The sequence below is a fragment of the Equus quagga genome, chromosome 8 (genome assembly GCF_021613505.1).
Source record: "Equus quagga isolate Etosha38 chromosome 8, UCLA_HA_Equagga_1.0, whole genome shotgun sequence".
Lineage (NCBI taxonomy): Eukaryota > Metazoa > Chordata > Mammalia > Perissodactyla > Equidae > Equus > Equus quagga.
This window is the reverse complement of record NC_060274.1, coordinates 110,339,557-110,410,272: the sequence shown is the minus strand read 5'-3', so window position 1 is coordinate 110,410,272 and position 70,716 is coordinate 110,339,557. Positions and strand designations below refer to the sequence as shown.

General features: G+C 49.2%; 2 protein-coding genes and 1 long non-coding RNA gene across 10 annotated transcripts in view; 1 reads left to right on the top strand and 2 right to left on the bottom strand.

The window, feature by feature from the left end:
* Positions 1–4,340: 4,340 nt before the first annotated feature.
* LOC124243522 (uncharacterized) lies at positions 4,341–7,969 on the bottom strand. Its single transcript, XR_006889698.1, has 3 exons — positions 7,879–7,969; positions 5,371–5,597; positions 4,341–4,680 (listed from the first exon to the last, which is right to left on the bottom strand). It is a non-coding gene; the product is annotated as an uncharacterized LOC124243522 (long non-coding RNA).
* Positions 7,970–19,015: 11,046 nt separating this feature from the next.
* On the top strand, positions 19,016–63,548 carry PODXL (podocalyxin like). Its single transcript, XM_046669558.1, has 8 exons — positions 19,016–19,822; positions 52,709–53,485; positions 54,650–54,876; positions 55,214–55,285; positions 57,186–57,333; positions 57,603–57,664; positions 57,935–58,102; positions 59,334–63,548. Exons 1-8 carry the CDS (start codon positions 19,762–19,764, stop codon positions 59,529–59,531), a joined length of 1,713 nt encoding a protein of 570 aa, XP_046525514.1. The 5' UTR covers positions 19,016–19,761; the 3' UTR covers positions 59,532–63,548.
* A 3,528-nt stretch (positions 63,549–67,076) lies between these two features.
* MKLN1 (muskelin 1) overlaps positions 67,077–70,716 on the bottom strand; it is a 320,604-nt gene continuing 316,964 nt past the window's right edge. For all 8 annotated transcript variants that reach the window (XM_046670333.1, XM_046670335.1, XM_046670330.1 and 5 more), the window contains one exon: positions 67,077–70,716. This exon is cut by the window's right edge and continues 5,372 nt beyond it. The gene's annotated coding sequence lies outside the window, so the exon portion shown is untranslated.

Genomic DNA, 70,716 nt, shown 5'->3' with positions numbered 1-70,716 from the left:
AGGGCTCTCTTCCTGAAATAGCTCAGGGTTATCTAAGCTGCCAGAGCAGGCAGGCCAGCCTACCGGACGGCCCTCCCTCCCAGAGAGAGTGGCCACTCATCACTGGCAGCTTTAAACTCCTTTAATCCAGGCCCGAATTCCACACATTATTAGGCCAAGCTGGAGACCTTCCTGGAAAGGACCAGCGCCTCCACCAACCTCGGGTCCCCCAACTGCAGCCATGCCCACAAGAGCACAGGGTGGCCTCTCCTGCTCTCCTCCCTTGGTCAGGTGGTCTAGGGTAGTGAGCTGGTCGTGTTGCTCCTCTGGCCTCTCATCCCAGCACCGTGCAGCCGGACACTTCTACTTGTAAATCCACACATCTCCTCCAAGTTGGCTGACCCGAAGCCAATCTCAACCTCTGCCTTATTCCAAATCTCCTGCCCCTTCCTTGTTTCCACCGTTCAGGCATGTCAAAACTTTCCTAGATTCCTGGATTGAAGTCTCAGTCACACTCCTGCAGCCTTCTCAGCCTGGTGGTACCCTCACCAGCACCATGACCTTCCAGGTTGGAATCCTCTGACAGCTCCCCCTGGGCCCTGGATTCCAAGCCTCCAACACACAGCTGCCAGAGTAATAATCTCCAACTAGCAGTTCATCCTGGCACCTCCCTGTTCAAGAACCTTCCATGGTTCCCTGTTAGTGGGTGCATCAAATCTAAGCATATTTGCCTGGTTCTCAAGATGCACCTCCCCTTGTGTAACATCATATTCCACCAGTCCAACAAGAACCGCCTCTGCTCCAGTCAGCCTGGCCCCCTCGCAGCCCCCACACAAGCAGGCTCTTTGGGGCCTCCATGCTTCTGCTCAAGCTGGCCCAAGGACCAGCAACACCCTTCGCTATCTCCTCCCCCTCGCCAAGACCTCCTCTCCCTCCAAGTCCTAATTTTGTTAAGTCTTCAGGGCTTTCCAGTCATTCGTTTCATCAGCCAGTGTTAACTGAGCACTTACTATGGCCAGCCCGTCACTGACCAGCCTCCTCTCTGAGCTCCAATAACACAACTACCTTCCGCCCCACTCTTTTGCATAGTCCCTTGAGGTCTTGTAATGTGTCACCATTACAGGTGTGAGGCCCTCTACCCATGTCATAAGGTCCTTGAGAGCCACAGCTGGGTCTCCTGCTTCTTCCGTGTGCCCCATGGCCATGGCTCCTTGACTTGCCTCAGGTAGTGGCTGTTTTGTTTTTGTTTAGAGAACTAACAGAGTTGTCAGCTTTTTGTTTTATCAAATAAAAACATTTTTCAGTTACCATGATGTCATAAACAAAAGCACATTTTTAACACTGAGAAAGAAACACCAGGAAAGTAGGAAGAACATAATCTTAAAATAAAGGACAAGCCTTTAAATTGAATAAGCTTAGCAGTCAGGAAAAATTCACCCCATTTTTCTTATTTCTTCATTTCAGAACATAATCTCAGAATACAAAGTTCTTTCAGCGGAATAAATTTAACAAGCTGGAACATTCATCACATCTCTTTTTCTTCTGTTCACAAGGGGACGAGGGACCACTTTATCATCGTCCATCCCAGTGTTTGGGAGCCACTGTCTGCATCTCTTGCCAGGTGAGCACAGCTCAAGTGAGCAGAGCAGTTGGTGACGTCTTCGATTGGCTGTTGGCTGGAGAAGCCAACCTGAGTCTCCTCTCTCTCAGAAGATCCCACCTGGGAGCCAGGGACACAGCTGGCCGGGCAGAGGTGACCTCACGCCCAGACTTCCATCCCTTTAGACTCTCAGAGACATGGCCTGACGTTTTGCTCCTCTGTAGGCACACAGGTATTCTTGACAGTGACTGTGTCCCGCTCCTGGGCAGCAGAATCCTGCAGCCTTAGGGGAAGCAGGTGGGATGCGGGCATCTGGAATGCTGGGCAGGAGCAGAAAGCAAATGGGTCATAGTAGCAGACACCCCATCCCGTGGCCTCAGGGCTCCAAGCCAGTCCGGAGTAGAGCCTCAGTCCCTCACCTGTGGGATTCTGTCCTCTCCCTGCCCCGTCTGAGCTGGGCTTCTTCAGAAAAGAAATACACCCAAAACTTTCCACCGCTCAGCCCTGGACCCCCCAACCCCCGCACCCCCCAGCACTTCCATAAAAAGCCATTGCTGCCTGGACAGGAGGGGGAGAGAACTTTTCCAAAGGATGTATGTGTGTATTGTTGGGAGCAGCAAGCATTTCGGTGAACTCTGGGTCATGGCTCAGCCTGACAAATGGCAGGAAGTTTGGGACTTGGGCCTGACATTTTTTGCACAAAAGCCCCACAGCCCAGCCAGGTGAGCTGGGGCCTGGGGACAGACACGGGGCCACCGCCCGGCACTTCCTGGCCTTTGTTGGCCCATGTGACAGCCTTCCCGGCGCTCTAAATGGCCTTTCTTTTGTGCCTGACTCCTGTTCTTTATTTATGGAGGGGAGCTCCTCAATATAGAAACGGGTGGGCCTGGAGCCGGCAGCAGGATGTGAGATGCAGACTGGAAGGGTGCCCACCGCTGGGGGCAGGACTGCCAAATTAAAATAATGTGGCCGTGTATACCCAATAATAAGCCTGCGGGTATTTATATAGCTGATGAGATGTTCCACACGGCCCCCTGGCACGTTTCAGGAGATGACAAGCCTGCCTATGCATCAGTTCTCATGCCTTTGCCTGACTGTGACTCAGGTATGCCTGGCCAGACCCTCCAAGTCACTGTGGCTCCTGCAAGGAAGGGCCCCTTTCTTTCTACCACAGGAAGGCCTTTGTGGTCAGCTTCCTTGGGGTAAGGCTCTGCGTGTAGGTAGCTGGTGTGTGTGTCTGTGGGCAACGGTGCACACAGGAGCTCTTTAAGTTCCAGATCTTTTCTTCATCATCTTTTACTGTGGAATTCTTTCTAAAGTGAATCACACACATTCCTGATGCCTCAGATAGAAGACGGAGAACAGAATTTCAGTTTTTCTTGGGAACATGGGGTCTCAGTCAGAAGCCTGTGGGAGCAGTAGAAAGGATCCTGGGTCAGGTAGACCAGGTGATGTGGGCACCATTCCTCACTCTGCCTGGCTAGCTGTGCAGCCTTGAGCAAGTTCCTTCACCTCTCTGGCTCTCGGTTGGCGTGATGACACGAAGCGTTCATCTTAATTCTCACGTTCTGTGGTTCCATGATTTGTTTTGGACCACGTGGTCACACAGTGATGTCAACACAAAAGTTATGGAGGTACCGAAGGCCATTTGTCTCACACAATAAATCAGCTGATTTTGAGTTCTCATAACCATGAGAGAAGGTAGATTTCCTTCTCTCCTACCTGGTTTTTAGGCTAATTTTAGACCACAGCTTATGGACCCATCCATAGTACCAACTCTCTCTTTTTCAAGTTTGTGATTTCTTCTTCTTCTTTTTTTTATTGTGAGGAAGATTGGCCCTGAGCTAACATCTGTTGCCAATCTTCCTCTATTTTATGTGGGATGCCATCTCAGCATGTCTTGATGAGTGGTGCTAGGTCTTTGCCCAGGATCCAAACCTGTGGACCCCGGGCCACTGAAGCAGAGAGCATGAACTTAAGAACTACACCACTGGGCTGGCCCCTAGTTTGTGATTTCTTAATCAGCTGGAACCATGTGCAAATGAAGAGTTAATAGGTCCAGAGTAAATATACGGAAGCATGTGCTTATATTTGTGCTTTATGGCATATTCCTGACTAATCAATACCTTTTTTTTCCCTTCCTGGTTCTTGAGTTTATTCCAGATGGATGAAGTTATCAGAAAGGTGAGATCTGGAACAGTGAGGCACTGCTGTACCTTTTCCACATATCCCCATGATGCGTTCAGGGAACATAGTAAAGATTTCATAAATTATTGTTGAACCAGATAACCGCCCTTCTACTCAAAATTCACCTAGAATAAGAGTCTGCCTCATCCAAGTGTCCTTCTGAGCTCAGGAGCTGGGTGCAAACTGGCCGGGCCTGCATCTGTGTCTGACAAAATCCTGCTCCCAATGAAACATAGTGTCCTCTGCCTTCCTCACGGGCTCTGTCCCCCTCTTACATGGAGCCCATCCCATCACTCTTCTGCAAGGAAAAGGACGAGGCATTACTTAGATTTCCCCCCTCCTCAGAGTGAGATTAGGAAGACCTGGACATTTCTAGAGGCCACACTGTGGCATTCCAGGGAGGCAGAGCTCAAAAGATGATAACGGACATTTGTGTAGACTTTGAAATTTACAGAGCGCTTCCACATCCCATATTTCCTGTCCGTATTCAACCTTCCAGTCCTGAGATGGTATTGCCCACACATGGCAGAGTAACCAAGACCAGGTACAGCTGGGTTCTTTTCCAGGATGAATTCAGAAGCCCAGGCCTTTCCCCAGCACATCCAACCATCTCAGCTGGATGGTGACGGTGGGCATTGGGGGTCACCTTCCTCCAAGGGGGTAAAGACAGTTATCTCTGAGTAAAGGGGAAAGCGAGGAGGAGAGAGGGAGCGCGCACAAGGTCTGAAGTAGGATATGAGCGTCCTCATTAGAATAAGGCTGTTTTTTGTGGCTCTGCGCCCCTCTTTGCCCTCAGGGTGCGCTGGGGAAGAACCTGGCATTTGCGATGGGAAGATCAGAAGACTGGCTGGCCCTTGAAGTCTTCTGACTTCAAGGAAAATTCATCTCTCTGAGCTCCCCACCGATTCTCTCATCTGCAAAAGAAGAATGATAATACAAACAACAGTAACAGTCATACAGCAGCAGAAGCAAGAATATCTGCTCTCGGCCCTCCTCACAAGGCCGGTGTGAGGAGCAGTGAGCCCGGCACGGGGGGCATGTTGTGCTCTTACAACAGAAACCCTAACATCCTGGCGGCTTGCTGTTTTCATTCATTCCACAGATGTTCACTGAACACCTACTGTATCCCGGGTGCCGAGGGAGGCCCTGAGGATTCAAAGATGGAAAACACAGCGTGCTCATGATGCGTGTCCTCGTGGATTAGTCTACTGGATCCCTCCACGCTCCTCCACTTCGTCTCCCTAGGCTAGGGGGCCGCGCAGGCCACCTCTTTAGGCATCAGCGTCCTAATCTGTATAAGGTTTGTTGTACGAATTCAGTGACTTCATTTATATGAAACATGTACAGCTAACACAGTGCCTGTCACAGAAGGAACAAACACTGTAATCCTTGACCTTTTCTCCAAAAGCACCCTTCAATGTCACACCTTTCTCTGAACAAGATTTGGAATTTTGTGCCCTGAGCTTAGTCACTGGCTAAAAGGCTTCCCCAACCGCCCCCCCCCCCCCCCCGCCAAAACCCCATCAATGCAGATGAGCGTAGGCCTCTGAACTCGGTTGTGTATGCGTGTCTGTGCGTATGTGTGTGTGTTCTTCGTGCCTTACCTCTCCAAAGAGACCACAGGCTCCTGGAAGGTAGGGGCTCACCCAGTCAGCCCAGTTGTCCTCTGGGGTGGGCGCCGGAAGGGACAGTCAAGCTTGTCTGGTCTTGTCAAGTCATCGGCGAGCAATCCCTCGCAGCTCCAGGTCCATCGATTTCCTTTCTGGCTCACCACTGAAGTGTGAAGTGTTCTGACAGCACGGCAAGGAAGTGTCAGGAAGTGCCTGTGACACTTAAAGTAAAGGAAGGGTAATTTAATAATCTGAGGAACATTCGCTACTCTGTTTGCTCAGACAGAACCAGTCCGGGGCTAAACAAGGGCCACAAAGACTGTAAACTGGACAGTATTTTCCTGGCTCCCTGCTCCCCAGGCTCCGCCCTCCTCGAGTCCCAGCCTGTGACTAGGGAGGGTGCCATGTAAGGACACAGCTCTCCAGACTGGCCACCAACATCCTGCTGTGGCTCCGGTCCAGAGAGCCTCTTTGTGCTAATTAGGAAAGGGGACCCCATGTTCTGGGCAGGCCATGCCCACACCAGAGCTTACCCTCACCAGCTGCACCGTCACCCTCCAGGGTCCTGCAGGGATGGCTGCTCCTTGATGCTGTGGAGGCTGCCACCTGCAGTGCCACTCTGCCCATGATGGAACTTCTGGCCATGGCCGCCTGGGCCACTGATGCCCCGTGCCCCCTCGGTGCCCCGCAGACATGTTACTCAGTGTCTCTTTTTGGTTTTGTTTTCCTTGCGGTTCAGCCCCCTCTGTATAGGAGCTGGACCACAGCACAGCCTTGGAAACAGACACTTGATGGCCTCAGAATTGAAGCTCCTCTCTGACTTTGGCCCATTGTTCTAGAACATAAGCGATATCCGTGATTCTCGCCTTTCTTCAGAGGAGTTCCCTGCCAGGAGCCTCCTGGACTCTCATGCAGGTAAGGAGATCAGACAGACCTGATCCTAGTGGAGACCCAGTCTGGCTTCATGGCAGGACCCCACTCTACCCAGAGCCACGCTCAGAGTCTCCAGGGTTTTAGTCTAATTGCCTTCCACGCCTGAAGGCCCACCTGTAGCACGTCTGGGGACCCTTCAGTGGGTGGGCCCTCTTGGGGCCACTCATTTTATTTTAAATTGCCTTCACTGCTGGAAAGTTCTGACTATGTTCATTCAACAGATCTTTATGAAGCCATTTCTAAGTCCCAGACACAACCCTTAACTCTGAGGACAAGCCAGATCGAGGCTCTGCTCTTGTGGAGCTTAAGTTGAAGTGTGCATGTGGGGGTGGGGGTGGGAGGCAGAAACAAAGAGTATACAAATGATACTGAGATGGTTTCAACTAAGAAAAAGCACCAGGAAGAGAACAGGGCAACGTGCTAATGAGGAAGCATCTGGGAGGCCAGACCTGAGGCCTGGAGGGATCAGGCAAGGGTATGGCGAGGACAGAGGCTCCAAGGGCAGGAGCCAGGACTAAGAAGGCTGGTGGGGCAGGAGCAGGCACTCGGAATGGACCTCAGGCTCAATGACACAAGGAGACAGGAGAGGGGGAAGAGAACAAATGGGGACTTAGTCATCACTTTACAAGGAATTCTTTATAGGGCAACATAAATTTCCTGTCATCACCCAGACTCCCTCATGTACAGCCACTCTTCACCTCCCACATGCTGATCCTTCTACCCAGCATGCCCTTCCACCCCCACCCTTCTGGTCCTGGCAAACTCCTACTTAACCATTGAGAGCCAGCTCAAAATTTCCCTCCTCTGAGAAGCCTTCCCAGACACCTGCCTGCAGGCAGAGGGGGTTGAACCTCCCCGTCCTCCACAGAGCCTTTGCCCCTGCGCCAGACACTCTTCTCACCCTTCAAGGTGGCATTTAAGAGAGTGGCCTCAAGAGGCCACTCCAGCATGGCTTCACCTTCCCAGCTGTGTGACTTGGGGTACTCGTGTCCTAGGGCTGCTCTGACAAAGTGCCACAGACTGGCTGGCTTCAAACAGCAGACATTTATCACACAGATCTGGAGGCTGGAGCTCTGAAATCGGGCTGTTGGCCATGTCAGTTCTTTCTCAGGGCTTTGGGGGAACCTGTTCCATGCCTCTCTCCTCGTTTCTGGTGATGGCAGATGTCCTTGGTTTTTCTTGGTTTCTGGACACCTCGCTCCGATCTCTGCCTCCATGTGCACACTGCCATCTTCTGCCTGTGCCTCTGCCTTCACATGGCGGTCTCCTCTCTCCCTCCTCTTCTTACAAGGGCTCCAGTCACATGGGATGAAGTGCCTCCCTGACTGCAGTGTGACCTCATCTCAACATAACTAATCACATCTGCAGCAATCCTATTTCCAAATAATGTTGCATTCTCAGATACTGGGGTCAGGACTTCAACATTTTGGGGGGGGGGGGGCGGGACACAATTCAACCCATAACACCTGGGTCAGTTTAAACTATTTCCTCCTCTCTAAAATGCATACGAGAAAGGATCCTCGTCCCAACATTGATGATAAGATCTGCTCACGGGTATCCAGTGCTTACCTTGGTACCTAATAAACCTTCAACGAGGCAGCTCCATCATTGCTGGCGGTAACAGCTGGCCAGCCCACTGTGGGGTCCTCCAGGTAGGGACCACTTCTTATTCCTCTTTCTTTTTAATCCCCAGGGTCCACCACTAAGTTTGTGCTCAAAAATTTTTGCAGGCTGAAGGAGCAGCTGCCATTGTGATGTCAAGATCATCTCTGAACGTCTCTGTTTCCATCAAAAAGAATTTATTGGGAGAAGAATTAGGCAATGTTTCAAAGTTTCTTGGATAAGTTTCTAGTGAGCTCTGGATGCTTAAAAGGTATCTCAAAACTTATTAAATTAGTAAATCAAAAAGTGTCTCCAAATTATCTCAAAGTATCTTTAAATTATTTTTAAAAAGCCTTTCTAAATTCTATGGAGGGCAGGGAGAATTATTGCTCATTAATCTTCTAATTAATGCTTATCATAAGCAATATATCAGACCCAGGGAAAATTTATGAGGCAGCAATGCTGTATTTTTTATGTGCTACGTGTACATTTTATGGTTCATTGGGACCCTTTGCATAATCATTATGATTGGTACATTTATGTACATTTGTAAAAAGCTTTGGGGCATGGTTTTATTATTTTAAGTGATTATGAAGGTTTATAGTTCTTTGCTCTGTGGCAGCTCCAGTCACATCTGTATTTTCTGATGCCAAGGCCTTACTTCAGAATGTGACCTCTGACTGCAGCATTATTTTTACGGAGAAAATATTATCTGCTTTACAATGACTCACTTTATGATTAGCTTCTAGGGACACAAAGCAGCGAAAGTGATTAATTCTCCTTTAAAACTTAATTCCACCCTACCTCCTCTCTCTTACCTTCATAGTCCCCATCCCTGCTTCTGCCCATCACTGGTGCAGGTGGAATTAACTGAAATAGGACCTGTCTCAACCCATCGACGTGGGAGCTCTTTTCAGACAGGGTTAAAATTTTCTCTTTTATTCTTCTTGGGGTCTACTTTTTAACAAAGCCTGCACACGTAGCAGGTTTATCAAATGTGGATTCTAATTGATGGCCTGTTACATTATTGAATATCCCAGCCAAAGTCAATCCATAGAAATGCATATATAGGGGGGCCACCCCCATGGCCGAGTGGTTAAGTTCATGCGCTCCGCTTCGGCGGCCCAGGGTTTTGCTGGTTCGGATCCTGGGCACAGACATGGCACTGCTCATCAGGCCACGCTGAGGTGGTGCCCCACATAGCTGAGCCAGATGACACACAACTAGAATATACAACTACGTACTGGGGGGGCTTTGGGGAGAAGAAGAAGAAAAGAAAAAAAAGAAGATTGGCAACAGATGTTAGCTCAGGTGCCAATCTTTAAAAAAAAGCATATATAATATATATTACATATGTGTTATAATAAATGTAGCTAATACTTTTGTATAACTAATATATATGTTATATATACACTTATGTAATATATATTTTAGCTCACACGCGTTATCTTTTCTGGCACAGGCATAAAGTGTCTCTGGAAGAACACAATCGAAAGGAACAGCACTGGTTGCCGGTGCAGAGGGGTGTGAGCATCTGGGGTATGGTGAGGACAGCAGCGTTATATTGCATTTAGACGTTTTGAATCATGTGAATTGCTACCTATTCCAAAAAATGTTTTAAGATGATCTATGCCCATAATCAATATCTAGATGTATTTTTTACACTTGCTGGTATGTTGCTTCATAAAACTATAGGCTATGTTTTCAAGGGTACACATATAACTTCCTAGTTAGACCGTGAACTTCTAAAAGTCCTGGATTGTCCCTTTCACTCATTCTCTAACCTCCAGGATCCCAACCAAGCGGGATACTTACCCTGGTCTCCAGAATTGCTTGTGACAGAATCCACCACTTTAGTGTTCATCATTTTTTCAATCAGCAAACCTTGGTGGAGCTTCTTCTAGGAGCTGGGGAGCAGTGGATAGAAGGTCACCTCCTCCCTCTAAAGTAAGGGCAGGGGTGGGAGCAGGGGTAGGGCAGACTCGGGTGTCACCATTTATCATAGTATGGCAACAGCTCCCCAGGTGACATGAATAAAGTACCACAAGGGAGAAAAACTCAGAACACCGGCTTCACAGATGGGGCGTTTTTGAGCTGAGACTGAAGAATAGAGGCTTCTCAGGTGGGAAAGGGCTTGCCCTTGAAGGGGAGGTTTCTTCCAAAGAGCTACGGCAGAATGGTTCAGGGCATGCACAGTTGACTGAGTGGGCTTTGCAGCCCAGCTCCGCCACTTACAGGCTGTCTGCCTCTGGCAAGTTATTTAGGCTGTTTTCTTATCCATAAAATAGGAAGACAATAGTTCCTTCCTTACAGGTTTGTTGTGGAAATGAAATAAGTTAATGCTTGCAAAGCACGTCAGACAGGGCCTGGAATGAAGCAGGTGCTCAGCAAAACGTAGCTGTGATTTCTCTGATGCCGGAAGAAGAAAACGTCAAGGACTGAGTCCCAGTTAGAAACCTGGGCTGCTCGAGGCTGCTGACTTTCCGCAGCCCAAGGAGCACCTGCCGTGTTCAGGGCACTACAGATGCCAAGGAAAACCTTGCTGCCTCAGGTGGATTTTTGGTTTCAAAAGTGGAAAGGAAAACACTGCTGAGTCACTGGAGGAAAATGAGCTTGGGGTGGTCCTCAGTGCTGAGACTAGGGGTCTGGGGATGTGGGTGCCGCAGGCAGGAGTGGCCCAGGAGCCCATGTCTGTGTGTACAGTAACGTCGGAAGGCAGCACGCCACAGCTACAGAGACAATGCGGTCCTTTGATCCTTAGAAGGTGGGTACTGTTCGAAAGGCCCCTTCACTCATCAAAAGGTGAAGGGAGGTGCCCTTTGTGAGGGATGGTCCCCAGGGAGGTGTTCTGACTAACCTCGGGCCCAGGTTTTCTTCTAAAGCGTCTGCACTATTTTACCCAATAAGCTCACGGTCTAGATAGAAGAATTTGATGCAAGAACTCCTTGGACGCAAGGACTGTTAGATCCTTCCTGAGAGGTGGAGAAAGCTGGGAAATTCACTCTCTGGTACTGCCTAGGAAAGGGAGGGACAAAGGCTGCCTCCTTCAGAATGAACCAGGTGCAGTCTCGCCTTAGGACAGAGGAACAAACCTCTGGGTCGTGACCCTCACGCCCTCCTACATCCGTCACTATCTCTGTGTCTAGGGGGTGGTTACAGGGCACTGCTCAAAATAGCACAGAGAAGACATCTGTAAATTGTCCCCCATTCAGGGGGTTAAAAAAGCAACAATCCCAAGGCCCTCCATGATATAACATGGGATGTTCATTCCTGGAGTTAAAATGATTTGCCATGGCCAGTATTAGATATCAACCCTGTGAAGTCCAAGACAGACTGAGATAATTAATAATAACAATAACAAGTAATAGCCACAAAGAGCATTGTATTTTTCAAACCTCTTCAACAGTTTTTGCCTCCAGAGTTTCGAATCATCTCTGGAAAGGAGTTAGGGTAGATATTTTCCCCCCTGTTTTGCAGATGAGGAAATTGACACTTCAAGAGTTTCCTGACATTATAAGCTAGCTGATGATAGAACAAAGATGAGAAATACAAAGTTTTGCTTTTTAAATGATCTCTGGAGATGCATTCCTTTATTCAACCAGTATTTATTGAGCACCTGCTACGGCCAGGCGTGGTGCTGGGCCCCGGGGATGTAAGCGTGAACACAGAGATGTGCCAGTGGTCACGTGGGGCTCTGTGTAGTGTGGGAGGCCAGAACTGCACACACAGAGAAAAAACTAGAATGCAGGAACCAGCCCTGCCATGAAGGAAGAGAAGGAGTCAGGAGAGAACTCCTTAAGCTCTAGGATTCTCTGAACCTGGGACTTTATTCAAGCCTCTGAGCTACACGATTGTCAGGATTCTTTCCAATCTGAGGAGTCAGGAATCGCCACGTGACTGTGGGAGGCGAGCAGGTTGGGTTTCGTCTGCCGCCCCTGCTGCAGGCTCGTCCTCTCTGAGCTGTGGGCTCTGCGCTGCCTCCCTGCTGTGCAGAGGCAGATCATACAACCCCAGCTGTGCACCGAGTGTGTAAATGTTATCAAAATGCCCTGGTGACGGGGAGGAACAATGCTTCAGAGGTTAATGAAGTCATGGGAACCTCTAGGGCTGCATCCCAGCGCCGGCCTGTGGCTGCCGTTCGTCCATATCTGGGCTAGCTTGTTTACTTTGCTGGTCTGCAGCCCTGTTCCCGTGGGTCCCGGCGGAGCTGCAGTAGTTTTACTCATTCTGGAGCGAGCAAGAAGGACACCTGGGCTAGATGCCCTCCCCATAGACCTAAGGCCCCAAAATGGAGTGTGTCCCCCAAGAGCAGAGGTAATAATGAGGTTAGATAAACCTGGGTTTTGTGAATCAAGCTACCAGGTAGAGTGAATAAAAACCCTTAAAAATACCAACAATTAAGGCAGTTTGGAAAATCCTCGGGAATGTGAAAGGGAGAGCTGGGGAGCAGTGAGGTGGCGGCACCGGGGGTGGTAGAGCGATTCTGATTTTTGCAGATGGAACAAGCAGCCCAGAGATGTGAAGGATCCGGTGATTAAATGAAAAGTCCTTGTGTGTGTTTGACTTACACGCAGGGCATCGTCTACAGCTCATGTGTATAGGGTTGTGAAGTTTCAGTAACCGAAAACAGTAAGACTAAGTCCATGTCAATTCTTATCTGAGATGGGTGGGCTTCTTGGGGACACAGGGAAGTGTGGGTTTTGACAAGTGTTGGAGGGGGTGTGTCGGTGAACCAGTCATTTCTTGAATCGAGACAAACACTAGCAGACTGCTCCATCCGCCTTGTATGTTTTAGATTGCTCCCTGGGGGCAGACATTTCATCTTAACCATGTTTATAAGATACAGCGGGCGAAATTACAGTACGGTGAATATTGCTATTCATTCATGCCTTTATTCACTCTCTGAAGAGTGTAGTGATTCTAAGAATCCGGCTGCCAGGTTTGAATCCCAACTCTACTACTTAATAGCTGTGGGATCTTATGCCAGTTACTTAATTTCCATAAACACCTCAGTTTCTTTATCAAGAAAATGGGATTAATAACTGCACCTCATGAAGTGGTGGAACAGACTGACATCTGGCTCAGGGCTAGCACGCGTGGCAAGCTTGCATCAAAGAACTCCAGATATTATTCACATTGTTTTTATTATCAACTGCCAACTTTCAGCCATGCTAAGTATGGACTGGACACACAAACAGACAACGTGAGGTTCTTGCCTCAAAGAAAGAACTCTCGGTCTGTGTGTGTATATAACTAACAAAAAACATGCAAAGTCAGACAGTGAATTAAGGCATTAACCCGAGGCTGGGGGAGTCCAGAGGAGGAAGTGGTTATGGCCTGAGTGGTGGGGGCGGGGTCAGAATAGCCTGCACCATATTGAGCCTTTGAACGCCACGACAGGTGGAAAGTAGATTAATTCCAGGCACAAGGAGACGCAAAGGCAAAGACTTGTGGGCTAAAAGGAGTGTCATAGTTGATCTAAAGGGCCTTGTCCCTCTCAGTGGGAGAAGATGGAAAGGTTAGTTGGGGCCAGAATTTGGAGACCTTGAATGCCATGTTCAGGACTTTGGGCAACAGGGAAGCACACAAGAGACGGAGCAGGTGACAGGATCACATCTGATTCTGAGGACCACACTCTGGCGGCAGGCGGAGGGAAGACAGGAGAGCAGGGAGGTGAGGATGCAGGAGGCAGAGCCAGGGGCTGCCCAGGGTGCAGAGGAGAACCAGACACAGCTCTTTCCTCGAGGAGCTCCGAGCTCGTGGGGAAATTAGACACACGCGCATCAACATCCAGGGAGAAGGGCCACATAAGGAAGCTATGTCCACCTTCAGGTAGATGTCAAGGAAATAAGACTTTCGTTTCCTCATCTGCAAAATGGATTAACCCTAACATATTTACCTCTCTGGGTTGTAGAAGGATTAAATCATTTGAGGACAGTAAAGTGTTTAACATAGGCCCAGAATACAGGCAAAGACCCAAGCAATACTCCTCAGGCATACATTCTGGCCCCGGTCAGCCTCCAGGGTGGAAGAAGCCGACTCCATGCTGCTCTATTGAACCGGGCAGAGGGATGGTGGGATGGTCAAGGGCTAAGTGAGAGATGAGACTGGAAAGCAGGTTGGGGAGTACAGATCATGAAGACTGAGCCAAAGCCGATGCCTTGGCCTTCTTTTATTTCAACTTGATTAGGAATTGACTCATATCTCCCTCCCCCAGTTCCATCTCCACAGCACATCTTCTACTGTTCCTGTCATGCGACCTGTGGCTTTTTGAGTTGGGACACCAGCAGCCTGGAACACAGAGGCATGAATGTGGATAACCTTGATAGGGAGGGAGTGAACCAATACTGTTTACAAGCTGCGTGAGCAAGGACAAGTCAGCTCCACTCTCCAGGGTTCAGTTTTCCTCCCATGTGATGAGGGCACCTCATGAGAGCCAATGATCTCTAACATCCACTGAGCCCAAGGCTGTCTCTGAATCTGAGGTTTGGGGAATTTCAAGGATTGGGGTTATGTGCTGGGTCATGTTCTGAGGGCCCTCTACAAGCATTTCTATTGCATTGGATGCGGAGGGACCATCTGATTTTGCAAACCACAGCCCTCACCTGCAGTGGATGCAGCCATCATGGAAAAAACCTCTCCACCTGCTCCCCTGGGGCATAACCTGCTCCTCTGACCCAGAATACAGGGCTTCAAGAGAGAAAATGCCTGCTGAAGAGCAGCAACGACAAAGACCACAGAGTATCTTCTCTGTTGCCCATGGCTCCTCAGCGAAGTGAAAGCACTAGGAAAGATGTGGGCAGCAGTAACAAGAATGTTACCTTCCATTTATTGAACATCACCTAGGCCTCATGCACTCCTTTTCATTCTCACAGTGATTCTGCAAACGTGAAGTTATTATTTTGTAGAGGAAGAGACTGCAGCTCAGAGAAGTTAAGTAAGAGCCCAAAGTTGCAGGGCTACTAAATCGAAGAGCAAGGATTCAAATTCTAGCTGACTCACTCCAGGGCCATTTCTCATGTGCCATACATATAGTGCCTCAGTACTACACCTTTAGTGATGACGTTCCTTTTGCCTGAGATTAATCCTTCTATCTTGGCTTCACATCCCTCTCCTGTAACTTCTCCCTTTCAATTGGCCTCTTCCTCCTGGCCCATGATTGTGGATGCTTCTCCAATTTTAAAACAAACCAATACACACAAACCTTCCCCTCCTTGCTTTCAGCCAGACTCAGTGCCTCCATTTCCTCATCTCCCAGGTTATTGGACGTCACTACAGGTATGCTCTGGGGGAAGTCCCCAAAGACCTTTCATTGCCAGACTCAATCAGTAGATTTCGGCCCTGGCAGCAGGTGACACTCTTGACCACCTTCTTACTAAAACATCCCTCCCCATTTCCATGGCACCCTTCTCTCTAGGTTAGCTCCCATGTAGCTCCTCGTTCTCCATCTCCCCTTCCTCAGCCTGTTCCGTTAGTTCGAAGGGCTCTGCGTCCAGCCTCTTCTCCACCGTAGAGCATCCCGGGCTGCAGCCCCCGCCTGCACATGGATGGCACTCCAGTCTCTATGTCCAGTCCTGACCTCAGGTCTGAGCTTCAGTGTCACAGACATAACTTCTAGACATGGTCCCTGAGTGCCCCACGGATCTTCAGAGTCAATATGTTCTCAGGGACTCAGAGTCAACATGGACTTATCAGTTTCTTTGTTGAAACTTGCTCACTTCTTAAGTTCTCCAGCTCAGTTGATGACATTCAGTCCTGGCACTCAGAGAATCCACGCAGTCACCCACGTGGGAAACCTAGACTCCTAGACTCCTGCCATGCCTTCACACCCTCAACACACCACACGCACCACCCCACACACCACCCCCACATCCATTGGGTTACTAAGTCCTATCAATTCTGCTCCCCAAATTCTGCCTGCATCAGGCTCTTCCTCTTCATTCCATTGCCACTGAGCTCAGGCCCTTTGGGGACATGGCCATTAGCCTCCCAAAGTGCTGTGCTCACCTCCAGTCTTGAATCTGCCAACCATCCTTCAGTCCACTGCAGCTAGAATGATCTTGCTCACGTGGAAAGCTGGTCTTGTCTCTTCCAGCTTATGACCCTCAGGGATTCTGCTCTGTCTAAGGATTCTCCCCCCTCTACCTCTCCAGCCTCATCTTCCATCACCCCCTACAAACCCCGCACTCTGCTTAGGGCAAACACTGCAGTTCTCAGCTCCCCTCTTTCACTTTCACACATTGCTCCACCTGTCTGAAATGCCTCTCCTTTTGCTCTTCCCCCATGAAGTCCGCTTCCTCCAAGACTCTGTTCCCTCCTCAGGAGCCCTCCCTGGCCTCCCCAGGCTAAGCTGAGCCTGTCCTGCTCTCTGCTTCCCACATGCCTGCCCACAGCACGTTACAGCCCCTACTGCACTTTAGCTGTTTGTGTACAAGTGGTGCTTCTCCCAAGAGGGCAGGGGCTGTGCCATCCGCGTCTGCATTCTCAGCCCTGTGCTCAGACCTGGCATGCTAGGCCTGTTAGAGGAGATATTGTTGAATAATAATACGTAAGTGCATGACTTTGAGGAGAGGTGCCCAACCTGAACCCCAGCTGCTAGTCATCGAACTGTCCAACTTGGCAGTCAGAGGTAAAGCCCAACCTTATAGATGAAATCCAACCACTTCTTTATCTATTCCGCCTTTGTGTTTTGAGCACCTTCTTCACGTCAGGCACCACTGTACTGGGCACTGAGATTCCAAGATGAATGAAATATGGCTCAGCAGCCCCAAGGAACTTGGAGGTCAGGGGTTAGAAAACCTTGGCACCTTATGAACAGGTGCTGTGGCCTCAGGATGGATAAATGTGAGCTTTTGTCTTTTATTGGGGGGTGTGGTGGCTGGAGGCTCTGGTCCATCCCTCAATGCAGATGTTGTGACTGGAGATTAAAGTTATTTAGGATGAGGATCAAGGGGAATTTACCAAAACCTGCACTTAGGGATGTGGTCAGCAACATCACTGAATTGCACAGGGGGCAGGGAATCCTGACCCCACACTTTGACAGGGACCATGGGAAAAACTGTTTTAAAACTTGTGCCATAGGTTTTGTGTAATATCTCCCAGTTGGCATTCATCTTTGCATTCAACATCCATATCTATATATCTCTTTCTATACCTATGATGTGATGTTCTCTTCTGGGTGGTCTAAGGAAGTAGAAGATGAATAAGAAAGACCCCACATTAAGAAGTTTAAAGTCTTCTGTGGGAGCTAACTCACATATACTTATAATCAAAATGTAATAAAATCCTAGAAAGATTGTGCAAGAGCATCTATAAAGTGCTTTGAGTTTCGACTATAAGCTCAGGTGTTCTGGGCCAGCCAGTTTGCTCGTGGGAGCACAATGGTAAACAGGGCCAAGGATACAGGCCACTTACCTGTGGACAGATCTGTTCACTGACGAGGGGTGACCTCCCTAAGCCCAGCCAGCCTCAGGCTTCATTCCTCAAAGCCCCATTGTGCATAAGGTGCGGGGGCCTGTTGGATGCTGGGGAGGGTCCAGAGCAATTCTAATTTTGCTGAGTCTTCAGCTACAAAGAGCAGCTGGTTTCCTAAGCCCGGATGTCTGCTCTCATTTTAATTTTGCATGATCTGGTAATGGGACCAATCCCAAATAGTGTGAATTTAAAATGCCTTAAGTTTTGCAATATACATTCTCCCTTTAAAAACTTAACACATTCATTTCTAGGTTTTTAGAGAAATTGATTCATGGAGTGCAAAAACACCGTGTAAATCAGAAAGCATAAAATTTTTTAAATTCCCAGCTGTTTAAGAGTATTGCTTGGTTTCAGACAGAGAAACAAGCCTTTTGTTGACAGGGATATTAAGGGAACAGTCCTCAAAAACATCCAGGATAGGCGCGCACACACACACACCTCACAGCACTGATATGGAACGCTCTCTGTCTTTCCCATATGCGGTGTGGAAAACGGGGCCAAAACTATCCTGCAGAAACTTCCTGATGAAAACAGTGCCGTCAGCCGTTCCCAAGCTTGAGGCCGGCGGCCGCGGAACCCCAGCCAGGGCTCCAGCGCTTGCTTCGCTGCTCCAAAGATGCTGTGCCGTGCGGGCGGCTCCTCCGTGCAGTTGACTTGAAGGGCTCAAGGACTCCACGGTCCCTAGCAGGAGGCTAGGTCCTGGGGACACCCCTCTTCCCTCCCAGACCCACCTGGCAGAAAGACTTCAGATTATCAACCCAGTTGTCACGTGAGCCAAATCCATGCCCTCCCCCCATGGTTAATCACGCTCCCCCTCTAGGTCCGCTTCCCCCTATTTCTCCTCAGTTCTCGCCTGCCCCAGTGTCACCCCAGCGGGGGGCTATGGGATCTGCATCCCCTCAAGCAACTTTTGCAAAAAAAAAAAAAAAAAAAAAGGAGGGGTGCTTCTTTGTTCTTTTGCCAGGTTAACTCGGTTTATGGAATTCAACTCCCACCGCCATCCCAAGGCTGCAAATTTCTCGCCCCACCACATCGAGTGCTGGCCGCTTCATTCATTGTGATTTTCTATGTTCCTGCCCTGGACTAACAGCCCTTCCCGTATATCTTAGCTAAGTCTTATAACAACCCTCCGAGGTAGGTGTGGTCATCCCCATATTACAGATGCAAAGTAACTTGCCCGGTCTTACAGCTTATAGATGGGCACTGCTGGGTTTGGAGCCCAAGTCCATTTTGACCCCAGAGCCCTAAATCTTTATTGCTGTTCTTTACATAACAAGAATAAGAATAGCTAATACTTATTGACCAATTACTACCTGCCAGGCACTGGGCAAAGTATTTCTCCAAACTACTCTCACAGGCAGCTCTGCCACTTACCACTCAAGCAAGTTTCTTAACCTCTTTTTGACTCAATTCCCTGTCTGCAAAATGAGGCTAAAAATGCGGCTGTTGTGTAGAGTAAATGAATTAACATATATAAAACACTTAGAACACAGACTGGCACATATATAATCCCTCAAAATTTTCTCTTTTTTTTTTTTTCACCATCACAAGTTTCTCACCCAGGCTTGGAGAGGGTAAGCAACTAAGGAGTCCGGACGGCCCAGGGCTCACCCTGCAGCACAGACCTGCTCAGGAGTCGTGCGGGATGCGGGCCTGCCGCAGGTGAGTCGCATCGGGCAGGTGGCAGACGTGCTTTTCGGGCTTTGCTGCAGAGCGCGCCGCAGCCCGGAGGCCTCGAAGGGTCCCTCGCGGACATGCAAGTCTGGGGGCCGCCTCGCTCCGCATTTGGGTGTGCAAGGGCCCCGGCGGTGTGGGGGGTGCCGCTGGAGCCCCTCAAAAGCACTGCGGGCGACACCAGTGCGCCGGGGCGGGCTGCCCTGCGGGCGGGGAGCCGTGGGGCGCGGGGGCACCCTGCCGCCCTGCGCTCTCCCCCTCGCACCCCCGCCCGGGGCCCGCTGCCCGCCGCTCCCCCGCTCCCCCGCCCGCGCGCTGCTCCAGGGCGGAGTTTCCTCCTCTGCTCATTGTTCGCGGCCCAGCGCCCGCCCACCCCGCCGCCGGCGCACTCTTGGAGGAGGAGGCCGGCGCGGACGGGACGGGAGTCGCGGGAGCCGACGGCCGGGCCGCAGCGCGCAGACACCGCCCGCGACACAGCCGCTCGCGGCTCCTCTGCCGCCTCGCTCCCCGCCTCGGCCCGCCTCTGCCGCAGCGGCCGCCAGGAGGGACCGCCGGAGCGCGACTCTTAGAGCCCCAGGTCACCGCCCGGCCGCCGCAGCCACCGCCAGGCCTCCCTCCGCGGCGCCCACGCGCCCGCCACCCGGACGCCCGGACCCTCCGCCAGCCCGCAGCCACCTGCTCCGGGCCCAAAGCCAGGGCACGATGCTCTCCGCGCTGGCGCTCTTGCTGCTGCTGCTGCAGCCGTCGTCGCTCTCTGTGCAGGGTGAGTGGTGCCCCGGCCTCGCTGGGCCCCCTCCCGTGCCCGTGCGCCCCCGACCGGGCCGGGCTGCAGTGGAGTCCGCCGGGCCTCGTGGCTGGACCCAGGGCAGTCCCTCCGCGCACCTCTGGCTGGGGCCACACGCGGAGTCCTGACCTTGCACCATCCACTCCCCTTCCAAACCCGAGAACGCCGCAGGTGCCGGGCCCGAGCGTGGATTGTCCCCGGCCTCCTTTGGGGTGGAGCGGGCGGTGGATTCTGCAGCGGCAAACGGCGCGCTGGCGCGGAATGGGTTTCGGGCAAAGAGAGCGCGGACTTGAGCACCGCGGGCTCCACGCTTCCGCGGGACCCCCAGGGTCTGATCACTCCTTTTCTCCGTGTTCGAGGGTATGAGGGACGGTATTGTGTAGTCCTTGATTCCAGGCAAAGCGGCAGGCTGGAAGCTCACGAGGAAGTCCCCGAAGCAGGTGACAAGCCTCCAGTAACGGCCTACGCGGGCGGTGCGTTACTCTTTCGCAGAGAGGTTTTTCCAAGCAGTGTGTGCATCTCAGCCCACTTGAGCCCGTGCTGGGGCAGGTGGAGGGGGAGTAAGTGGGCCTTCCACAGTCCCAGAGTCACTCGTCTGAATGGGGTCCCTGCCTTCATGTCACCAAAGGAACAGATCCCTTCTTAGTACATGGCCAGAACAGTGAGACCCCCTCCAACCCCTTTGTATAACCAGGAACTTTTTCTCACGCCGCTTGGTCTACACCTTAGAAACACCCTCCCATGTTCCTTCTAAAGGTGAAATGTTACCCTTTTAGGGGACAGATGGTGGCTGCAAATCCAATCAGAGCAGGTGGCCCAAAGCCCCTAGGAACAGCTGGAGTCTCAGCCCAGGAGAGAGGTGCCTTTATTTCTTGCCTACCTGAGCACGTGTCGGCAGAGAGAAAGAGTTATGTTCGCAGCCTAGGGTCAGGAGGACCGGGGTGAGAGCCCACACAGGGAGAGACCCTGCTGCTGGCAGGTGCTGGAGTTTGGGACTAAACTCTCAGGGGAGGGTGGGATGGAATGGCAGTACAGTCTCTGCTCTGCACCACAGGGAACCTTTGGGGGGAAGGGGCTGGTGTGCAGAGAGCAAGCAGGCTTGAGCATCCTTCGGTGGGATGCTCAAGACTCCACCAGCCTGGCTTGAAAGGGAAGGGCACTCTCAGTGGGTGAAGGGTGTGCACCCCTGGAGGAGGGGGTGCGGGTGAGGAATGGTCAGAACAGTTCTGGGATGGCGGTCACTGAAGATTTGCACAACCTGCAGGGCTGAGAAGATGCTGGAGTCAGGCCGCCATGCTCTCAGGGCAGCTGGACTTCAGTGTGGGCTCTGACAGGCACCCTTTCTGCCGGGAGCCTTGAAGCACCACCTAGAAGGGAGATGGGCTGTGTCAGGAAGCTGGGCTGGTTCTCAGTGCTTCTGAGCTTAAAGAGGTGGAGCTTTGAGGGGGCGAGGGGCTGTGGGATGAGGCCACCCGTGGGGCCACCCATGGGACCATGTGACTCACGGCTGGCTTCAGGGCTGGACTGTCTCCCCACCTGGGTGCTGCCCAGAAACCCTGTCTCTTCCAGGAAGCCCTCCTCAAGCCTAGCACAGGGCCGTGGCACATGGTAGGCGCTTGATACGCAGGAAACGAATGTGGCAAAGGACCATAACCCCGCCCCTGCCCCACCAGCAAGTCATCTGGCCTTTCAGGCCCCAGTGCTCAATCCTTAACTGTGCTGTTATTAGAGTATGCAATGATAAAGGGAAGTGCTTTGAAAAGTGTAAAGTGGCAAGGGGGTATTATTATTATTATTATTATTACTACCACTATTATTATTATTTGCATGCATTGAAGCCAGAAAAGGCTGAGCGGTGCCAGCCAGTGTTGAGTGGCTGCGGTGGATTTTGTGTCCTCCTGTGGGCACTCAGTGAGGACGGCGCCATCTCTCCCCTTCAGAAGGTGTGGCTGCCTGATAGCATAACCCCCAGCCTGCTGGGGTGCTGTGATTCAATTCTAAACAACCTAGGTTTACAGCGCGAGTCTCCTTAACAGAGGAATTATTCCAGCACAGGCTCCTTCGCGGCTTCCCTCGTACAGGCTGGCCACGCAGCTACGCAGCTACGGTGTAAACATAAACTCAGGGCCTGACCGACCGTTAGCCCCCTTTTCAGTGCTTTTGGGCTTGATATCCATTTGCTTCACCCACATGACAAGTCGCACCTGTGAACCTCAGTTTTGTTCTCTTTAAGATAGAATGAAGGGGCAGAAGGCACCTCTATTTTCACTGTTAGATTTCTGGGTTTCTGTGTTCCCTCAGCTGCCGAAAAGGACAAGCTGACTTGGACTGTCACTCTGATGAAGTCACTCGATGGATGAGTCCTAGGCAAGGGAACGGCAGCAGGGGCTGACGGAACACACTCAGATTCCGGGTCAGGCAGCCCCGCAAGACTGCGGACAAGATAGTGGCCTTGTTGAGCCTCGTGTCCTCATCTGTAAAATGGTAACAAATCTCTAACCTGCAGGTTGCTCTGAAGATGAGAGAGAACTTATGTAATGAGCTTGACCTTGTGCCCAACTCGTGGTCAGAGCTCTGTAAATCCTGGCTATCGTGGTTAATAAAGCGTGTGTGTTGAGCACTGGGTCGGTTTAAGGCGCCCTCAGCATCAGGATGCTGCTAATGTTTGTTGGTGTCAATTGATATGTAATAATGAAAACTGAAACCTAAGTGCCCCAAGATTTGGGAAGAGGTGATCTGGGCAAAGCTTTCTGATGCAGGTGGGGGTGTATACAGGGATTTTAAAATAAAAAAAGGTCATCGTAGGGTGGGAGACCATTTCCTAGGGGTGACCGAGGCTGAGTGAATTGCAGGGTGTAGGGGGAGACACAGATGAGAGGCTGGGGGTCGTGATGGGGCTTCTTGAGGTGGGGTCAGTGAACTGCAGGAAGAGTTTGGTGAGAAGATGGGCTTTCAGAGCCCCGAGAGAGTGCCACGGGACATGGGGTGAGGGGATGGTGGGTGTTCCCAGCATGGCACTGCTTGTGCATGGCTCTGAGGCACGAGAGAGAAGACGTGGTGGGGGGGCAGACTGATCTCAGCAGACCTGAGAAGAAGAGGGGGAGGAGACAGGCTGGGGAGGGATGAGAGAAGACTGAGGGACACAGAGGCACCAGGTGGCAGCTTGGCCAGAGCTGCGGGGTGTGGCCACCCAGGAAGGGGCAGAGGAAGGGAGCTTGGCATGCCCAGGAAGGTCCTCTGGGGGTCGCAATGGGGCTGGAGAAGGCAGGGCACAGAGGTTGGGGCAAGGTGGACAACATGGAGGCGCACGCATCTGCTTTTCCTCGGGAATCCATGTTGGAAGGGAGAGGAGGGGCTCCTGCTGAGCAGGGTTTTGATACCTCTGCCCTTTGGGAGCTGAGAGAGGAAGGGGACTCCACATTGTTGAACTCTCCTGGGTGGGGAGAGCTGGAGAGTTGTCTCCTGTCCATCCTCAGGTATCATCTCCCCTGAGAAGCCTTCGCTGGTTTCCTAGGTGGAACCAAGTTATGTTCTGTGGTCTGTTTGGGTGCCTCCCCCACCAGGCGGTGAGCCCCTCAGGGGCCAACAGCACATTCATCTCTGCCTCCAGGCCCCAGCACAGCATCGGGCACTGAGCAGCTGCTCGAAATGTTATCTGGACTGTTAACCTGAAGGGAACTGGTCCCAGCCCCTGGCTTCAGGCCCTCTGGAAGGGGCGCCCCGGGCCAGCTCACATGCTGGGCAGTGATGCTGGCCAGTGGGCTCTTTCCACAGCAGCTGGAGCTGGTGGGAGAAAGTGCTGAGGGTCGGGGCTTCTGGGCTTGGCATCCTTTAGCGCTTAGCTCCTAAGGGAAGTGGGAGCAACCTTCTGGACAGCTCACTTCACTTCTTAGGAGGAGGGTTGAGATTTAGATGGTCCCTACCCTGGGAAGGGCCACTTTTTCACACCCTTCACACCCAAAGGCGTCCTGCAGGTCTGTCGAATGCAAGCTCTTGCTGAAGCCGGAATGGACACCCCTCCCATGTAACTGGAGAAGAGGAATCACCTTCCTCTGCCCACCAGCCTGAACCCCAGCATGCCTGGAAACTTCCTCAGACCTAGAGGCCTGGGTCTCTTTCCTCAGCTCTGGGCTCACTTCCTATTTGTGCCCACGGGGTATGATGCAGGGCAGGGAGCTCAACTGGGGGGGTTTCCTGTCACGTCCTGTTCCCAAGAACATGGGTGAATTTGCACGGGTCTCTCCTTGTCGTTTGTCCGGTCCACTTTGTGGGGCTGTTAGAAGATCACGAGACGTGGCAGATCTGGGATTGTGACTCTTCGGGCCGCACAGTCCTAAAAGCTGTAGGTATCCTCTTTAAGGAAAGCCTTCAGGAAAATCTACACAAAAGGTGCATTGTAAGGAGGCTCTTCATATCCGCAGTAGCATTTACCACAAGATTCCTTCAAGTAAGCAGCCCGCTGGGTGTCCAAAATAGAATTTTATTGGCAAAGGGTAGTTTCCACACCACTTCGAAATAACACAGAAAATTGTAGCACACAGAATTCTAGAGCTGGGGAACCCCCTGGAAATCATCTTCCACACCCACTCATTTTTCCGATGAGGGAATGCAGGCCAGGCTGTGGGTTCACTTGCCTAGGTTCCTAGTGACTCCTGGTGATGGCTTCCGGGGAGATGTGTGTGCAGGTGTATGCAGCCACGGACGCTGGAACTGGACTCGGCCCCTTCTGTGTTAATTTCCTCCTGGGCATTGGAGAAACTCTTTTCAAATGGTTTCATGATGGTGACACCTCTGTGTCGTGCACACACTCTCCCCACTCCTCCACCATCAAGGGAAGCTGAGGCTTGAGGCCACTTGGTTGCTCACCAGTTAGGCTCTCCAAGGGCTTCCTGAGTACCATGTCACAGTGCTGGCCACCATGTGTTGTGACTGTTTACGCCTGTCTCCCACTGCCTATGAGCCCCCTGGGTGTCCACAGCATCCAGCCAGAATCTGGAACAAATGGGTGGTTATAAATGTTTGTTAGATGCCTGGTGTACAGATGCTGCGATCAACTGCATATTTGGGAGCAGTGCCTCCCCACATCCCGCTGCCCCGAGTTCTTGTATTGGCTCTGAGCCTGGCCCCCCAGACCACCATAGCAGTGGCCGGCACTGACCCCCGGCTTAGCCTGGCCTCCCGGCCACCCATCCTCCCTCCATCCCCAGCCCTTTCCCCGACACACACCACCGCCACCCTCTCTTCCTTTCTAGCTATATCCCCCTCAGGTCAGCCACCTCGAACTTCCCTAGGGCCAGGGTGCAGGGTGGCACCCCGTCCGCCAATTGTCATGGCCGGAAGGCTGTGCCTCAGCCCAGGGGGAAGAGAATTCTGAGGAATGGCTGAGCGAGGTTTGCCATGTGGCTCTGGGTCAAGGTGCAGGGGGACCTCCCAGAGCCAGGCCCCTGGAGACGCTTAGGCTGACCAGGAGTCCACAGCCATCTGATCTCTAACCTTCCAGATCCCTGACCCAGGTCAGCGTAGACAGCACAGCATGGAAGGAAGTGAGGACTCTGTAATTCTTAAACTAAGTGTGAGCTAGAGGTGAGGCCGTAGCCATGCCCCCTTCTTACCAGAAATTCGTGGAGTTCTATCCAGGGGCCCCTCTGTCCCCATCCAGTCTGATTTCCCTGCTAACCTGCTCTGGACGCGCTGACTGGAGCCTTAGGGTCTCCAGCAGGGTGGCACGAGTTTGCCTTTGGACAGCCTCTATCTCTCAGACCATTCTAGAGAGGGGAAACTGAGGCCCAAGCACTAAGGACTCACAGTAGATCACACAATCAGCTCTTCTCCCAAGCATCCACACTCCCTCATTTCCATCAGCCCTCTGCTGGAATGTCCCCTTCTCAGAGAGGCCTTCCGGGCCATCTTGGGGAACACACACCCTCGTCTCCTTACTCTGTGTTTTCTCTCTGTCGTGCTCATCACTGGACGTGTACTCATTTCTTTGTCCCTCCCCTGAGTAGACTGCCAGTTCCATGAGGGCCGGGACTTCTGTTCAGTGCTGTAGCCACAGCACCTGGAACAGGACCTGGCACATGGTAGATGTTCAATAAATATTTGCTGAATGAATGAATGAGGGAGTGAATGAGTGAGGGGCAGAGCAGTTTAGAACCCAAAGGCTTGTCTGCCAGTTCCGAGGTCTCCAGCTGAGAGGCTCCTGACCTGATTCTAGAGGAAGAGAGGCAGGTGGCAAGCGGGCCTGAGAGGGAGCAGGGACTCCTGGCAGGAGAGGGGGTGGGAAGTGCTGCTGCCTGGCATCTCCTTCTGTGTCTCCCCGACCCAAAGGGTCCTCCAGGGGAAGATCAGCACTTCCGTCTGTTAGAACTTGATTTGGCTGCTCATAGCAACTAAAAAGAAATAGTGGATTAAACAAGACAGAAGTTACACCTCTCTCATCTAATAGGAGTTAAGAGGGCTGGTGTGGTGCTCCTGTCTCCATTAGCTGCTGCCTCATGGTCCAAGATGGCTGCTTGGGCTCCAGCTGTTGGGAAAAAGGAACAAGAAGGCTGCAGCTCATCTTTTGAGGGTTCCTGCCAGAAACCACACACAACACTTCCAGTTACATTTTGTTGGACAGAACTTAGTCCTGTGGCCACACCTAGCTGCAAGGGAAGCAGGGAAAAGTTTCCTTGGGGAAGAGTGATTTTTGTTTCAGATACCCATATGCCTCAAAAAATCAGTGGTTTGGTTATAAGGAAGAAGTGAAGAATGGATATTGGAGTAGGTCACTGGCAAATGCTACTGTAAACTCAGTCCTCGCAAACCTTGGGTTTCTCTGCAGTTGCCCTGTCTTCATGTTGCTGATCAGGTCAGCTTTGCATCTGCAGGAGTGAAAAGCAAGCAGTTGTCCTCCATGGCCTGGGGCTCTGCCACCCTCTGGCTGAGCCAGCTCCAGCTTAGCCCTTGTTTACTGTGGCTCCAGCCTTTTGGTACTGATGGAGCAGTTCCTTGTAATGCACAGGGACCCCTGGCTGCCTCCCATTCAGGTTCCCCAGCCTTGACCTGTACCTGTGGGCCGAGGTGCCCTGGGGACCACCCATGAGCAGGGCCTCCAACAGGGAAGGCACAGGGGGGACCTCTTTTCCCCCACTGGCCCCTGGATGGGAAAGAAGTATTTCTACACCCCATCCTCTCCTTCCTGCCTCATTGGGGCCAAGTGCAGGGTGGAGGAAGATAACTGTCTTAAGAGTTTGGTCCATGGACACTGGTGGGAAAAGCAGCTGGAGGCCAGTGGCTTTCAAACCTGGTGGAGGTATTGTGTGAAGCTGCCTTGGGGCCACGGAGAGCTGGGGCTGCACACTTGGAGGGGAAAACTAAGAGCAGGCCAATTTGGGGGGACTTCATGTCCCACCCCTTCATACAGCTCTGCTTTCATCTGTTCTGTATGGTGGGTCTCCACGTAAGAATTCCTTTGAGAAAAACTTCTACTGTCAAAGAGATGAAAAATTGAAATCTCCTGCCATGAGGCCCCCAGCTTTGAAGTTAGACACTTGGATTTTAGTCTCAGCTTTGGCACCTACTAGCCTTGTGATTTCAGACTTGTCCCTTGGCCTCTGTTTCCCCAGCTGTAGAATGGGTACAATGCCTCCTTCACAGTGAGGGGTAAATAAAATCATGTAGGTGGTGTGTCTGACACATAGCGTCAGTACATTTGGGGTTTATTTCTTTTATTTTTATTTATTTATTTTTGAGGAAGATTAGCCCTGAGCTAACCACCGCCAATCCTCTTTTTTTTTTTTTTTTTTTTAAGGATTGGCACCTGGGCTAACAACTGTTGCCAGTCTTTTTTTTTTTTTTTTCTGCTTTTTTTTCCCACCCCCCCCGGTACATAGTTGTATATCTTAGTTGCAGGTCCTTCTAGTTGTGGGATGTGGGATGCTGCCTCAACGTGGCCTGATGAGCAGTGCCATGTCCGCGCCCAGGATCCGAACCCTGGGCTGCCACAGCAGAGCATGCGAACTTAACCACTCGGCCATGGAGCCCAATCCTCCTCTTTTTGCTAGGAAAGACTGGCCCTGAGCTAACATCCATGCCCAACTTCCTCTACTTTTATACGTGGGACGCCTACCACAGCATGGCTTTTGCTAAGCAGTGCCATGTCCGCATCCAGGATCCGATACCAGCGAACCCCGAGCCACCGAGAAGCAGAATGTGCGCACTTAACCACTGCGCCGTCCGGCCGGCCCTATTTCTTTTATTGGCTTCAGCTCTAGCCCCATGTGAGGTGTGATGAAACAGACCTGCAACTGCCCCCTCCCGAGCTGGAGCATCCACTGTGACCTCGGCCTTGCTGGGCCCAGCTTTCTCCTCTGTGGCCCTTCCCCAGGCACCTGGCCCTGTCGCATTTAGTCACTGCCACAGCCAGGTTGCTCAGGATGGGCCCAGCTCTGGGGGGTTTAGCTGCAGACCACAGTCACAGATGAGGTGGCCAGGGTGGGCTTTGCTCAGAAGGGGCTCTGATGGCCAGCCCCCCACCTTCCTAGTTCCCACCCAGGTACCTGTCCCCCCAGCCCTAGGGGGCGCTTTGGTGCTTCAAGTCAAAACAGGCTTTCCTGAAGCCACCCAGGCCGTGATCCTGACAGCCCTGCAGGGTCTGCCCATCACACTGTGAAATGGAGTCTCCCATCCCACAGCTCCTTCCTACCTGGATAAATGCTCCTCTGGCCGCCCCTGGTACCCCAGCCACCACTGCTACACTGCCTGGTCCAGCTGCGGATCCGAGTCTCCCCGTCTACAGGGCTTCCTTTCTCCTCATCCACCTTACCCTGACTTGCACCAAATTCCCAGTGACATCATCCACACCAGGCAGCGAAGCATGACGTTTGTCTTTCTACAGCCATCTCTACGCTTTCCTTCTCAGGGAGGGGAGGCACATGGCGTTAGAACCCAGCAGCTAATATAAACCAGGGAACCGAGCATTGCCTCACAAAGCGAGGCATGGGAGGAAGCTAGCAACTAATCACCCAGCTGCATTTAGCTTTCTGCATGATAAAGCCCAGTGGGGCGTTGCTCTGTGACTCAGTTTACCCAAATGGTAAATCAGGGCTAGCACCATATGGGTTTTTTTTTTCTTTTACAACTCCATAAAATAAGCTGTGTCCCTGTGTCCGAAGAGAACACTAGTAGTCCTCAAGATATTCATAGTTAGGCTCTCAGTAAATGTTTGATAAATGAATAAAACACTTATGAATAAGAGAGAACCATGATCCCAAAAGTTTAGGAAATGCTGCCTGCTCTGTTCCCCTTCTTGGGAAGTCGGTACATCCCAGGGTCTTCAGTGCTCCAAGTCATTCTATAAGTGGGCTTACATACCAGCTTTGCTTATGTCAGCCTTCCCCAGTGTACTTCAACTGTGAACTTTTTCCTTCTCTCCTTCCTCTTTAGTTAACATCTTGTGGGGAAAGACTGATGCAAAGGTAGAGTGACCAACTGTTCCAGTTTGCCCGGGACTAAGAGGTATCCAGGGATGTGTGACCGTCAGTGCTCAGACCCAGAGAGCCCTGTGTCAAGACCTGGGCCAGACTGAGAGAGCATCGCATATAACAAAGCACTGTGTGCGTCTGGGGCATTGCTAAGCAAGACCTCTGCGGGCCTGCCTTCCTTAGGGGCTTTATGGGAAACCACGTGGAAGGTTGTGGCCAGAACGAAGGCTGCTTGTACCAGTCTTCCCAGGAACAAGGTACATTCAAGGCTGGTGGCCCGTCATGGGTGCTTAATAATGGTGGTGTTTGTCAGATAGGAGCTGGAGGCATTATTAAGAGAATTGTGGATGTGTGTGTTTTTGATGCTTCATCTTTCCGCTCAGATGGGGCCAAACACGGTTTGCTGGTTGCTTCCAGCTGCTTCTTTCCTGTTGTGCCTCTGCCCCGTGGCTTTGAGTCCCTGATCCTGAGAGCATCACATTTCTGTTTTAAATTCAGTCTGAGTCTGTCATCCTGTCATCCTGCCCCAGAGGCTTGGAGAAGGGGATTCCAGAGGATGTCCTGTCGGCCAGCACTGCCACAGTGACACACCACATGCAGAGCTTGGGGCTTTCTCCTCGGCACTGATTGAACAGGGCTTGCTGAGGTGTGTGGATCTCAGCCACCTTCAGGCTGTCATTTTTCTGGGATTCGGGGAGCCAAATGGCCGAAAGGGGGTGCATCTTTTTTGCTGAGTCACCAGCTGGTACCCTTCCCAGGTGCGTCCTACAGCACAAGGTCCCCTTGCTCAGGTGGATGTAGTCCTGCACCTCAGCCCTAGGGGGCGCTGCTGAGTAGCCTGTGGGCTGGGTCTCGGCCTGCCCGTGTGTGCAGCAGCCTGGCTGCTTCCTCCTCCAGGCCCGGTGCTGGCAGCCCACTCCCCAACACGCCCCCTCTCCCAGCCGGGCCACATGCATCTGGAGACCCCCGGAGCACCACACAGCGTTGCTTCTTCCCCTGAAGTCATCCTGGTTTCAGCTCAGCAGCACCGTGGGCCAGGGCGCTACAGAGCTTGTGCTGTAGACAGCTGGCTCCCGGGGAGAGGAGGGCGGGAGCTTGTCAGTGGGCTCATTGTCCCCTCGGCATCCTGGGAGGTTGCACTTCCGGTGGAAAAACACTTTGGCTTTACTCTCGGGCCCAGGGAGAATCTGAAGTCTGGTCCTGACCACATGATATCGCATCTCTGAATTCCATGGGCAGTTTCGGGCAACTGTGTCAACACACCAGCTCTAACTGCCCCTGGGGCCTCCTGTTAATTAAGCTTTGGGTGTTTAGGTGTATGTGTGTATGGGGGTGGTGGCAAGCATGGAGCAGATACCCAGGAGGATCCATCTGAGTTGGGTGTTGAGGAAAGAGTAGGAAGAAAAAGAAAAGGGCTTTGCAAGAGGAAGATGCTCCACCCACTCAGGGCCAGCCGTCCTCCCTGTGGGCCTCAGTTTTCTCATCCGTGAATGAGGGGCTGGCCCAGGAGATCTCGAGGACCCTCCTATGTAGTATTTCCCAGTGGTCTGAAAGGCCTGACCTGCCTGATGATTTTGGCCCCAGAACTGCTGGCATAAAGGGACTGGGGTCAAGTGTGTGGATGTATCCAGGAGAGCTGGGGGGAGAGGGGAGCAAGGGGGGGAAGCTAGACGCATGGCACTGATGCTTTGAGTCATTGAGGATGGCGGGAGGCAGGGGGAAGCTGTTCTTATCACAGTTGGCTGCTGGGGACAGCCAGTCTTGAATTCCTGGATAATGTAAGGAAGGGCATGTGCCCATGTCCCGTGGGGAGCTCTCGTGGTCTTGATGGCCTAGGCCGTCTCTCCTCTTCATCTTCGCCACAGGTCAGATGTCTCCCTTGTCCTGTCCAATGGCCGTGAGGGGAAGCAGGAGGTGGAACAGAAGCATATGGGCATATATGCCCCAGAGGATAGAGAGCCTGCACTGGGAGTTCGGCCACAGGGTTCTAGAAGCCAAAGAAGATGTGACCTGGTGCCCAGTACTCTGACCGTCTGTTTGCCCACCTCTCCTTGTTGGGGTAGGATAAAGTGATGTCTAGGATCCCTCAAGTTCTGACGTTATGACCCAGGGATGCAGAGGCAAGTGATGTCTGCACGGCTTCTAGAGCGGGGACATGCCCAGCCACTGGTCATGGAGGGTGGCGTACTCAGCCACAACTTGGCCCTGGCTGCTCAGTAGCTCACTGCCTCTCTGGCCCCTGCTTCCCCGGCCCGAGGGGTGGGCGTTTAGGCCTGATGTCAACACTGTAAAAGGAAAGACCGGTCTGCAAGGGAAGGTGAGAAAGGCAGCGGCCCTGGGACCAGTGTCTCTGAAATCCTGTGGCGCCAGGTTGTGCCACACTCCGGAGCATGGTGCCCACTTTCCAGATGGGAAATCTGAGGTGGGAGGATGGTGGTAATTTACCCAGAGTCTTGAGGTTCCAAGTAGCCCCTTCCACGTGAGGGACAACACCTTACTGCTCCGGGCATGGGAGTGGCCAAATAAACTTGACCTAGACATCCGGGCTTCTGCACCCACCTTGCCGGGTAGCAAGCCTGGAAATGCAATGCAGAGAGTGGAAAGAGAAGGGCAGGATGAGCGTGTGGGCCGTGGGGCAGAGATGGTGCCTCCCCGCCCCCACCCCTTTTGGAGCCCGTCTGACTTCAGTATCAGTCAAACCTGACCCCCTTCCTGACCTGCATGATTTCAGAGGGAAACATTTCATCTTGCTCCCAGTTTCTTCTGAAAAGAAGGCTGTGAAGTCACCCTGTGTGTGTGTGTTCACACTTTCCGGTCCCCCTCTCTGGTGTCATTAAGCCTCTTCGACTACTTTTCGGGGGTGAATTTTCAGCTGTTTGGACACCTGGCTCCAGCTGGGGCTGGCGCTGGGCTTCTTGATTCACTTCCCTAGGCGGAGCCCAGAGGAAACCGAGCTTCCTTGACTAGCTCGAACGTCTCCAACACAGGGGACGACTTGGCTTTGTTTGAAAGGAACATGGCTTTTAACTTTCCCCTAGGGCCTTGGCAGGGCACAGGGGAGCCAGCCCTCAATTGTTTAGCCATAATCATTTAGGAGGTTTGTTTGTTCTTTTTAAGCAACACCGCCATGGGACCCCCACTCCCTACCGGCAAGCTAAGAGCCCTCCCGTCTTCACACACCAAAGATCCAGATTTCTTGCTCCATGGCGGGTAGTCATGCTTTCCATCTGCCTCTGGGGGCCAAGCAGAGTCTGGACTGTATTGAACCCATTATGCAGAATAAGTGGGATCTCGAAGGAGGAGCCCGCTGAGTCTTAGCTCCACCCCCCCCAGCCCAGCACGCACACATTTACTCTGGGGAATGTGGACTAACGTGGATTATTCTACAGCGAGAAGGATGCAGGTGTTATTCCTGGAAGGGAAGAATTCTCTCCAGGACAGAAAAAAAAAAAAGCTTGGAAATTCGGAAAGCTACACCTGCTGCCTTAACCTCCGGCTTCCACTGGGCGGAAACTGCCCATTCCCTGGGAAACTCACAGGCCCTGTTTCACAGAACTTTCTCACTCAGCTCCCAGAGGCGACCATCCCACTGGCTATGCAGGACTTCCCTCTGGCTTCTGGCCCTTGTTTGTTTTCGGCTGGAGTGCAGACTGGTCCCTGGCAGAGGTTTCCAGCAGCAGCTGAGAAACCCGTGCACATCTGGTTATTTTCATGGCTGTGGGAGGCGGCAGGTGGCGTGGGAATGACAATGTGCTCCCTCGGAAAAATGTTTACCAAGGTTGTTTCTGAACTGATTGTAAGGGTGGAGTTGAATGCCAAACGTGCGCATGCTCTGGCTGTGGACAGATGCGTGTGCCCAAGGGTCAGAGTGCAGCAGGCGTGCCTGGGGGAAGAGATGGGCCAGGTGACAGTGGTGCAGGCTTGGGCAAACCCTGTGTGATGGCTCCTTGTGGGAGGGAGGGAGGGGGGGGAGCACTCACCTCCACAGTCAGCCTGGACTAGAATCCCGCTCCCCGCCCATCGCCAGGCCTGCCTCCCCAGTCTGCCTCTGTCTCCTGTACAAGGAGCATAATGAGGGGCCTCCTGAGAGAGTGCGGGAACCGCAAAGGGGGTCACATGCAAAGCTCTCAGCTCAGCATCTGGCCCACATGATAAGGCCTCAGTAAGTGCCAGTTACAAGCTTAAGAGTAATGATGGTAAACTATTTTTAATGGGTGGGTTTGTAGAAAATTCCAGCATGTAAAGAGAGTAGGCACCTCAACACCTGTGCCCCACGGTCTGACACAAGCAGGATACATGGCCCCCTGCCCTCCTTTCCCAGAACTCTTGGCACAGACACTTATGTCTCCAGCACACAGGAGGGCGTTGGCAGAGTTGTCAGCCCATCTTCCTATCCAGCCTGACCTGCCCGTCTGTAGATTTGGAGTATTTTGACATTTTCCCTGAAAGTTTATACATTTTTTTAGTGTTCATTTTGTTCCAAGATAGATATTTCTCTCTCCCTTGACAGAAAAGGAGACCGAGGCCCCAGGAGGCCTGAGGCTCACACAGGACCCGGGTCTCCCATCCCCAGAGCTCGCTCTTCCTGTGGGAGTTTTATGGACATCACATGTGTGGTCCTTGAAATCGATCTTAAAGACGAACTGCAGGGCACGCTCTCTCCTCCCCAGGGTGCTGCCCTGTTGTCCTGACCTTTGTACAGAGCCCTTCCTGGCAGGCAAGGTGAGCACAGTGCTGGCCATCGCCCCCGCCCACCCGCAGGCTGGTGGGTTGGCCGCTCCTGGGCACACTGCCCGGTCAAACAGATCAGGATTCACATGGTTTGCAGCAGGCGAAGGGATTAGGAGGCCCTGGGAGGGGTATTGTTTTAAGGAAGTTGGGCCATCTTTCCAGCTCAGTAAGCACTCCAGCCCCTTCCCTGGGCAGGCTGGTGATCCCCACACGAGGGTCCCAAACCTCCAGGGGTCAGCATGTGCACACCCCTCTTGTTAGGAACAGCCAGGACAGGCAGCGCAGAGGTTGCCCCAGGCCTGGCCGGGGAACCTCCACATGGGTGGGAAAGGAGCCAGAGCAGGGGCAGCAGGGGCTCGGCCACAGGGAGGGCAGGTCTGCAATCTTGGGTGACACAGTTGATTGAATTCCAAACTCTCCTCCTACCACTCTGCCTTCAGCAACAGAATTATGATAATGAGCAATCCTAAGAATGTATTTAGAAACTTCCTGTTGAGGAGCCTAGTCCCTTACAGAGTGGGGGTAGGGTGCTGCCCTTTGACCCCTATCTGGGGAGCTTCTGATGGGGGAATGGGGGCATGCAGCCAACTCTGGCCTCTGATTGTCATTAGGAGGGACGGCAGAGGTCACTGAAGCCACCCCTCTGAATTGTGTGGAAACCAAGGCCCCCTGAGTGGCTTGCGAGGCAGGGAGTTGAGAGCAGAGCCTCTAGAGTGGGCCTCCTGGCTCCCTCGTCTGCACCTGCCACTCCACCTCTTCCGGGCCACCAGCACTGAAAGGTGCATCTGGGTGACAACTGGCCGGTCAGGGAGTGGGTCTGGGATGCAGAGCTGAATGGAGTGGCCCATGCAGGGAGGGCCTGAGATTCTGTCTGGGTGTGGGATCTGGGCGATGAGGGAGGAGCTCAGGCGATGGGGCCTGGAGCTGTGTCCTCACCTTGCCACGGAGCCAGCCCTCCTGGTTCATCTACCTCCCTACGCCCTGCAGGACCAGCAACAACAGGCCCTGTCTACACAGCTCAGCCTTGACATGGGCCTGCTTGAAGTGTAGACACATGTTCTCCAAAGGCAGGGGCTGCAATATTCATGGCAGCCCCATGCATAGTGGCCCTGAGCTAGAAGCCACTGGATGCCCATCAGGAGCAGAAGGGATACACGCATGGTGGCATGTTGGCACATTAGGATACTCCACCACAATGAGAATGAACAGTCTGCAGCGGCACCCCACCAGGGGGATGAGTCGAACAAATAAAATGCCGAGGGAATGAAGCCAGACCCCAAAGAATCGATGCTGTGTGATGCTGTTGAAATAAAATTCAAAACCAGTGATAGTCTAAGTGAGAAGAGAGGTTACCGTTGGGGATGGAGAGCAAGCGGAAAGGAACACAGGGAGGGCTCCTGGGATAGTATGTCCCGTTCCGTGATCTGGGTGCTGGTTACGTGGGTGCGCTCATCGACATTTGTGTGTGCAGTTCTCTAAATGTATGTAATTCTTCAGTGAGACACTGTTAAAGTAAAAGGGAAGGGGCTGTCCTCTGAAGACCTCCTGACCCAACACAGCCAGAGCTCCCGTGAACCCACGGCAGCAGACATTCAGCTGCTAAAACCCAGGCTCCAGGCAGACGATTCAGGTGGGCGGCCCGGGGAGAGAGGCTCTGTGGCCCAGGGTAGTCAGTCCCCTAGGAGAAGAGGAAGGGAACCATGTTAGGGGCACTGACCTGCCATGTCTGCTGGCCAACTTGCACCCCAGCTGTCACTGGCCCTTCCCGTGAGGGTCAGAGGGAGTGCAGCACCAGGTGGCCCCATCCCTGGGAACATGCTTAGCAAGCGTCCACTGGGAATGGGTGCTGTGCAGGTTCCCAGGTCCAACGGGAATGGCCATGGTCCTTCCCACGACATCTAGCCATACAGAGAGAGGAGGGCACCTCTGTAAGGACCATCACCCACACTCACCCCTCTGGTGTCTGTTATTGGACTGTGGTGCTTTTAGATTTCTTTAACTTATTTTTCCTGTTTTTTGAATAGGTAACACTTGAGGTGTTTCCCTTCGTGACATGAGTTGCAAATACTTTTTCTCAGTTTGCCATCACATGGCTCAGTTTCTAGTAGGAGGCTGGTACAAGTGGTTCTTGTTGGGCTCTTCACGGACCTCACAGAATACGGCCCACAGCTGGATGAAAACCTAAGCTTCTAGGGGCTGACCTTATGGTGTCGTGGTTGAGTTCAGCACGCTCTGCTTTGGCAGCCCAGGTTTGTGGGTTTGGATCCCGGGCATAAACCTACACCACTCATCAGCCATGCAATGGAAGGGACCCAAATATAAAGTAGAGGAAGACTGGCACAGATGTTAGCTCAGGGCTAATCTTCCTCAGCAGAAAAAAACAAAACCAAAAAAAAAAACCTAGGCTTCTGGCCCCAGACCCTGGAGGTCTCAGCTGCCTGCATTTGTAAATAAAAGTTTTATTGGAACGCAGCCATGCTCGTTTATTTACACGCTGCCTGTGGTTGCTTTCAGCGACAATGAAGTTGAGTAGTTGAGACAGAGACCACAGGGCCTGCAAGGTCTAAAATATTTACTCTCTGGCCCTTTACAGAAAAAGTTTGCCAGCCCCTGTTATACGTTATTGTGTCATGTCGTTATTCTACAAATGGGAGGCAAGGCCCAGGAAGCGTAAGTGGCTTGCCCTGGTAGTAGCCCCCAGGCTCCCAGCCTGCTGCTCTCCCTCAGCGCCAAGGGTGCCCTGGCGGGAAAGCCGCCCCTCAGTCAGATTGGCGCCCGCAGCCACCTGCCCACTCATCTGTGGTGTTGGACAGGTCAGTGACCTTTGTTCGCCTGAGTTTCTTAATAACGGCAACTTCCGGCGCTTTTCAGCATTGAGATCTCACATGAGAGCCCTGGCCGTGCGTTTTGGTCAGTACATTTTAATCCGTGTAGGTTCCCCTCCTCCTCCTTCCAGCGGGACATGCTTGTTGGCCTCTGTCGTCTCCACCCACGCCCCGCAGGGTGGGAAGGAAGGAAGCAGAAGTGAGGAGGCTTTGTTTCACTGAGGAGGAAGCCCGGGAACCCTCCTGAGACGGAGCCGCCCCACATCTCCCCCTACCCTCTGCCAGGTGGCCCCTGACACCCGGTGCTGGTCCCCGGCCCCACCGGCCTTCAGCAGTGTCATCGGAGTAGGCTTGGGCTGTCCAGCCTCTCCCTGTGAGACTGAGGTCCGAGATGGCTGTCGGGCCCTGCCCTGCTCTGCTCCCGGCCGGCCCTGACTTCCCTGACACCCTCAGCCTCTCGGGGTCCGTGGGGAAGCACTACCTGCAGCCGGGCCCCACCTAGGCTGCAGCTTCCTCCTTCTTCCCCAGGAAGATTCCAGCTTACCCTCTTGTCTGGGAATTCTCTTGACCACAGACCCCCTGGTGCTCTCATCTACCCCTCCGCACACCCCTCCATGGGCAAGCCTCACTGGGGGACCTGGGAAGAGCCCTGTGGGTCTGGGGCCGCCTGTGTCCCCCCTCCCCTGTGTCAGGACCGTGCAGGCGTTCGCAGCCCTGGAGGAGGAGGCGTGTTCCCACGTGGCTCTGTACCAAGGGAGGTGCCGCAGGGGCATGGCTCAGGCTGGCACGTGGAGGAGCCTTTCCTCTCGGCCTTGGGACAGCAAGGCAGGAATAGAATCATTGTTAGGGCCATCGAGTCAGTTCCAACTCCTAGTGACCCTGTGCACAGCAGAGTGGAGTCTTGCCTGGTCTTTTTGTGCCATCCTCCCACCTTCCTGCGCTGTATCAGAAAACACTCGGCTGCTATTCACGGGGTTTTCATGGCCAGTTTTTTCCTAAGTGAGTGGCCACGTGCTTCTTCCTAGTCTGTCTGAGTCCAGAAGCTCTGCTGAACCCTGTCCACCATGGGTGACCCTGCTGGTATCTGAAATCCCCGTGGCATAGCTTTCAGCATCACAGCAGCACGCAGCTGCCACAGTGTGACAACCGACAGATGGGTGGTGTGGGTCCCTGGCGGGGAAGGAAGCTGGGGCAGGGCTGGCAGCTAGGAATATAGTCATAGCTAACATGGACGGAGCACTTTCAATGTGCAGACACTGCTCTGAGTACTTAAAGGTGAGTTAGTTACTGTTATTACCCTCCTCTTCACTTCTCCCAAGTTGGGGAAACTGAGGAACCGAGCGTTAAACACTTGCCTCTAAACAGCCAGCGTGCAGTGGAATGGGGACTTGCACCCAGGTGGTCAGGCTCCTAAATGTGTGCTCTTCACCACCCCCTATCCTGCTGTCATGGAGGGGGAGGGGAAGAGTGAGAAGGGGTCCCCCAGTGGGCTGGGCAGGGATGTGTGCAGATTGGAGCCAGGTACCCTCAGGCCCTGGGCCACACTCCCAGGTGTAGGGGACAGGAATGAAGGAAGGAGTGCTGACCTGGGGGAGAAGAGTGGTGTGCCCTCCCCTGCAGGGGGGAAAGTACCCAAGTGAAGCCTGCCTTTCTCCACTGCTGGGAGACATCCCCGCTGGACAGTGGCAGCCCTCCTTGCCCAGGGAAACAGCCAGAGCAGGCCCCGCCCTGGGAGCAAGTGTTGGGCAGGCCAGCTGAAACAAGCTGATAAGGGCAGAACAATTCCAGATTGAAGAATGCCCGGAATTATCTTCCCCGAGGGGGCAGCTCTGGGCTCCTCTGAGAGAGGCGATGCTGAGGAGCAGGCCTGATAACCCTCTGGGGTGCTGTCCAGAGGCACCAAGAGGGCAGACTCATAGTAGAACAAGCAGAGCTGCCAGGGTCCTGAGGAATGCACAGGGAGGGTGGAACGTGACCAGTGCCCACACCTGTCTGTCTGACCACTCAGCCTGACTGGGCGTGACAAGGGGGGTTGGGGCCCTGCCCTTCCCTAGACAGTTGGAGCAGTCTTTCCTGCTCTTTCTATTCTCGTTATTAACGTCCACCTAGTCCCTTGTTGCAGTCCGCCTGGGCTGCCACCACCAAATACCACAGCCCGGGTGGCCTGAACAACAGACGTTTATTCCTCATGGTCCTGGAGGCCGGGAGTTCCGAATGAGGGTGGCAGCGGGGTCAGGTGTTAGTGAGGTCCCTCTCCCTGGCTGGTAGACAGCTGCCTTCTTGGGTGTCCTCACATGGCTGAGGGACAAGAAACTCTGGTGGCTCCTCCTCTTCTTCTGAGGACACTCATCTCATCATGGGGGCTCCACTCATGACCCCATCCAAACCTAATCACCTCCCAAAGACCCCAGCTCCTAATACCATCACCCCCAGGGGTAGGGCTTCAACTTACAAATCTGAGGGGATGCAAATGTTCAGTCCAGAGCATCCCTTATGCCAGGGAAGTAGAGCAGGCCCATGTTTGGGGCCCTCAGCCCAAGAAGGGAGCCGTTTGGAGGGGTATAGAGAGCAGCCCCAGAAGTCATTACCCCCATTGTCCAGATGGAGACCTGTGGCTGGCCAGAAGATGTCCCCCTGCCCCCCACAAGAAAAAAGATGTGCCCGTCAAATTCCTGAAACCTCTAATTATCACCTTATTTGGACAAAGGGTCTTTGCAGATGCAATTAACCTCAGGATCTTGGGATGAGATCATCCTGGATTATCTGGGTGGGCCCTAAATCCAATGACAAATTTCCTTATAAAAGGCCCAGAGAGGAGGAGGCAGCAGTGTGACCACGGTGGCCAAGACCAAGTGACGCTGCTGCAAGCCAAGGAGTGCCAACAGCTGCAAGGAGCTCCAAGAGGCGGAGAGGATTTCCCCCCAGAGCCTCCGGAGTGAGCACAGGGCTGCCCACACCTTGATCTCGGGCTCCTGGCCCCTAGACCCACGAGAGAGGACGTTTCTGCTGTAAGCCATTCAGGCTGTGGGAGTTTGTTCTGGCAGCCAGAGGACACTGATACAGGACCGGGGCATAGAGAGGGTCCAGGCTTCACTCACCACGCCCGGTGCAGGCCTGGGAGAGACCACAGTTGGCAGAGGTGAGGCAGGTCAGCCCCTCTGTGCCCCTCTCCAGGCTCCCAGCCCTGAGATCTGTCCTCCTTTCCTAGGGGCAGCCCTCTGTCCACAAGCCCCTTGCTGATGCTGTTCACATGAGTCCAGGATCCCCCAGCCTCACAGCCCCTCACCATCACCTGGTTAGGACCTTTTGTGGGGAGGGGGCTGTCTTTCTTAAAGCCACAGGGGACAAGCATTTTTAAGGGTGGGAATGGAACTAATGAGATACCTGGAGCAGAACACCAGAGCAGACAGCCTCCAAGAAGAGGAGCCACATTAGGGCAGAGGGAGAACCCAGAAGGGCCTCTCGGTGGAAGGCAGTGAGTGCTCAGCTCAGCAAGAGGGAAGTAGTGGGGAAGGATGACCAGGGGACTTGTAAAGACCCACCTGGAATGAGGGGTGCTGACTTAATGAGTAAAACCAGAGAAGCACAGAGGTAGGGACATAACAAGCGGGGAGCATCAAGTCTTTCAAAATGAGGGAAGGGGAGGGGGAGCGGGGCTGAGTGCAGTGTAAAGAGAGGGCATCTGAGACACTAGCGCTGGGGGAAAGCCCTGGCCAGGCCAGCAGTGGGCCTGGGACCCCTCTCAGCAACTAGGGCAGCCCAGGTCCCTTCCTGACCCAGGAGTTTGGGGCCTGCATCTTTCCAAAGCACCCCCATCCTGTCCCGCCCCATTGTAATTCCCAGCTATCACCCAGAGGCCTGGCAATAAATGGGCCAATTTGAGATGGGCAGCAGGGTTAGGGGTCAGCTCCTGGAAAGGGAGGCCCAGATCGAGGCCTCTGGAGTGGCTGGTTAAGATAGCTCTGTTGTCACTGCAAAAGCAGACTCACCTGCGTTCACAGCGTCATGCTTAGGAAAGTGCCTACGCACCCTCAGGGACCTTAGAAATCCTCTGGCCATTTCACAGATGTGTTTCAAGAGGGCCGAAGACTTGCCCGAGCCCTTGGGGGATCAAAGGCAGAATCAGGACTAGAAGGCTCAGATCCGTGGATCTTCAGTCTGTGGGCTTTCCTGTATCACCCCAATCCAGGAAGACAGCAGCTCATCCTGCCTGGTCTCTGCCCTTTCACTGTTCTCTCCGGGAGCTTTCTGGTTTTATTTCCCTGGAGATAACAGCGGTTGTGGGTGATGACCTGGGGGTAACAAAGGAAGGAGAAGTGGATGCTGGTGTCCAGGCCTGGAGCCTCCGGCTCCTTGCCTTCCTGCCTCCCTTCCACACGCCCTCTTCCTGGGGCATTCTTTCGAGTTTCCTTTCCTGCTATTAATAGTGGCAAGTCAATCCCAGGTCTGTCACTGGCCAGGAACAGGAGGAAGCAGTCCTCACTGAAGGCTGAGAGCAGTGCTCTCCTCGCCCCAGGGCAGAAGACTGAAGGCAGCCCCACTCCCCCCAGAGACAAGCATGTGGGGGAACTGGCACCTCGTCAGTGCGGCCCCTGGCACCGCGCTCATTTCAACACAGCCATCCCGACCAGCTCCAGTGTCATCTCCCATTGCTGTTATCTTACTGACCTCTGGGTCACTGCCCGTCACTCACACAAGGCCTTCACTCCTTCCTCTCCATCTCATTTTATGTCGTCATTCGCAGTGACCTCAGTGCCCACTTGGATAAACAATTGAATACCCTGGCCTCCTATTTTCTTGATTTTGCTTTTATTGTTTGGTATTATTTTTTAGATTAATTCATATTAATTAGTGTTAATACATGTATTATAATACATAACATGTACATAATATATACAAAATATATAACCATATATAACATAGAACACACATTTACTGATTTTCAGTGCTGTGTGGTATTCCAGGATTTGAATATACTATAGCTTATTTATCCATACTGCTGTTGACAAACATTTGCTTTTACCTCTATGGGGCTAATATAAAAATCCTGTTAGGGGCATTCTTATGACTGACTGCATCTTGATGCATACGTGTTTGCATCTCCCTAGGGTAAATGCCTAGTGGTACCATCGAAAGTTGCAGATTGAAAGACAGGTGCATGTTTCCTTGTACATGGTCATGCCGTAGTATTTTCCGATGTGTTTGTACCAATTCACACCAATCCATGACCAGCATATATTCCTGCTGCCATTGTTATTGTCTGGCTGAGAAAATTTTGTCAATCTGGTGGCTATGAAATAATTCTTATTTGATTTTGCATTTCCCTAATTACTAACATGTTTTCAGATGTTCATGGGCTATTCGTGCTACTTTTTCTGTGAAACACCTGTTCTTCTATTTTTCTGTTGGGTTATTGTTTTCTTAAATATAGAAGTTTTTAAAAGATATATTTTAGATACTATTTTTTTATGATTATATATGTTGCAAGTGTCTTCTCCTGATTATTTTCCTTTCCCTTTTGTTTTTTTTTTAAAAAAAACATTTTATTTTTAAATAGTTTTAGATTTAGGGAAAAGTTAAGAAGACATTGCAGAGTTCCGTATCCCTTTCCTTCAGCTTCCCCCGATATTAAGCCCGCTCATAACCATGGTACATTTGTCACACGGTGCAATACTATTAACTAAACTGCAGACTTTCTTCCTATTTTCCCAGTATTTCCACTAATGGTCTCTTTTTTGTTCCAGAATATGACATTGCGTTTAATCATCATATCTGACTATTCTCTTCCCATCCGTGGCAGTTTCTCAGCCTTATTGTTCACAACCATGATGGTTTTTAAGAGTACTAGCCAGATAGTTCATAGAATGTCCTTCGATTTGGGTGTGTCTGATATTTTCTCATGATTAGACTGGGGTTATGTATTTTTAGAAAGAAAACAACAGAGGTGAAGTGCCCTTCTCATCACATCTTATCAGGGGACATGATGACTTATTGCTGGTCATGGGTTATCATTGGGGACGTGAACCTTGATCATTGGTTAAGATGATGTGTCTCCCAGCTTTCTCCACTATAACGTTCCTATTCTTTCCTTTCCATCCTCTGTTAGAAGAGAGTCACTAAAACCAGCCCACTCTCAGATGGGGGTTGGGGAGAATACCTTCCTCCCGGAGGTGGGAAGAGTATCTACAACATTTTTGAATTCTTCTCTAAGGATGATTTCCTCCTTCTCCCCCATTTATTTATATAGTATACATTCAATTGTTTACCGGCATTGACTCATGGATATTTATGTTATTCTTTGACTTCCAATCCAATATTTTTTATTTTGTCTTCAAGTTGTTCTACGTTTGGCCACTGGGAGCTCCTTCAGGTTGGTTCCTATGTATTTTGGACTTGACCACTTTTTGTTTTTTAAACTTCCTTACTTTCTAGCATTACAAGATGTTGCAGGCTCATCTTGCATTTTCTCTACGTCACACTAGAAGCAAGCCATTTCTCCAAGGATCCCTCATTCATTCTTTTGGAGAATGTCTGGGTATACTTGATGCTACTGTCTTGTCACTGCTTCTGGACCCTTTCAGTGGATGGAGCTAGGAAATATGTTTGTGTGCTAACCCATGTATGCACACAAATCTTTATCTGTATATGTGTGTGTGTGTGTATATATATATATTATAACATAAGTTCATATTGACATCTCTGTCCCTAATTGCATCACAGGGTTCATTTAACCTCCTCCCCACCAGCCTTGCTTGTTTGTCACTTCTTTCTTCAACAGTGAGAAACCTAGCTCATGTTATTTATCATTTATTTATTTTCTTACCAACCCTGGTATAGATGTAGATTTAAAATTGACAACCCATACTCCTGTAAGAAACAAATCTACCACTTAGAGTATACTGTTTATATATAGATCTTTTTGTCTTTAGCTTTACAGTATCCAGGCAAAAAACTATTTTCAGTTGCTTTGGTCACTTTTTCTCCCCCATCCTTCAGTGAGGTTATGTTATATATACATTTGTAATATAGTTAAATTTATTTTCATAGTCTCGATTGCATCCTGGGATTTCCTAAACATCTCAGTTGATTTTTTCCCCTAAATTTGCACTAAGTAAAGTTAATTCTTTGGAGTGTACGATTCTGTGGGTTTCAGTAAATGCAGGAATGTTGTATCCTTCATCCCAGTGCTAGAGATAACAGTTCCATTGTCCTAAAAGTCAGCTCCTCCTCTTCCCCTCAACCCCTGGTCTGGATTTGCCTTTTCCGTAATATCATATAAATGGAATCAAACGCTATGTAGTCTTCCAGCTTCTTTCACTTAAAATGTCTTTCCGCTTCGTCCATCTTACATGAATCAACAGTTCATCCCTTTTTATTGCTGAGTAGTCATTGTATGGAGGACTTTGTTTATCCATCCACTTGTTGAGGGGCATCTTGGTTTTCAGTTTTTGGTGATTATGAATAAAGCTGCTATAAACATTTGCATATAGGTTTTTGTGTGACCACATGTTTTCAGTTCTTTTGGGTAAAAAAGGTAAGAATGGACTTGCTGGGTCAGATGGTAATTATATGCTTAATTTTCAAAGAAACTGCTAAACTCTTTCCCAGAGTGGCAGTGCTATTTGGCATTCCTACTAGCAATGTGTGCAAGTTCCTGTGTAACATTTGGTGTTGTCTGTTGTAGCCATTCTAATAGGTGTGTAATGGTATTGCATTTAGCTTTAATTTGCATTTGCCTAATGACTAACGATGTTGAACATCTTGTCATATGCTTATTTGCCATCTGTATATCTTCTGTGGCGATTTTTCCTTGTAGATTTGTTGCCCATTTAAAAACATTGGGTTATCTTTTTATTGTTGAGTCCCTCCCTTATTGAACTGGCTAGGACTTCTAGGACAATGTTCGATAGCAGTGATGAGAGAGGGCATCCTTGCTTTCTTCCCCAATTTAAGGGCAAAACATCCAGTCTGTCCCCATTAAGTATGATAGCTGTAGGTTTATTTGGAGATACCATTTATTAGGTTAGGAAAGTTCCCTTCTAGTCCTAGTTTGCTGAGTGTTGTTTTTTTTTTAAATCATGAATGAATGATGAATTTTGTCAAATGATTTTTCTGCATATATTTGAGATGATCGTATGGTTTTTCTTATTTCGTTGTTAATATGGTGAATTGCCCTGATTGATTTTCAAATAGTGAACTAGCCATGAGATGAACCTTGCTTGGTCATGATGTATAGTCCTTTTTATATATTGCTGGATTTGATTAATCATTAGGAAATTGCAAATTAAAACCACAATGAGATACCACTTCTTGTCCACTAAAATGGCTATAATGGAAAAAGACAGATGATCAGAATTGTTGGTGAGGACATGTAATATGATGCAGCCACTTTGGAAAACAGTTTGGCAATTCCTCAAAATGCTAAATAGAGTTACCAAATGACCCAGAAATTCCACTCCTAGGTATATACCCAAAAGAAATGAAAACATATGTCCACACAGAAACTTGTACACAAATTTCATAGCAGCATTATCCACAATAGCGAAAAAGTTGAAACAACCAAAATCTTTGTCAACGATGAATGGATTAGCAAAATGTGGTATATCCATACAGTGGAATATCATTCAGCAATAAAAAGAAATAAAGAACTGACACATGCTACAACATGGATGAGCCTTAAAAGCACTATACTAAGTGACAGAAGCCAGTCATGAAAGACCACTCTTTGAATGATTCCGTTTATGTGAAAAGTCCAGAACAGGCAAATCCATAGAGACAGAGATCAGTGGTTGCCTACCACACACGTGGCTTTTCTTCTGCTGTGTCTTCAGTGTGAGGGTTTGTGTTAATCTGGTTAGGAGTTGGGCTGGGTTTAAAACTTGTTGCACCAAGGCTGCAGATTCCTCAGGAAATACCTCTGTTTGTCTCCCTGCTTGGCTGTAGGTCTTGCCTTTTCGCTGCTCCCTAGAGAGCCTGTCTTTCACAGCTGTATTCCACTTATTTTTACTCCACACTTCCTAGCAGTTGGAGTTAATGGCAGGGCAGAAGGACATTCTCTGGTGCTTTGATTAAACGTCCGTCTTGCCCAGGCCCTGGAACCTGGAGCTGGAGGGTGTGGCCTTCAGTAGTGTTCCTGCCTCTTCTCTAGAAATTATGCTGGATTTAGCCCATAGTCCTGCCCTTCCCCAGGGGCAAAGAGCTTTTTCATTTTTCCTGTTCCCTTTCCCAGCTGCAATGGGTTTCCACCACTGTCTTCAGGCTGTAATTTTTGCCTTTCTCCAGCAGTTGAATGCTTTTGTTTCCCAGCAGAAATGGGGAGATGAATCTGGGCAGTGTTTCATGGGTAGCTGTCATTTTCCTTCCCCAGCTGTGGTGGGTTTCCAGCAGCACCCTCAGGCTATAGATTGTGTTGACTTGCACTGAAAAGTAAGGCTTTTTTTCCATAGGGGATACGGGGCTATATGGAGTTTCAGAAGTGACCACTGTTTTCTTCCCCTAGCCAGCCCCACGGGGAACTCTCTCAAGGTTCTCCTCAGTCTTCCTCATGAGTCCCTGCTGGGGTTCCTGGGGGGAAAATCCTGCACAAGGGTGCGAACCTTTCAATATCTGTGGCTCCCAGGGCTTCACGTTCACTCTAGCCCGTACTCAGCCTTTAGCGATCATTAAAAATGTTGGGGTTAATCTTCTTACTGAACGCTGTCCCGGGGAAACAAATGCTGGGGTCCACTTTCTCCCCGCGCTTCTCTGTCTCCATTTTCCAGGAAGGTTTTGCCCTGGCCTCAGTCTCCCATGGGTTCAAGCAAAGTCATTAATTTTTCGTTTCTCCAGTTTTCCTCTTGTTGTAAGGGTAGGAGCGATGTTCTTTCCAGTTCTCTATTCTCATTAGCTGAAATGGAAGCCGTGTGGTTTCTTTTGATGAACATAGATTCTTCATTTTGATGAAGCCAAATTATTAATCCTTTTCTTTGGTTTGTACTTTTCATGTCTTGCTGATTGACAATTGCATATGAACTAATTCTTTTTACAGACACACACATTAAGGCAGAACAGACTATGCTATAAGCAAAGTTCATGGAAGGCTAGAATTATTTGATCCTCAAATTTAGGCTTGGAGTTTGTTTATGAGAAAAGTATTAACTATCAATTCAGTTTCTTTATGAGCATAGGACAATTCATTGTTTCTGTTTTTTTCTGGAGTCCCTCTGGTAAGTTGTATTCTTAGGAACCTGTCCGTCTCATCTGCTTCAAACTTATCAGCATTTGCTCATCATGGCCTCTACTATAAATATCTGTTATTATTTTTATACCCCATATTTTGTATTTATGTCTTCTGGGTTATTTTCTCTTTGATCAACCTCACCAAAGTCTTTACTGTTTTATTAGCCTTTGTAAAAAATCAATTTTTGAATTTGTTGACATTTGCTATTGTCTTTGGTTTCTGTTTCATTGATTTCTGCTTTTATCTTTATTATTTCATTCCTCCTATTTTTCTTTGGGTTTATTTTACAGCTTTCCATGATCAGATTGAAGAGTATATACAGGAGCAGACCTGAGCAAGTCCTCAAGAAACATGCGTGTAATTGCAGTGTGGCTCACACCCACAGTGTGCCTGTTCCTGCCACACTGTCACCTTCCCCTTAACTTGTACCTGAAGGTCTCAGAGGGAATTAGTTCCCTGTGGTTAGTTGTCTGAGGAGTGAAAAAGCCCAGTTTGTTTATGTATGATTTGGGGTAGTATGCTGGAGCCAACCAAGAGTGGACTGCTGTGGGATAATGGCCGAATTTAGGGGAGACCCTGAAGGATAGAGCGGAAAGAAAGTTCTTCAAATGGGTGGGGCTTTTTATTTATTTATTTATTTCGCTGAGGAAGATTTACCCTGAGCTAACATCCGTTGCCAGTCTTTTTCTACTTTGTATGTGGAGGATGCCTCCACAGCATGGCTGATGGGTGGAGCAGGTCTGCACCTGTGAATCCAAATCTGCGAACCCTGGGCCCCAAAGTGGAGCATGTGGAACTCCAATCACTTGGCCACGAGCAGCCCCTGGGTAGGACTTTTAATAGTACATTTCATGGTCTTTTATTTATTTATTTCTTTGCTGAGGAAGATTCACCCTGCGCTAACATCTGTTGCCAATCTTGCCCTTTTTCTTTTTGCTTGCAGAAGATTAGTCCTGGGCTAACATCTGTGCCAGTCTTCCTCCATTTTGTATGTGGGTTGCCACCACAGCATGGCTGACAAGCAGTGTAGGTCCACGCCCAGGATCCAAACAGGTGAACCCAGGTTGCCGAAACAGAGCACACCGAACTTAACCACTAGCCCATGTGGCCGGCCCCATCATTTATTTTTTTGAAGATGAGCTACACTGAAGTGAGGATCTGACCAGATTCATAAGTAGTAGCTAAGGACTTTAGGAACTTAGAACAGGAATGGAGAATCAGTGCAAGGAAGTTTATGGAAGAGGCAAGTGGATGGACTTCTTGGGGTAGGTCTGGAGTGCAAGGATCTTTGTCTCACTCTTGATAATCAGATGGACAAGGTGACCCATTGTGCCTATCCCTTTCTTTCTTTGTTCATCTAATGATTGCTCTATGAGCTAATGAACAAGTGGCCATGGTACAGGGAGGCAGTTAAAACAGGCACATGCTGGATCTGAATGTGTTTTCTCAGCTGCCGTATTCAGTCAGCAACACTATTCATGGACTTATAGAATGCCTTATTCACCATCATGATACTCCACAGAGCACAGGGCTTCACCAGGGAACTCAGTTGAAGGCAAAACAAGGAGAGCGCGAACCTCATAAGATGTACTCATCTTATTGCGAATCCTCCATGCTGCTAACCGAATAAAGCAGGCAGGAACACGGATGGAAGCCAGGAGATTCCCTGTGCTGCCTCCTGGTGCTCTTACGTCCCGTCATAAAAGTAAATGGAAAGACCTGTTATTGACAGCATCCCTAAAGACTCAGCTCTCTCAGAAATGAAATCCTGTCTCCAGTGCTAATGGTGTCGGTGGTGCAAACTGAAGCAACCTGTGCTCAGTAGTGGTAGAAGTGATGTCTTCACCAGACAAGTTCAGGAGAAGAGTTCTGGGTACTGTTTCTGACTTAAGCCTGATTCTTTAGCCATTTCTAGTGATTTTATTAGCTAATGGATTATCTTTTTAATAAATTCACTATCTGCTTAAAGCACACAGAGTTGATTTCTAATATTTGAAACTAAGAACCCTGGTTTTTAAAGTAGAGTAAGCAGGGGTGGGGAGCAAATTAGAAGGTTGAATTGTATCATCCCCAAAAGATGTGGTCAAGTCCTAATCCCCAGGACCTGGTGTCTGTGAATGTGACCTTATTTGGAAATGGGGTCTTTGCAGATGTAATCAAGTTAGATGAGGTCATACTGGATCAGGGTGGGCCTTAAATCCAATGACTAGTGGAGCCAGAGATTGGACTGATATGAGTGTAAACCAAGGAAAACTGAAGATTGCTAGGAAGAAGCAGGAAAAGGTTCTCCCCTCGTGCCTTCAGAGGGAGCATGGCCCCGCTGATTCAGATTTCCGGCCTCCAGGAGATGAGGGAACACGTTTATGTCATTTTAAGCCACCCAGTTGTGGTCATCTGTCACAGCAGCCTTGGGAACGTAATACACCCTCAACTCAAGGTACCCTGAGTCTGTGAAAGCTTCAGTTCTGGGAACTGGATGAGGGGCTGGCTGTGTTCTCTGTTGGAGTGACTGCACAGAGGTCTCAGTTCGCTGGGCCTACAGGTAGGACGTCAGTGGGCTGCTCATTCATTTTGATCTTAAAGAACACGTGATTATTAGCTGCTGTCCCAAATCCCCTTCGTTAGACTATTCTGATTACCATGCTGGTCTTGCTGCCCATTATGGTATCATACCCACCTTTTCCCCTGGAAATGAAATTCTGCTCTTGCCTCTACCACCCAACGAACGTGGTGTCCGTCCGCACTGAATCAGCTGCATCTCCTACCAGCATACCTGGCTGATGAAGAGCAGCCGCAACAGTCCTTAGAATATGCTATTACTCCCTCAATAATATTCCAAAGATAGTGAAATCCTAGACACCATCAATGATAAGATGCCCTATTATTTTATAAACCACTCAGGGGAAAAACACAGTCAAAGTGTGACCTACAGTAATTTATAATACATCCTCATTTCAGAGACATAAAAGATGTGGATATTAGAACTCATGAAATATAGTATTTCTCAAAGCCTTGGCAAAGAGTGTCATTTGAGGTCTCTTAAGGAACAAAGTTAGAGTGTGAATGAGCAGATCATATATGACAAGCCACTCGAACACTTGTAGCTCTCTAAGAATTTGGATTTCTTCTTATTCGTTATTCCAGGGAACTTCTGGTGACTTAACTTTTATTTCATGTGGACTGCCATTGGGTCCAGGTTTCCGTCAACCAACTAAGCAAATAACTAGAACTATTTCTAGCTGCTTCAGTCAGCATATTGAATCCAAAATCTCTGGTATGCATACCCATATAGATAAATTCAGCCTGCTGTCCAATTATGGGTATCCCTGCTTGGTCTAGCACCCTCCTAGAACCATACAGATTTGCTCGAGTTTTCGCAGATGTTCTCTAGTGTGTAAGCCTTCTCCTGGGTCAGACTCTGTATCGTCTTTCTGGAGCACCACTGGAGTCTGTTGTTATAGGTTGGGGAAAATGAAGAGCGGTGGAGATGTTGAGGAGATATGGTTTGTGTGTCAGTGAGCTCAGGTGAGGTTATTAAGAGTTTTCAAGCAAGGTGGGAACTGCCCCAGAGAGGAGGACAGTGGTTGAGTGTACTGGCAAGTGAGTGCCATTGCAGATTGAGTCTTATGGGTACTCTGCTTCACCTGCCTCCCCTCATATGTCACCGTTCCAATTCTCAAGGTCCTCTTTTCACATAAGAGACCTGGTAAGGTTATGAATTCAATGAACGCTGCAACTTGGCAACTCATGGGATCAAACTTTTAAGTTTGTTTTTTGGTCTTCTCAGCTCTCCAGCTGTAAGCCGTGAGAGATTTCTTTACTGTAGCCTCAGAAGACCTCTGGTTTTCAGTCTGTGCTTTGATAGGAGGATTTAGGAATCCAAATTTGTTATTCTCTTTCTTTAAGCCAGTAGTTTTCACTGGTAGTGATTTTTGTCCTCCCCCCCCCCCCCCCCCCCGCCCCCGGGACATTTGGCAAAATCTGAAGAAATTTTTGGTTGTCCCCTCCGGGGGGGGATTTGTCTGTGTGTTACTAGCATCTAGTGGATAGAGACCAGGGATGTTGTTCAACGTTCTATAACGCATAAGACAACTTCCCCTAAGGAAGAAGTTTCCAGCCCCAAAGTCAATAGTTCTGGGGTTGAGAAACCCTGTTTTAAGCTATTCGCCATTGTGGGAAGTAACCATCGCCCTCCACATCACTTCATTCCTCAAATATGCTGATATTCCCCTCAGCAATCTCATATCTTTTGCCAAAAAGATACTATGATACAATCAGTTAGTTACTGTCGCTTTACCTATAAGGCCCTGAGTTTTCTGAGCCCTGTTTCCTCCTGGCTCACTCACTAAACTCCGTTCACACTTGTCTTTCCTGAGCTGTCTTCTCTACTTTGAGGCCTTCCCAGTTTCTATTCCTTCTGCCTGGTACACTTTTCCTCCCATTCTTCACACAGCTTTCTCCTTCCTATCCTTCAAGTCTTAGCTTAATAGTCACCTCTGAGATGCCTTTCTTGAGCTCTCTATCTAAACGGCCCCGGCCCGGTGGCATAGCAGTTAAGTTCGCATGCTCTGCTTTGGGAGCCCGGGGTTCGGTGGTTCAGATCCCGGGCATGGACCTGCGTACCGCCTGTCAAGCCATGCTGTGGCAGGCATCCCACATATAAAGTAGAGGAAAATGGGCATGGATGTTAGCTCAGGGCCAGTCTTCCTCAGCAAAAAGAGGACTGGCAGCAGATGTTAGCTCAGGGCTAATCTTCCTCAAAAGAAAAAAAAAACTCGCTCCCCTCCCCCATTCTCTGTATCATTTCCTTGTTCATTTTCTCCATATAGTCACAAGAATTTGATGTTTCATTGTTCTGTCTACTTGTTTAATCTCTGTCTCACCCACTGGAATGTAAGCTCCCTGAGGGTGAGGATTATGTTTTATTCACCATTGTATCCTAGGTCCTGTCCTGTCACTTAAAGTTTCCCTCAGTGAATAATTTGTTAAACAAATGAATAAAAGGCCTTCCTCTCTGTCCCTCTGACAAGGTTAAACTACTGTGATAAACATAGTCAGAGCTCTCTGTGCTTTTCTGCCTTCGCCTCTCTCACGATTGTATTTAATAGTAATTTGTGTAATGCCACTTTGTTGTCAGCTTCTCCTTCTGGATTATACTTCCATGAGAACAGAGGCATGACTCTCTTGTCACCCTCAGAACAGGGCAATTCACTAAGCATGCATCTGTTGAGTCTTCTGTGGGATCCCGTGCGTGGGAGCTGGGGAGAAGGAGGCAGAGATGGTCTTGGCGGCCTGGTTCTATGGTGGCGTATGGAAAACATGAAGGGCGTGTGCAGGGGCTGGATGGGGTGGGCTGGGTGCTCGCTGCAGGCTCCCCATGCAGCAGCATCAGCTGGTCCTTCTCTTCAGCACGATGTCCCTTGACTTCCTCTGCTTCATACTCAGTCTCCCTCTTAGAGAGGTTTCTTGAACCCTCAAGAAACCTGGGCACATCAAGGACGCAGAACTTCAGCCAAGGCAAATGGCAGGGAGGGGAGCAAGGCCCCTGGATCCTGGAGGAGAGTTGGTGGAGAGGAAAATGTCCAGCTAATAACCTAATTTGATTCTGTGTTGTCTTTGTAAACAGCAGGCCGGTCCACTACTAAAACAACTAACACAGCAACTACAGTCTCAGACAAGTCAAACTCAACTTCAACATCCAGCAGTAAAGGGGAGGTTTCAATCACAGTCAAACAAAGCACAGCTCCAGCATCCACTGCCATAACGGTGACTACAGCCACAGGCAAACAAAGCACAACTACAGCATCCACTGCCATAACGGTGACTACAGCCACAGGCAAACAAAGCACAGCTGCAACATCCACTCATACAAAGGTGTCTGTAGCTGGGGTCAGTGGAAGCACATCGACAGCATCCAGCAGCCCCACGGTGACTCCCCCCCAAGCCCAGCAGAGCACAACTGCAGCAGCCAGTGGCACAGAAAGGATACCAGCCACAGACAGCTCGACTACAACTACTCATGGCCAGAAGGATGACAAGACCACACTTGGACCAACCACTACCCCAGAAAAGCCGAAAACTACAAGCAGACAGGATGAAACTGAAGATAAAACTGGAGCTGGAACCCAAAGCAACCGCAGAAGTGCCACAGACAACCCGACCACCAAGGGAGGAAGTCAGACGATGACTCCATCTCCCAATCAGGTTACCACCTCACACACCACTCCTGCCCTTCCTGCCTCTACCGCCCCAACAAGCACTCACCAACCAACTACGGGCTCTGTTGCTTCAAAGCTCCCAGGGAACTCTTCCGAGGGACCAGACAAAACTACTGTAGCTTCAAATAGCGCAGGCACGATGGAAAGTCCCTCTTCCACATTTCAGGGGCTAACGACCACACAAAGTAAGTAATAAACTTTTAAATGTTTATATTCTATACAGTTGCCCAGCTGGAAGATGGAGAGTCACGAGGGTTAAATATTGTGAATACAGTCCGCCTTCATTCAGCCCCCATCTCCCATTTCACTGATGAGCAGAGGCCAACAGTGCTGTGCATTCTGATGAGCTCGGTGTTTGGCCTCCCAGTCGAGCACATAAACAAGCCAACAGTCTATCCACGGGTAAGACTTTGGTGGTTGCCATGGTATTAGAAGTACTCCAGAACAGTGTTTCTTAAACATGTTTGATGGCAGTCTACAATAAGGAATACATTTTAGTTTTATACCACGATCCAGGACACACACATATAGTCTACATGCACACACATAAGTGATACAGAAGTTTCACTAACCTGGGCTTATCCTTATAATATGTGATACACCCTGATATTTTCTATTCCATTCTGTTTCCTTTTTTTTCTTTTTTAAGTGCTGGTCTTAACCCAGTAAATTAATTTCAGAACTCACTGGTGGATCATGAGCCTCAAGATCATGACCCATGTCAGATGTATTAAGTTGGGATTTCTGGGTGTGAACCTGGGAATCTGCATTTTCAGGAACTCCCCAGGTAGTGTGGATGCAGCCTGAAGTTAACAGACTGTGGCACCAGAAGAGAGTGATTGCATCCTGCCATAAGAGCAAAGGCTCTGAGTTGGATAAACCTGGATTCCAATCCCTGCTCTGTCACTTGTTAGCATGTGACCCTGGGCAAATCGTCAAGCCCCCGCTGAGCCTAATTTTCTTGTTTATAAAATAGGGATAATTAGGGTACCTTCCTCATAGGGTTGTTGTGAGAATTAAATAAGGAAGTGCCTCTGAAGCACTTATTACAGTCCCTCGCATGAAGTAAGTGCTCAATTAATGTTAGCTGTTGCTGCTGACATCATTGTCATTGTTCCTTTTTTTATCAGGTTCTTACACTGGCTCATCCAGTCTGACCCATCCTGTAATATGGTACAGGAATTGACTTCATCTGTTTGCCTCCTCCTCATAGCCTGCTTCCTCCAGCTGGTAGTCTAGGTGGAGGATAAGACCAAAGCAACTCAGGAAACTCTGGACAAGAAAGACTATCCTTTTCTCTTAGCAGTACCACTCGTCTTTTCTCATAACCTTTGTTTTCCCAATTACAGCACCATTATCAGATCAGCAGACCTCCAGCAAGATGCCAGCCACCACTGGGACCGAGTCTCCCCCCATCACTGGGACCTCTGCACCTGGGGCTCTGCAGCCTGCACACCCTTCACCGGGATCCGTGGCCACGTCTCCTGTCACGGGACGCACAAGCTCCAGCAGTCAGATGGATTCAACGGCCTCCCAAGGCTCCCCAAGCCATTCTTGGAACTCTTGGAATAACACGGTAATCCCAGCAGAGGTGGGCAGATAAGAGAGCCCAGATTCGGACAGAAGGGGCTCCAAGAAGAGCATTTCTACTCTTGCCTCCAGCCCAGGGCACCTGGCTGGGGCTGTGAGCAGCACTCATCCATTTGCACCACTCTCCCTGTCCTTCCAGATTCTAGCTTAGATAGCTGGACAGCCCATAACACCGCTGGCTCTGACACCCTGGCCAGTCACACCCCCAGCTTGCCTTGAGCTCCTTCCTTTGTGTCACCCACTCGGGGTGGGAGGAAGGGAGGAGTCAAAGATGAGATCCTGGCAGGCTCAGCCTGAACTTTAATCCCAGTGGCTTCTTCCAGGTAACCTGTGAACCTCCCCAAAAGCTGAATAACACGATGCTCATCCTGAACTTGACGAAAACCAACTTGTGTGTGAGTACCTCCTCAGCCGAGCCCCACCCTCATCTACACCCCCAAAATGTCGTTTAGCAGTGGAGTTTAGGAAGGTAGAAGGGAATGAAATGTTCCATCTAAAAGGGACTGAGAGCTATTTCCTGCCCCTATTTTTTCCCCATTAGGAAGTGGCCCTTTCCCACCTTAGAAGGGACAGACCCCATCCGTGTTCCTGTTTGCCTCGAGCCCACGGCACGACTTGGTTAAGTCCATCTCTGGGCTTCAGAGGCGTCGATTGAAAATGAGGCTTAATCTGCCTAAGTCTCCTCGTTCTGATAGTCTGTGGTTTTATATTTCCTGGTCCACATATTATCTGATGGCCTCCCTGTCACCTGAGGAGTCGGCTCCTGAGCATCAGGGAGCCATTGCCAACAGTTGTTCTTCTACTCAGGGTGGTGCATGTGTGTGTGTGTGTGTGTGTGTGTGTGTGTGTACTGGGGTGGGGGTGTCAGCACGTGTGTGAGAGTACATTTGCATGAAAGAGAGTGTAGCAGTGTGTGCCCCCCCCCCATGCCTTCAGATGGCCAGTCTCCCAAGGATTAAGGGCTGTTAGTCTGGGGATGTCAGCAGGGTGCTTACTCGGTAAGTAGCTGAGAGCAGGTCATGGGTGGCTCACTGCTGCCGTCTCCTGGTCAGTGCCTGTTTTCGCAAACACCCCTAGGAACTAGAACAGAATGTGGTTTCCAAAGGATGGAGAACTTGGGTTTACAACACTTTGATGCTGCTTGTATTTTCTGCACTTGTTTTCTTTTGGGTGTCTATTTTGCTGGAATTTTCCAAGGGAGCTTTATAAAAGCATACACTTGGACTGAAGTTTTAAAGGGGAGCGTGTCCCCTTGGGGTCAAGCTTCTTGGACAGGGCAAGAATCACGTCGGTGCTTGCCCAGCCTTTCCTCAGGCCTTCTTTTTGGCTAAAACTTAGCAGGTTGTGAGAAGCGTTTTTTTCCTTTGCTATGAAAGGAAAGCCCTGGATCCCTACCTGGTGTCAGGCTGGGGAATTAGGAAGCCTAAGGAAATCCCAGATAGAAAGCCCAGGGATGGTGTGTGGGAATCCAGAGGTAAGCCACACCACAAATCCTTTTCTTTGTCTCAGTCCCTTATTCCAAAATCAGGTTAGAGAAACACCAGCTCGGGGTGCCTCCAGATGACATGGCAGGAGTGGGTCAAAGCTGCCCATGCTTTGCTTGCTCACCCTCAGCCCTAAGGCCATGCTAGCCATGCTCTTTCTGCTTAGAAATGTAGAGGATTCCCCTCCAAGATGTGCCCACGTGCATCTTCAAGATACTCCCACGTTCCCCTGTTCAGTGATGGCCTTGCCTTTCTCCCTGTCAGCCTGTTTATGGGTTCATAGAGTCTCAGCCTAGGGGAGGGGCACACGTGTTTCAACTTCGAGCTGAGAGCTGGGGCTTCCCTTCCTGAGGTCCTTGAACTGGGCATCAAGGACTGGCGAATGGCAGGTTCAGAGAGAACTGGAGTCTTCCCCATTGGCAGTGGGGTGGGGTTGCTGAGCGGTGCTTCCTCTAGCCCCTTCTAGGGAAAGAGGTGCTAAAGGGCATTAAGTTGTGGTCCTTTAAGAGCTTTGAGGGAGACGGGGACACTAGGGTGAAAGCTACTGTTCACCCTTAGACAAGATGAGCAGGGGAAGGGGACTAGGGGAAGGGGTTCACATGAGGCAGAGAGGGCAGGGACTGGCCAAGGAGAACAGCACATAACTCGTGACTCCTGGCAGGCCTGGGAATGGCACCGGTCAAGGCTGGAGAGGGGAATAGGTTCAAGCCAGGCAACAGCATTCTCCTGACCTTAGCTCCTGAGGACAGCTCCACAAGTCTAGGCTGCTGTTATGATCCCTGAGGAATCACCTGTGCTCTCCTCACAATAGGAGCAGAGCTCTCCGGATGACAAACTCATCACAATTCTGTGTCAAGCAGCAAAAGCCACCTACAACTCAGCTCGAGATCAGTGCCATGTACAGCTCATACCAATTCAAGAAATGCAGGCAGTGGCAATCAAGGAAATCACTATACAGAGTGAGTTGAGGGCAAGGGGGGCTGAGGCCTGTGTGGGGTGGGAATGGGGCAGGAGGTGACGGTTCAGGAGCCACAAGGATGGGTCAGGGCTGGTGCTCCCTCAGTTCCCTAAGAATTATTAAGCCACTCTCCATCCCAGGGCCACCCGAGAGAAACACACTCAGTAGACTGAGATATGGGATATCCTCCTCTTGGGGCCCAGTCTCCACCTCCTACCATAGCACTCTGAGCCAGCCCACTGAAGCAGCCTCTGTCCTCCTCTCCCACAGCAATCCTCCCTCCCAGCGACGTGTATGAACTTCTGAAGGGCAAATGGGATGACCTAAAAGAGGTAAGTGGGCTCCTCCCATGTGTTGGGACAGACTGGGGCAGGAGCCTGTCCCGCTGAAGTCCACAGTTACTTTGCTCCACAGTGTCTCTCTCATTAGGAACCTCTAGTTTGCAAGCATCTAGAAGATAGGAGGATAAGAGAGGGCACAGTAGGGTGGTGGAGCAGGCCCCATCAAACCCCAAGCAGAAGAGTTCCTAAATGAATGGGAGTTCAGAGAGAGGGTGACCCAGAACCTGTTTCCTGCCACAAAACTGTCTCCATCCTGGCCAGGCGGGAGTCAGTGGCATGAAGCTTGGGAATCAAGGACCACCAGAAGAGACTGAGGACCGGTTCAGCATGCCCCTGATCATCACTATTGTCTGCATGGCATCTTTCCTGCTCCTCGTCGCGGCCCTCTATGGTTGTTGCCACCAGCGTCTTGCCCAGAGGAAGGACCAGGTGAGGACCTCACTCCCCTGGCCAGGGAAGCAGTCTAATTCAGCAGGTGACTTCCACCCTATTATTCCCCGATTAGAAGAAAGTGAGTGGGCCATGGATCCTTTCTGACAGGAAATGGAAACTTCCATGGCAAATGAAAGAGGCAACATGGCGGAGAGGAAGGACATGGGCTTTGGAGTCAGAAAGACTTGGTTTAAGCCTTAGATGTGCCTTGTGTTATCGGTGACTTTGAGCAAGTCATCTCCTCCCTGAGCTTCAGGTTTCTCATCTGCATAATGGGGAGGATATCCACCTTCAGAGCTGCTCTGAGGATTCATTGATACAAATGGGCCCAGGCGTGCCTGTTAACCAGAAGTTCTTTCACCCACCTTCCTAGAATTCCCAACAGCTCTAAAAAAATCCCCATGCCTGGCTTCCTCACACACCAGCTGAAACAGAATCTCTGGATCAGTATGTCTGTGAAAAGCTTCCCAGGTGACACTACTGCGCAGGCTGTCTCAGATAAAGACGGAGAGGAAGCACTGTCTCCACATGGCTCCTGTCTGCAAGAGAGATGGCTACACGCAGTACAGAGATGCTGTGCCCATCTTGCTCAGGCTTAGAGAGGTCACCAGCCTGATGAAAGTAATTTTCACACAGTCCTTCCCAGTTCATTACAGTGGGGTGAGGCAGGGCCCAGGGAGTAAGGTTTGGGAGGAAGGAATGGAGGAAAGAGATGGGAGGAATCTGGAAAACAAAGTCCATTGCCACTGACTTCACAGATTTGCCACTGGGGCGAAGGTGAGGTGAGCTGGGAATTTTAGCCTGCTGGGCCCTGAGGCAGCCCGGTAGCCAGGATAGTCTCCAGGAGCACTTATTACTCATGTTAGCCAAACTGGGGTCCCTGGATTGTAGGGATACCTGTGTTATATTAAGGCTATATTAAGGCTAATAGCCCTCAAAAATTACCCTTTTGGGGCCACCTGGTGGCATAGTGTTTAAGTTCGCGTGTTCTGCTTCACTGGGCCAGGGTTCGCAGGCTCGGATCCTGGGTGTGGACCTGGCGCTGCTCGTCAAGCCATGCTGTGGTGGCTTCCCACATAGAATGGAGGAAGACTGGCACAGATGTTGGCTCAGTGACAATCTTCCTCAAGCAAAAGGAGGAAGATTGGCAACAGATGTTAGCTCAGGGCCAATCTTCCTCAAAAAAAAAAAATTACCCTTTCTTCTTGGGTCATCTTCTCCACTCTAGCAACGACTAACAGAGGAGCTACAGACAGTGGAGAATGGTTACCATGACAATCCAACACTGGAAGTGATGGAGACCTCATCAGAGATGCAGGAGAAAAAGGTGGTCAACCTTAATGGGGAGCTGGGGGACAGCTGGATCGTCCCTCTGGACAACCTGACCAAGGATGACCTAGATGAGGAGGAAGACACACACCTCTAATCAGGTCTGCTGGCAGCCTCCAACAGTGCCACAGAGCTCTGGACTGAACCACCTCAAGTGCCATTTGGACAGGGGAGGAATATCCTTCCCAGCTGAGGGAAAGACTGGGGAGCGAGAGCAGACTCAGAAGGTTCCCTTCTCCCAATTCCCACCGGGCCTTAATTTTTCCCTTTTCAAGCTGAACCAATCACATTCTGTCTAGATTCCCCCCGAAAAATAACCCACTAGTGCCTGAGCTCAGTGCTGCTGGAAGATGAGAGGAAGGGACATCAAGAAAGAGCCATATAAGGGACTTACGTGATCATCTAGTAGAATCCCTTCATTTCACAGATGAGATGACCGAGGCCTAAAGAGCGTAAGGTCAAGGTCACACAGCCATTTGGTGACAGAGTCAGGATGAAAGCAGACTACTTCATTCAGGCCAGTGCTCATTTCCACCCTGCCACACTGCTGGGATCACCTGTGCCTCCCGCCAGGGCTGCCCTGGGCTGGGGGTGGAGTCAACGGATGGGATGGAAGGAAGAGCAGGGCCAGATCCTATCTCAGCGAGATCTGATCACTTGAAAGTACAGGTCCTAAGTTTTCTATCTCCTACCACAGCCTCGCCTGCCAGTGTTCCTGCCCCACTTTGTTTTTCCTCCTTTCCTTCACTCAATTTTTATTCCCGCCCTGTCCCAGGGCCCCTGGAACTAACACAGGTTATTCATGACCTTGAACCTCTTGTTCTGGATTCTGATTTCCTTGGATTTACTTCGTGAGACTGGGACTTTAACCCACACAAGACTTCTAGTGTGAAACAGGTCTGCTTAAGCGATCCATCTCCAAGTGAAGAGAGAAGGGGAGGCCTTTCCTTCCAGGACAGGTCCTGGCCCATCACCCAAGGTGCTCCTTGAAGAGGTTCCCCAAGAGCTCCTTTGGCCTCCTCTTCCCACCGGGGCCTAAAATCTGCAGCAGCTACTGAAGGCCAAGTGTTCCTATTTTGTCGTTCACTGCTGAGCCGATGGGGGTGAAGACTCTAGCTGGGGAATGGCCCCTGAGCTCCAGCATGAAAGAGCAGCTTTAGGACAGACCTCCCCCAGACCCCAGTCAGCAGAGAGGTATCTTAATAGACAATCAATTGAAACAGACAAGAAGGATAGGCTTTACTCTCAATTTCATAGGAAACTCAGGGACTTCTCAAGTTGCTGAGAGTTTTGTTATATTTGTTTTCTAATCCAGCCCTCTACGGCCAAAGGCCAAAGCTCAAATTGGTGGGAGACTTTCAGTTAGCTGATCGCATGGATTCTGATTCTCCTGGGCCAGAGTGTAAGAAAGGCTAGAACGTGCGATGCATTTTAAGGGGCATAAGGGGCAGCCCAGGGACTGGCTGTTCCTAGTAACCTTCCACTGTTCTGGCCTGTCCTCTTTTCTGTATTCCTAGTGGGGCTGCCTGGTTCTCCTGCAGTTTCTGGTGGCATCTCAGGGAAACAATACTGTAGAGGGGTCTTGAGGGAGCTCAGCAGTTAGCTGCTAAGTAGAAGGCACCTGAGCACTGGGCCTCTGATTTTCTGGGAAGAGGGAGTCCTGTGTGGAATTCTGAACTTGGCCCACGGTCTCCATTGCTTCTGGGCATAAATTTCCTGGAACCAACTAGGAAGATGGGCAGAACTGCTTCGGAGAATGAACATTGTCATTTCAGGGCAAAAAGCCAGAACCCCAGAACCGAGAGGCCCAGGCTGTGATGATTCTGATGAAATAAGCTATCTGCTCTGGAATAGCTTGGTTTTAAAAGGGGAGGAGTTTAGGGGGAAGATCTATGTCCTTCCCTGGCTGCCTGATGCCTTCTTCATAGCCTTTGAACTTTGATATCCTAGGGTAAAAGGAAGGCCAGGGGTTCAAGTAGGGCCCCCAGTGAGTTTCCCGTTAGATGCTAGGCTAACAAGGATCCAAACGTATGTGCTCTGATTCTCTAGCATTTGGAGGTTGACAGTATAGAGAACAATGCCAGTTTGGGGGGGAAATAGAGGAAATCTTGTTACGGCGGGAGATGTTTGCCTCCTTCCTGCCCAGCATTTGTTTCTACCCAGTGAGTTTCTATCATGACCTCTGTGGGAGAGGCCAGACTGGATAACTCACTCCTTTGCGGATTCTGGGTCACATCTCGTTCACCAGCCGGGCCTTTAGACAGAGACTGCAAATATGCTTCTGCAAATGGATCAAAGGCTGCACCCCTAAGGCCTGTTGGGGAGAGAGATGATGACTGGCAAGGACTAGAGGGTAAAAATTCTGCTTGGTCAGAAGGAATGACTGTGGCTCTGTCCAAGGAGAACCTTGAGAAGCTTTGGGCCAGTTCAGAGGTTCGTTCTTCTGGTGCATCCAAACTGTGTTACTCTAGCCTTGTAGGGCAACTTCAGAATCACGTACCTTGCCTTGGCTTGTTCCTGACACTAGACATCTATGTCAAAGGCCATACAGCTATGCTTTGGGAAAGGTCATGTTCTTCCCACATCTTTACTGGGTTCTAAATGCTATCTGGTAATAAAGATTCTGGGGCTGCGAGGAGAGAAGAGGGACACCAGGAACTCAGCATGACTTTAAAAAAGTCGTGCCAAAGAGAGATTATAAACTCTTTAATTCAAGGGCACACTGGTTTCCCTAAGCTGCATACAAGGCCAGAAACCATGATTCTGATGACTGGACAAAATCCAGCGGGAAGCATGCGGTCATGTGAGTAGGGAGAGAAGCAGCAGTGCTTATGAAGGAGGTACAGAATATTCTCTGCATCGTAAGACAGGATACGGGGTTAATCTAGTCTAGACACAAGATTCTTTTTTCCCCTCTTGATAAGGAAAGCTAGCAGAAAGTTTATTTAAACCACTTCTTGAGCTTTATCCTTTTTGACAATATACTGGAGAAACTTTGAAAAACAAGTTCAAGCTGATACATATAGACATATTTTTTGATAATGTAAATATAATGGCCACATGTTAGTCCACCCTGCACTGATTTAAGTAAATATACTTTGAAAAAATGTTTGTTAGCTAAGGGAGATGGCTTTTTTTTTTTTCCCTGAACAGGAATGTAAATGTCTATTTTACTAGAAATGACAGGTTTTTGTTTGATTTTTCTTTAATGAAAATTGTAATATAAGACAGGCTGATGACAAAGTATTTTTCTTGCAGACCGGGCATTTTTATTTTTAAATATGGTCCTTGCCCCCTCCCCAGCAAAGCCCGAGCCTGTTACAGTAGGGTTGGAGTCAATATGTATTGGCTGAAAATGACACTCTACTCATAGGGAGAGGGTTTTAGAGACCAAGTCCAATCTTTTTTTATTTTTACAGAAAAAGAACATGAAACCCCAGAAAGATAAAATGACCAAAATCACATGGTTAGTGACAGAAACGTGATTAAAACCTGGGTTGGAAGACTGTCCAGTGCTGTGTGCCTTAGAAGGAATCAATAAAGTAAGGACTGCTAATTAAGGACAGGCACCAGAAAACACAAAGGACAGGATTCCCTTCTCAGATCTTATCCTGCAGCCAGGCTAGGGAAGGCATGAAGACAAAACCAGGAACCTTACTGCTCTAATACACTTGCTCTCATTTGTTTAGGTCTAAGACTTAAACAAACAGTTCTTTTCTGCCAAGAAAGTTTTGAATGAGCTTTTACATATGGCTCTTCTACTAGCAGGACTAAGGATCAAAGGGAACAAGATAGGGGAAGGCAGAGGGGGCAAGAGGAAAGCAGTGGCATCTTTCATCACTGTGCCTGCTGATTCACTCAGGTTTGGTGAGAGCCCAGCACTGAGTGAGGAGGAGCTTACTCTTTGATGTGGGTCTTTTTGTTATTAGTGAATGTTAAACAGTTTGCCCAGGAAACTGGGGGAGTATGTGTCTTAGTGGACAGGGGTCTGAAGTACACTGGAATTTACTGAGAAACTTGCTTGTAAAGACTATACTTAATTATTGCCATTTTCTTACAAAAATATATTTTGGAAAATTGTATACTGTCAATTAAAGTGCTTTTGTGTAAGCTGGTTCAAGTCTGAGTATTTTGCCCTGACTGGTGTATGTCCTTCCCTCGTGCTCAAGGCTCATCACCGAAGCACCTGAGGTTGTCAGACCTTCCAGTGAGTGCAGCCACCTCTGCTCTTAGCCTGCCTAACTGGGCAGGTCCAGAGAGTAGAAGAGGAGGGAAGCTCAAAGAAAGGAAAAAGGGGATCTTGGAGCTGATGATTCTCCACATCATCTCAGGCTGTTGTAGTGATCGCAACTGAAAGGACCTCATTTTCCCTCACATTGTTTTATCAGTGTTTTTCCCTGTTCCTTCCCTCAACTCTTGCCTCAGATGCAATTGTGAATCGCCCACCAACAAAGATCCAGGAGGGCTGCTGAACCCTATCAGGTAGGAAAACACTGGTGTGGAGACAAAACAAATAAAAATAGAAAAAATAAACAAAGAGGTGCTCTTCTGGCCCTGTTCCTGCCCACAAAAGGATTCATTTGCTTGTCACAAGAAGCCTCTCTGCCTGTCCCTTATCTAGAGATGTAGTGAAGACGGAGAAGGTCCAGGAAAGGAATCACTCGAAGATGATTCTGCTTCTCTTCATCTCCTATGGTGGTGTTATCCATGTACATGCTTCCTCATTGCAAGGGGGAATGTAATCACTCCCAACTCGGAGAAGGGAAACTGCCAGGTGAATGTGGTCCACAATCATAGTCGCTATACATCAATCTCTTGTATTTGCCTGGCATCTCATGGTTTACGAAACATTCCCACATCTTACTCAGGAATTGTCACCACTCTACCAATAGGGAAATTAGGTACAAAGATTAAAGATTCTCTGAGATTACACAGCTATTTATTTATTTTATTTTTCCTGCTTTATCTCCCCAATCCCCCCGGTACATAGTTGTATATCTTAGCTGCAGGTCCTTCTAGTTGTGGCATGTGGGACGCCGCCTCAACGTGGCCTGACGAGCGGTGCTACGTCCGTGCCCAGGATCCGAACCAGTGAAACCCTGGGCCGCCGCAGCGCAGCACGCGAACTTAACCACTCAGCCACAGGGCCGGCCCCAACACACAGCTACTTAAATGGTAGTACCGGGCCTTACATCTACATCTTTTCTCTCTTCAGTCTTACATTCTTTTCTCAACACCACATTAATGCTTGAGTTCTAACAACAATAAAGTACACGTCTAGAATGCAACTACTGTTAGAATATGATTTTTCTTTCATATGGGAGTTTTGAAAGGCAGTTAACACCCTGAAGGGTGGGCCAGGGGTATTTTGAGGTTAACTTCAAGAGTGTGCCAAGGATACAGAAAGGAGTACAAGTACCAGGAACCCAGCAGGCCCCCGGCCATGCTCAAGGCACACTGTTCTAAGAAGAGGATGACTCACAGTTTATCGCTGGCCACAAAGTAGACCTAAGACTCCATTCTCTTCCTGAATAGGTCATTCACCCTGCTCCCTGCCCTGCCAACCAAGAGGCTCTCTCAGTTGTCAGTTTTAATTTCTTATGCCTCTTTGTCACTCACAACCTCCCCCATCCTACAAGCTCCCTCCCAAGCCACATATTTCTTCTGTACCCCAAGGGAAAAAAGTAAATAAAGAATAGGACTGGCTACTATAATTAACACTGATAAATACTGAGCTCATATTTTTCAAAGACCTTGGCATTTTATGGATTAAAAATCAGTGGGATCCTAACAAATAGGATCTGCTGCCAATATCTACTTAAAAGATGGACAAGGTGAGGCAGACAAGTTGAGAGTGTGCCCAATACTACACAGAAGTCACTGGTGGATCGGGAAATAAAAACTAGCATTCCTGCCTCCTGCCCTGGGCTACCCATCCTATGGCGCAAGCTCAGAGGGCAGCTGGACAGGATGTGCTACAACACTGCCAAGTGTCCTAATCTCCCCTCTCGGGATTTGCCAACCAGCAAAACTTAGTAGCACCTCAGTGGACAGGCCACTTCTACCTATAGCTTTCCTCTCTTCTCTGTAATAAGAAGGTTTCTGGAAAGAATGTAAGTGTCTTTGCTTTTCCCAGGTCAGAGAGCAGCAGGGGGAAAGTCCCCTGCGGACGTTAGAGAAGATTCAGACTAAGAATAATAGGACTGTTCCAAGCATCATCCTCTGCTGCCTCACCTCCCCTGTGCCAGAAAGCCCCACAGCTCTACTCTCCTCTTCCTTTTCTCCTTCCAAGATGTGGAAAAGGCAAAGGGAGATTTGGCATAATATGTAGTGCTAAAGGAAAGAAGAAACACAATCAGCTAGTATCTAAGCTTACACCAGGCCTGCCGTAGGCTTAGGGAGAGCCATCCATTAAGCCTTTCCACTCAGACCTTCAGAATCTGAAGGGTTAGTGGTAAAGAATGTGGCCTTCATTTACGGGGAAATATTTTTTTTCAATTTCTATGAAATCTATGCTTGTCTTTTAATAAGTATGTGAGTATGGGCACACATGGCCATTTCCCTATTAGATGCTGGGCCATCTCCTTGGGCAAATAGAAGTTCCTAAGGTACCACTTCCAATCCCTGTAGGTCTCCACATTCACTTGATGTGGGGACAGCTGGCATCTCAACTGTGTTCAACACAAAGCCCTCTGCTTATTGCCATCTTCCCGCCAGAAGACAAATACATCAAGGGAGAGGAGGCGGTGTCCCACATTTCAAACCTTTTGAGTTAATTCTCTGGAGGATTAACCAAGGAAAGGCCAATTCTTTATTTTATCACCACACCTCATGCTTTCCTGTTTTGAAAACAAATGTTACTTATGAGCCACGCTCAAAGCACACTCTAGAAATGAAAGCTATGCAGTAAAATGGATTATTTGACTTGAAAATTAAGAGAACATCATAAAATCAGTTACAGCTAACTCACTGCAGAATGCAGGACAACACACAAAGCCCAGAGAATGTAAACCAGGTCAGGAGATGGAATGGGCAGAGGAGCTCCTGCTACTGAGGGTCTATCTGGAGAGCTCACGCAACTCAATCCTAACAATCCACTACCTTTATTTGGCATATTTCTGAGTTCTATTTTTTTCAAGGTTCAGCCCTTAAAATTTCTTTCCCCTTCATTAGGGACAGGGATCCAGAATTTTTCCAAATATTGCAACACCTCCAGGTTCTCTCTCTTTACATCTTTTCTACAATTTTCTATTTCAGTTCAGTTTTTTACTTCCAGTTCCCAACCTGTACAAGAATGTCCACTTTAAATAAGCCTGAGAAACACAAGTCCAAATTTACAAAACAGAAAATAGGGCTGGTCATTAACAGCAGATAAAAAAATATAATTTTTATGAAATAATTTACCAGTTTACTTTAAAAACGGAAACCTCCCCAGAAACTTTGTGAGATCTACCAGAACTTATTTCTGCACTGTCTCAAAGGAGAACACTCAAAGGCTCTTCTACAGTATGTATCATTTTCGGTCTTTGGAAGCCTGAATAAAACTCACCTTTTTGAGAGAAAAGTAGAACAAGTGCAAAGTATGGAAATATTTTAAAAGTTGACTTAAAAAGTAATTTTAGCCAACACAGGAGACATCTTGTAGTGTCCATATATAACTTTTTATTAAGAAAATGAACAAAATACATTCTTTCTCCATATATACATTACATACAACATAATTCTACAATTGCAATTGCTCAGCAGATCACTCATTTATTTATTCACAAAGCAGTGTTAACACATTCACCAAACCTGGGATCAGAAAATTACTTGTACTAAACAAAGAAACAAACCACCTAAAAAGCTCATACAGATTGGACAAAAGTAAGAAACCAGAGAGGGTCATGAGGGGAATAGGGAAGATTGCAGAACACACTCAACATAACCCAACAATGACATAGAACAGTAATGACATTAAGATTTGATGCCCAAAAAGCACTTCTGTTCAATAGCTCCAATGAGCTCGGTGGTTCCAGACTTCCCTCATGATTTCCATTTCTGATTTAGGTACTTTGGGATACAGTCCTAACCCCATGTTGCCACAGAAGAGGAGGGTAAAGGAAAGAGCAGAACCCTGAAAGGTTGCAGTTTTCTCCTTCACACACAAAAGGAGTCTCATATGAAATAAAAAACTTCTGAATCTTAGCTGGTGAGCAGAGAAATACATTTTTGGAGAGACACTTGCTTAAGCACAATAAGGAACTTTTGTTTCAAGGACTCCTCATTTACATTTATGTTCATTTGTTTTTCTTTTGCTTTGCTTTTTCTCTGCTTTTCCTTTGGCCTTTGAAAAGTACCTCATCCTTTTTGGGTGTGGGTTTAATTATGGTCATATTTAAAAGTCCATCTAAACAGAAAGCTCTTCATGGAATGAATATGCTCCAAGTGTCCACAAAGATGCATAAGGGGCTTAAAAATTCAAATGAATCTTAGAGATGAAATTGCTGACAACATGAACAAGGAAGCTCCCTATAGCTTCTGGGTAATATCTTACTTCCATAGTTCAGACTTAAGAGTTATATATCCACAGAATTATTTTCAGACTGTCTGTCTAGAAAAGGGCAATGGTTAAAGGACTATAAGTACAGGTAGGGACAAATGCACCCCAGTCCTCTACACATGTGGTAAAAGACAATGAGAATGGCTGTGTCAATTTTTTTTTTTTCTTTTTCTGGCCTTTACTATGCTGGGTAACAGAAGGAAGTCAGGAAAAATGAAATGAGTAAGTTTCATCAGTTAGTTAATAGTGGTTTTCCTTCTTTACATTCAGTAATTTCTATGACAACTATATTTTTATAATCACAAAAATCAATAAATGTTATTATTCAGAGGTCCTATAAAAGATATTTAACACTTTCCAACTTTCAGATGAACTGGTTGCTGTAACACCATGTTTCCGGTAAAGGAGACGTTCTAATAAAGAGAAAGAGCTATCCACAGCATTAATAAGCAGATGTGCAAGGACAGATTCTATTGACTACGGATGGAGCTGTATCTTATCAATCTAATTTCCAGTCCAACTTTGCTTTTTGAGGATTTATCTCTATCTGAAGGGATCCTAAATTCTGGCCACTGAGTAATTTTAATTTATAAAAGAAGTAAAAGAGTTTATTTAAAAAAATTCCAACATCTTTCCCAAGCTGCATATCTATAAATATGCTACTTTGGAAAGTAGGAATAATGTTTGTTACCAAGACCAAGACAAGAAAAGGAAGTCCTCATCTTAGCTTTCCTGTCCTCTTCTTCTGAGGCTGCAGACTCAACTGTGCATAGCTTTTGAAGTGGTGACAAGGGAAGGAATCTCTTTAAAAAGAAAAACACATATATCCATAAAGGAATCTGCTCATTGAAAAATGTCACATTAATTCTGCAATTTCTAAATTGAGCCAAAGACTATACATAAGGGAAAAATTAATATTATACTTTCTGACATTCATTTCAAAAGACATTTTACACAAGCCAAAAAAGCAAGTTGGCTTAAAGAATAACACAATCACAGCATCTCTTGGCCAGGCTAAATGTAATGCTTAAGAGAAGAAGTTCACTTATTTCTCTAAATTGGTAGTTTACAATTGAGGGAGAAAATAGTTTACAACTAGTCAGTCACCAAAAACATTTTTCTGGGAAAGGAAAAAAATCTCAAGGAGACCAAATGTATAACTTTTTAAAACATATCTTTCTCACAGAAGACTACTCATATTTAAACTTGGACTTTAATATTCTACTATCAGATTTTGGGTTGGGTAGACAATTAACTTTAGTACGTTTTATAATTTTGTAGTCAGTGCTTTTATAAGTATAACTGATGTGTATATGTAAAATTAAGCTAAGTCTTTACAAGGGTGGAAGTACCCTAGGACTTCTTAAGGAAGCAATTAAAAAAACGTAATGCCATGCATCTGTCCTCAGTTTTCCCCCCTTTCATCTCAAGAAGGTAAACACGGCAACTACAAGGCAACATGCTAAAAAACTAACTTGCAAACATCTGATGGCATGGCCCTGATGGTAAAAGATCTCCTTTGTTGCAAAATTAATCTATAAAGCTCTGCCAGCTGCAGTGGAATTGGACTTATTCTAGATACCGTCTCTAATTTACTTAATTACTTTACAGATGTGGAGGAAACCTGAAAATAAACAAAAATTATTAAATACTTCTAATGCCAAGCCCAGAATTCATGTATTTCTTGGCAAAGCAGAATAAACAGAGACCCTCAGGATTATGTATAATTAACTTATTTTAAAACACAGAAACTAAATTGATGTCAGTTCAATTCTTTATGGGTTATAAGTTAAACATGAAATGACAATTTTCTTCTTATTTTAAAGGGCTAGAAAATGACCACCAACCAAATGACACTAGCTAAACTGTAACCAAGGCTTTCTTGAGATTTGTTACCAAGGGAGAGAAATAAAGCTCAAAATTGGCTAATTGAGCAACTCCTTAATCATGCACATAAGCCTGTTCACTATATCACACACTATATCACACAGTGTTTTTCCTTTTTGCCAATTAATTTGGCATTCATTAAGCACTGAATGAAACTGAAGAATGATGATCTCCTCAGGCTGGTATTCGTGTGGCACACAGCTCAGACATCCAAACTCACTGCTGTGAATGCTAGCATCCCACACAGTGCAGAGCTGTGTTGCTGCAAGAGCTTAAACTCGAAAAGAAAGCAAGTCCCATGGGAGGCCCAGAACTGTATGTTAAAAATTTATGGCTGGTTTTCCCTCTGGACCCTTATTAAGCAAATGGCTGAATATAAGAAGCCGCTCACCTATTTTAAGATCTAGAGCCCATTACACTGAGACTCTATAATAAATGGCATATTCTTGAAGCCGGCTTTTCTGTTTCAAGATCTCTAATGGCTATTTGAGAGCAGGTGAGAAAAGCAACAAACCAAGAAATGCTGCTTTCCAAAGACTATTCAGAATAACTGAGCTTTGATCCCTTTTGCAAGTCTTCATCGCAGCACTGCATTAATAAAATTAATTTAGGGTTAGAAACGAAGAGCTTTCTTTTTTATTTAGATTTGTGAACCTTCAAATCCACGAGCAAAAAAGCTCCTATTTTTCCTTTTCTAACATATCCTCATTCTCTTCTTTAGCTCTTTTCCTGAGGTTCAATACTTCCAAGTAGAAATGTCACAGACAGGCAAAATAGGACACTGCACACAAATGTTTAATAGTTCACTGAGACTGAACAGCAGATAAAGACGAAGACACAATTTCATAATTAT

Bases quoted from the DNA above. Each gene is read 5' to 3' on its own strand.
- PODXL (XM_046669558.1), top strand. From the start codon at position 19,762: ATGCTCTCCGCGCTGGCGCTCTTGCTGCTGCTGCTGCAGCCGTCGTCG. The intron at 19,823-52,708 runs GTGAGTGGTGCC...CTTTGTAAACAG, and splicing joins GTCGTCGCTCTCTGTGCAGG to CAGGCCGGTCCACTACTAAA. The intron at 57,665-57,934 runs GTAAGTGGGCTC...CATCCTGGCCAG, and splicing joins AATGGGATGACCTAAAAGAG to GCGGGAGTCAGTGGCATGAA.